The sequence below is a fragment of the Castor canadensis genome, chromosome 14, assembly GCF_047511655.1.
Source record: "Castor canadensis chromosome 14, mCasCan1.hap1v2, whole genome shotgun sequence".
NCBI lineage: Eukaryota > Metazoa > Chordata > Mammalia > Rodentia > Castoridae > Castor > Castor canadensis.
In genome coordinates, this window is record NC_133399.1 from 35,489,267 (window position 1) to 35,561,106 (window position 71,840).

Sequence of the window (71,840 nt, forward strand, 5' to 3'; positions counted from 1 at the left end):
TGGTCTATTTCCCCTTTTATTAGTATGGAATGTTCTTTATCTCGGTTGATCAATGTAAGTTTGAAGTCTACTTTGCTACTCCTACCTGTTTTCTGGGGCAATTGGCTTGGTAAATCTTCTTCCAGCCTTTCATCCTTAGCCTATGCTTATCTCTGTCAGTGAGATGGGTCTCCTGTAAGCAACAAATTGTTGGATCTTCCTTTTTAATCCATTTCGTCCAGTGGTGCCTTTTTTTTTTTCATTTTTCTTTTATTATTCATATGTGCATACAAGGCTTGGTTCATTTCTCCCTCCTGCCCCCACCCCCTCCCTTACCACCCACTCCACCCCCTCCCGCTCCCCCCCCAATACCCAGCAGAAACTATTTTGCCCTTATCTCTAATTTTGTTGTAGAGAGAGTATAAGCAATAATAGGAAGGAACAAGGGGTTTTGCTGGTTGAGATAAGGATAGCTATACAGGGCATTGACTCACATTGATTTCCTGTGCGTGGGTGTTACCTTCTAGGTTAATTCTTTTTGATCTAACCTTTTCTCTAGTTCCTGGTCCTCTTTTCCTATTGGCCTCAGTTGCTTTAAGGTATCTGCTTTAGTTTCTCTGCATTAAGGGCAACAAATGCTAGCTAGTTTTTTAGGTGTCTTACCTATCCTCACCCCTCCCTTGTGTGCTCTCGCTTTTATCATGTGCTCATAGTCCAATCCCCTTGTTGTGTTTGCCCTTGATCTAATGTCCACATATGAGGGAGAACATACGATTTTTGGTCTTTTGGGCCAGGCTAACCTCACTCAGAATGATGTTCTCCAATTCCATCCATTTACCAGCGAATGATAACATTTCGTTCTTCTTCATGGCTGCATAAAATTCCATTGTGTATAGATACCACATTTTCTTAATCCATTCGTCAGTGCTGGGGCATCTTGGCTGTTTCCATAACTTGGCTATTGTGAATAGTGCCGCAATAAACATGGATGTGCAGGTGCCTCTGGAGTAACAGTCTTTTGGGTATATCCCCAAGAGTGGTATTGCTGGATCAAATGGTAGATCGATGTCCAGCTTTTTAAGTAGCCTCCAAATTTTTTTCCAGAGTGGTTGTACTAGTCTACACTCCCACCAACAGTGTAAGAGGGTTCCTTTTTCCCTGCATCCTCACCAGCACCTGTTGTTGGTGGTGTTGCTGATGATGGCTATTCTAACAGGGGTGAGGTGGAATCTTAGTGTGGTTTTAATTTGCATTTCCTTTATTGCTAGAGATGGTGAGCATTTTTTCATGTGTTTTCTGGCCATTTGAATTTCTTCTTTTGAGAAAGTTCTGTTTAGTTCACATGCCCAGTTCTTTATTGGTTCATTAGTTTTGGGAGAATTTAGTTTTTTAAGTTCCCTATATATTCTGGTTATCAGTCCTTTGTCTGATGTATAATTGGCAAATATTTTCTCCCACTCTGTGGGTGTTCTCTTCAGTTTAGAGACCATTTCTTTTGATGTACAGAAGCTTTTTACTTTTATGAGGTCCCATTTATCTATGCTATCTCTTAGTTGCTGTGCTGCTGGGGTTTCATTGAGAAAGTTCTTACCTATACCTACTAACTCCAGAGTATTTCCTACTCTTTCTTGTATCAACTTAAGAGTTTGGGGTCTGATATTAAGATCCTTGATCCATTTTGAGTTAATCTTGGTATAGGGTGATATACATGGATCTAGTTTCAGTTTTTTGCAGACTGCTAACCAGTTTTCCCAGCAGTTTTTGTTGAAGAGGCTGCTATTTCTCCATCGTATATTTTTAGCTCCTTTGTCAAAGATAAGTTGCTTATAGTTGTGTGGCTTCATATCTGGATCCTCTATTCTGTTCCACTGGTCTTCATGTCTGTTTTTGTGCCAGTACCATGCTGTTTTTATTGTTATTGCTTTGTAATATAGTTTGAAGTCAGGTATTGTGATACCTCCTGCATTGTTCTTTTGACTGAGTATTGCCTTGGCTATTCGTGGCCTCTTGTGTTTCCATATAAATTTCACAGTAGATTTTTCAATCTCTTTAATGAATGTCATTGGAATTTTGATGGGAATTGCATTAAACATGTAGATTACTTTTGGGAGTATCGACATTTTTACTATGTTGATTCTACCAATCCATGAGCATGGGAGATCTCTCCACTTTCTATAGTCTTCCTCAATCTCTTTCTTCAGAAGTGTATAGTTTTCCTTGTAGAGGTCTTTCACATCTTTTGTTAGGTTTACACCTAGGTATTTGATTTTGTTTGAGGCTATTGTAAATGGAATTGTTTTCATACATTCTTTTTCCGTTTGCTCATTGTTAGTGTATAGAAATGCTAATGATTTTTCTACGTTGATTTTATATCCTGCTACCTTGCTATAGCTATTGATGATGTCTAGAAGCTTCTGAGTAGAGTTTTTTGGGTCTTTAAGGTATAGGATCATGTCGTCTGCAAATAGGGATATTTTGACAGTTTCTTTACCTATTTGTATTCCTTTTATTCTTTCTTCTTGCCTAATTGCTCTGGCTAGGAATTCCAGTACTATGTTGAATAGGAGTGGAGATAGTGGGCATCCTTGTCTGGTTCCTGATTTTAGAGGGAATGGTTTTAATTTTTCTCCGTTAAGTATAATGCTGGCTGTAGGTTTGTCATATATAGCTTTTATAATGTTGAGGAACTTTCCTTGTATTCCTAGTTTTCTTAGAGCTTTTATCATGAAATGGTGTTGGATCTTATCAAAGGCTTTTTCTGCATCTATTGAGATGATCAAGTGGTTTTTGTCTTTGCTTCTGTTAATGTGGTTTATTACGTTTATTGATTTTCGTATGTTGAACCACCCCTGCATCCCTGGGATGAAGCCTACCTGGTCGTGGTGAATAATCTTTTTGATGTGTTGCTGAATTCGATTTGCCATTATTTTGTTGAGGATTTTTGCATCAATGTTCATTAAGGAGATTGGCCTATAGTTCTCCTTTTTGGAGGTGTCTTTGCCTGGTTTTGGGATAAGTGTAATACTGGCTTCATAAAATGTGTTTGGCAGTTTTCCTTCCCTTTCTATTTCATGGAACAGTTTAAGGAGGGTTGGTATCAGTTCTTCTTTAAAGGTCTGATAGAATTCAGCAGAGAATCCATCAGGTCCTGGAGTTTTCTTTTTGGGGAGACTCTTGATTGCTGCTTCAATTTCATTTTGTGTTATAGGTCTATTCAGGTGATTAATTTCCTCTTGGTTCAGTTTTGGATGATCATATGTATCTAGAAATCTGTCCATTTCTTTTAGATTTTCAAATTTATTTGAATATAGGTTCTCAAAGTAGTCTCTGATGATTTCCTGGACTTCCATGGTGTTTGTTGTTATCTCCCCTTTTGCATTCCTGATTCTACTAATTTGGGTTTTTTCTCTCCTCATTTTAGTCAGGTTTGCCAGGGGTCTGTCGATCTTGTTTATTTTTTCAAAGAACCAACTTTTTGTTTCATTAATTCTTTGTATGGTTTTTTTGGTTTCTATTTTGTTGATTTCAGCTCTTATTTTTATTATTTCTCTCCTTCTATTTGTTTTGGGATTTGCTTGTTCTTGTTTTTCTAGGAGTTTGAGATGTATCATTAGGTCATTGATTTGGGATCTTTCAATCTTTTTAATATATGCACTCATGGCTATAAACTTTCCTCTCAAGACTGCCTTAGCTGTGTCCCATAGGTGCCGGTAGGTTGTGTTTTCATTTTCATTGACTTCCAGGAACTTTTTAATTTTCTCTTTTATTGCATCGATGATCCATTCTTCATTAAGTAATGGGTTATTTAGTTTCCAGCTGTTTGCATGTTTTTTGTCTTTACTTTTGTTGTTGAGTTCTACTTTTACTGCATTGTGGTCAGATAGTATGCATGGTATTATTTCTATTTTCTTATATTTGCTGAGGCTTGCTTTGTGCCCTAGGATATGATGTATTTTGGAGAAGGTTCCATGGGCTGCTGAGAAGAATGTATATTGTGTAGAGGTTGGATGAAATGTTCTGTAGACATCTACTTGGTCCACTTGATCTATTGCATATTTTAGATCTTGGATTTCTTTATTGAGTTTTTGTTTGGATGACCTATCTATTGATGATAATGGAGTGTTAAAGTCTCCCACAACCACTGTGTTGGCGTTTATATATGCTTTTAGGTCTTTCAGGGTATGTTTGATGAAATTGGGTGCGTTGACATTGGGTGCATACAGATTAATGATTATTATTTCCTTTTGGTCTATTTCCCCTTTTATTAGTATGGAATGTCCTTCTTTATCTCGTTTGATCAATGTAGGTTTGAAGTCTACTTTGTCAGAGATAAGTATTGCTACTCCTGCTTGTTTTCAGGGGCCATTGGCTTGGTAAATCTTCTTCCAGCCTTTCATCCTAAGCATATGCTTATTTCTGTCGGTGAGATGAGTCTCTGTAAGCAACAAATTGTTGGATCTTCTTTTTAAATCCATTTTGTCAAACGGTGTCTTTTGATGGGTGAATTAAATCCATTAACATTAAGTGTTAGTACTGATAGGTATGTGGTGATTCCTGCCATTTAGTTATCTTAGTTGTTTGAAGGTTTGATTGTGTGTACCTAACTTGATGTTACTCTCTACTGTCTTGCTTTTTCTTATCCTGTGGTTTGGTGCTGCCTGCCTTTTCATGGTTAAGTTGGGTGTCACTTTCTGTGTGCAGGATCCCTTGCAGAATCTTTTGTAATGGTGGCTTTGTGGTCACATATTGTTTTAGTTTCTGCTTATCATGGAAGACTTTTATTGCTCCATCTATTTTGAATGATAGCTTTGCTGGGTAGAGTATCCTGGGGTTGAAGTTATTTTCATTCAGTGCCCGGAAGATCTCTCCCCAATCTCTTCTTGCTTTTAATGTTTCTGTTGAGAAGTCTGCTGTGATTTTGATGGGTTTACCTTTGTATGTTACTTGTTTTTTCTCTCTTACAGCCTTCAATATTCTTTCCCTAGTTTCTGAACTTGTTATTTTAATGATGATATGTCGTGGGGTAGTTCTATTTTGATCTGGTCTGTTTGGTGTCCTGGAGGCCTCTTGCATTTGTATGGGAATATCTTTCTCTAGATTTGGGAAATTTTCCGTTATTATTTTGTTGAATATATTACGCATTCCCTTCGCTTGCACCTCTTCTCCTTCTTCGATGCCCATGATTCTCAAGTTTGGTCTTTTGATGGAGTCAGTGAGTTCTTGCATTTTCTTTTCACAGGTCTTGAGTTGTTTAATTAATAGTTCTTCAGTTTTTCCTTTAATTACCATTTCATCTTCAAGTTCTGAGATTCTGTCTTCTGTTTGTTCTATTCTGCTGGATTGGCCTTCCGTTTTGTTTTGCAGTTCTGTTTCGTTCTTTTTTCTGAGATTTTCCATATCCTGGCTGTTTTCTTCTTTATTGTTGTCTATTTTTGTCCTGAGTTCATTTATCCATTTATTCATTGTGTTCTCTCTTTCACTTTGGTGTTTATACAGTGCTTCTATGGTTTCCTTTATTTCTTCTTTTGCTTTTTCAAATTCTCTATTTTTATTGTCTTGGAATTTCTTGAGTGTCTCCTGTACATTTTGGTTGACCCTATCCAGTATCATCTCTATAAAATTCTCATTGAGTACCTGTAGTATATCTTCTTTTAAATTATTCTTGTGGGTTTCATTGGGTCCTTTGGCATAGTTTATCTTCATTTTGTTGGAGTCTGGATCTGAGTTTCTGTTCTCTTCATTCCCCTCTGGTTCCTGTACTAATTTTTTGCTGTGGGGAAACTGCTTTCCCTGTTTTTTCTGTCTTCCTGTCATTGTCCTTGGTGTTGTTACTGTCCCTGTACTGTGTGTAATTAAGTATTTTCTAGCTTGTAATAATAACAATGGTAATATTGAGAATGGAAGAGTGAGCTGAGATGGAAAGCAAGAAGTTAAAGAAAAGGGGAAAACAAATATACAGACAAGAGGGAGAAAGCAGAACAAGGTATCAGACAAGAGAGTTTCAAAGGTATAAACAGGGAGTGTTAGTGTACTAATCGACAGTAAGCTGAACAGACAATAGAGAGACAGAGAGAGGATTGAAAATCAAAGATAAAAAAATAAAAAATAAGCATATGAAAGTAATATCTATATATAAAAATGAATTAAAATAAAATGGAAAATAGAAAATTAAAAAAAAAACAAAAAACCAAAAAACTTCCAAGTTTATATGCAATGCAGTTTCAGTCTTAATAATTTGGATGTCCGTCTCAATCTCCAGTCCTGGAGTTGGTGCCTCAGATGTTGTTCTGTAGTTGTCTCATCAAAGGGGATGCATAAAGTAGAACAAAACTGCACACACACACACACACACACACACACACAAGAAAAAAAAAAAAGCCCCACCATGTGTCCCCAGTTCAAATGCAATACAGTTTCAGTAAGTTTTTCGGCTTGCAGGTGTAATTCGGTTGTTCTCTCATCAAAGGTAGGGAGAAAAAGAAAAAAAAGCTTCTGGAGGCAATTCTGAGAGTGGTATCTGCAACTGTGGCTTGCCTGCCTGCTGCTCTCAGCCTGTAGCTGGCGGTGTTATTTATGCAGATCTCTGGGGTGAACTTAGCACTCACCTGGTCCCATAGGCTTTGTTTGCTCAGAGTTCTCCTGTGCGGGGGCCTCTGCTACAGGCTTTCCCCTTTCCAAGCACTGGGAAAGGTGACACTGCCCCGTGTTGTCAGGCCTGCGTGTTTATTTACAGTTCACGTGGGAAGTGGGTCTTCCCTCCTCTCACAAGCGTCCCCGCTCCTGGTTGCTGGGCGCGTGCCCCTCTCCCGCCAGAGCCTCTCCGGCCCGCCCCGCTCATTTATTTACAGTCCCGGGAAGGAGTCCCTTCCCCCAATCTTCAGCGCTCAGGGCTCCCCACCCTCTTTCCAGCGTGTCTTAACTGTTCTTATTGCTTAGTACTCAGTTTCTCTTTTTTTCCCGGGTGGAGGTCGGTCTGTCCAGAGGGCTATGCTGCTCTGGCCCAGGCTTGTCTGTGGGGCTACCGTGGTACCGTGAAGCTCACCTGGTCCGCGTCTTCCCAAGCCGTATGGGCGCCGGCCACTGGCGGCCCCGGGGGCCGTCCTCGGTTCTCCGATTAACGTGAAGTGGAGATTCTCTGCGCCGGCTGGAGATGTGGAGGAGTCAAAGTTATGCCTTTTCTCGGTGATTATGCCTGCAAAGTGTGTCTCCAGCGTCTCTCCAAGATTTCACTATAGGAGGGTCGCTTTCTGCTTCCTACCTCTAGCCGCCATCTTGGAATTCCCAGTGGTGCCTTTTGATGGGTGAATTAAGTCTGTTAACATTAAGTGTTAGTACTGATAGATATGTGGTGATTCCTGTCATTTAGTTGTCTTAGTTGTTTGAAGGTTTGATAGTGTGTACCTAAGTTGAAGTTACTCTCTACTTTCTTGCTTTCTCTTTTCCTGTGGTTTGGTGCTGCCTGTCTTTTCAAGGTTAAGTTGGGTTTCACTTTCTGTGTGCAGAATCCCTTGAAGAATCTTTTGTAGTGATGGCTTTGTGGTCACATATTGTTTTAGTTTCTGCTTATCATGGAAGACTTTTATTGCTCCATCTATTTTGAATGATAGTTTTGCTGGGTAGAGTATTTTCATTCAGTGCCTGGAAGATCTCTCCCCAATCTCTTCTTGCTTTTAATGTTTCTGTTGAGAAGTCTGCTGTGATTTTGATGGGTTTACCTTTGTATGTTACTTGTTTTTTCTCTCTTACAGCCTTCAATATTCTTTCCCTAGTTTATGAACTTGTTGTTTTAATGATGATATGTCGTGGGGTAGTTCTATTTTGTTCTGGTCTGTTTGGTGTCCTGGAGGCCTCTTGCATCTGTATGGGAATATCTTTCTCTAGATTTGGGAAATTTTCTGTTATTATTTTGTTGAATATATTATGCTTTCCCTTTGCTTGCACCTCTTCTCTTTCTTCGATGCCCATGATTCTCAACTTTGGTCTTTTGATGGAGTCGGTGAGTTCTTGCATTTTCTTTTCACAGGTCTTGAGTTGTTTAATTAATAGTTCTTCAGTTTTTCCTTTAATTACCATTTCATCTTCAAGTTCTGAGATTCTGTCTTCTGTTTGTTCTTTTCTGCTGGATTGGCCTTCCCTTTTGTTTTGCAATTCTGTTTCATTCTTTTTTCTGAGGTTTTCCATATCCTGGGTGTTTTACTCTTTAATGTTGTCTATTTTTGTCCTGAGTTCATTTATCTGTTTATTAATCATGTTCTCTGTTTCACTTTGGTGTTTATACAGTGCTTCTATGGTTTCTTTTATTTCTTCTTTTGCTATTTCAAATTCTCTATTTGTGTTGTCTTGGAATTTCTTGAGTGTCTCCTGTACATTTTGGTTGACCATATCCAGTATCATCTCCATAAAATTCTCACTGAGTACCTGTAATATATCTTCTTTTAAATTATTCTTGTGGGCTTCATTGGGTTCTTTGGCATAGTTTATCTTCATTTTCTTGGAGTCTGGATCTGAGTATCTGTTTTCTTCATTCCCTTCTGGTTCCTGTACTAATTTTTTGCTGTGGGTAAACTGCTTTCCCTGTTTTTTCTGTCTTCCCATCATTGTCCTTGGTGTTGTTACTGCCCCTGTAGTGTGTGCAATTACATATTTTCTAGCTTGTCATAATAACAATGGTAATATTTAGAATGGAAGGGTGAGAGAAGATGGAAAGCAAGAAGTTAAAGAAAAGGGAAAAACAAATAAACGGACTAGTAGGAAAAAACAAAATAAGGAATTAAACAAAAAGTTTCAAAGGTATAAACAGGGAGTGTTAGTGTAGTAATCAACAGTAAGCTGAACAGGCATTAGAGAGACAGAGAGGATTGAAAATAAAAAATAAAAAGAATAAAGATAAGAATAAAAATAAAAAATGAGCAAATGAAAGAAATATATGTATATATAAAATAAAATAAAATGAAAAATAGAAAATAAAAAAAACCTCCAAGTTCAAATGCAGTGATGTTTCAGTCTTAATAATTTTGGTGTCCGTCTCAGTCTCCAATCCTGGAGATGGTGCCTCAGATGTTGTTCTGTAGTTGTCTCATCAAAGGGGACACATAAAGTAGAACAAAACTGCACACAAAAAAAACAACCCCACAAAGTGTCCCAAGTTCAAATGCAATAAAGTTTCAGTAAGTTTTTTAGCATGCATGTGTACTACGTTTGTTTTCTCATCAAAGGTAGGGAGAGAGAGAGAAAAAAAAGCGTCTGGAGACAGTTCTGTGAATGGTATCTGTGGCTGTGGCTTGCCTGCCTGCTGCTGTCAGCCTGCTGTTGCTGGTGGTGTTATTTATGCAGATCTCTGGGGTGAGCTTAGCCCTCACTTAGCCCTGCAGGCTTTGTTTACTCAGAGTTCTCCTGTGTGTGAGCCACTGCTACAAGCTTTCTCCTTTCCAAGCACACTGGGGGAGGTGACACTGCACCCGCTTTCTCAGGCCTGCATGTTTGTTTACAGCTCACTTGGGAAGTGGGTCTTCCCCCCTCTCCTGTGGAGTTTTCATCCCACCACCACTTTTACAAGTTTTTCTGCTCCTGATTACTGGGTGGTGCTGCTGCTCCTGCCAGCTGCCATGTTTCTTTACAGCTCATGTGGGAGGTGGGTCTTCTCCCCTCTCCTGTGGAGTTTTCCTCCCTCTGCCACTCTCACAAGCTTTCCCACTCCTGGTTGCTGGGTGCACGACCCCGCTCCCACTGGCCCGGCTTGTTTATTTACAGTTCTGGGAAGGATTCCCTTTCCCAAATCTTCAGTACTCAGCATGCCCCAACCTCTTTCCCATGTGTCTTTATTGTTCTTATTGCTTATTACTCAGTTTCTCTTTTTTCCCTAGGTGGAGTTCGGTCTGTCCAGGGGGCTATGCTGCTCTGGCCCAGCATTGTCTGTGGGAGTATCGCGGTACCACTAAGCTCACCTTGTCCGCGTCTTCCCAAGCTGTCTGGGCATGGGCAACTGGCGGCCCAGGGGCCCTCCTGGTTTCTCCATTTAACATGAAGTGGAGATTTTCTGCACTGGCTGGAGGTGTGGAGGGGTCAAAGTTTTGCCTCTCCTCTGTGGTTTTGCCTGCAGGGTGTGTCTCCAGCATCTCTCCAAGATTTCACTATAGAAGGCATACTTTCTGCTTCCTCCCTCTAGCCGCCTTCATCGTGACAATTCCAAATAGGCTCATATTGTACATTAGTTAGATTGCTCCACCATCTCTCCCCATGACCCCCCTCCTTGTCCCACTTAAAACTGTTGCAACAGGAGACCCGCGTGTGGCAAAGGCAAGTACCCTGAAAATAAACAGCTGCTTCCTTGCCAGTTGTCTTTCCTGGGCCACAGTGGAGGGTTCAGACACTTAAGCTCTGGCTGCAACCATGAGCAGCAACCAGTGCTTCAAGTGTGGATGATCTGACCACACACAGGGCCAGGGAATGCCCTACTGGTGGAGGCTGGGATCGTGGAATGAGAAGCTGCGGTAGAGGTTTCCAATTTGCTTCCTCATCTCTTTCAGACATCTGTTATTGCTGTGGTGAGTCTGGTCTTCTTGCCAAGGGTTGTGATCTTCAGGAGGATGCCTGCTATAACTGCAGTAGAGGTGGTCACATTGCCAAGGACTGCAAGGAGCCCAAGAGAGCAAGAACAATGTGGCAAACCAGGCCATCTGGATGGTGACTGTGACCACATGGATGAGCAGAAAGTGGATGATCAGAGAATGTGGACATGTTCAAAAAGACTGCACCAAAGTGGAGTGCTACAGGTGTGGTGAAATCGGTGCTATAGCCACCAATTGCAGCAAGGCAAGTGAAGTCAACTGTCACTTCGGTGGCAAGTAAGGGCATCTTGTATGGGAATGCATGATTATTTTCCTTTGTTGCCCCTCCTTTTTCTGATTGATGGTTGTATTATTATTTTTCTCTGAATCCTCTTCACTGGCCAAGAGTTGGCAGACAGAGGCTACTCCCAGGCCAGTGAGCTTCACTTGTCATGTAAATGGGTGGAAAAAAAACCCTGGCTTTCTGCGTTTAACTACAAAAAAATTATGTTTAGTTTGGTAGAGGTGTTATTTATAATGTTTTGTTAAAGAACCCCCTTTCCCCACTGATGGATAGGGACGGATGAATGGAAAGAGTTGAGTCAGACCAGTAAGCCCGTTTTGGGTTTCTTGAATATGATCCCATGTAGGAGGTAAAACCAATTCTAGAAGTGTCTATGAACTTCCACAAATAACTTTAATTTTAGCATAATGATGGCCTTGGATCAGTAGCTATTAAATAACATCAAATGACATCTGGATCAGGTCCTCATAGAACATGGAGTTACGTGGGAAGTAAACAAAATGAGAAGACATACATGCATGTTAATGGCTGTGCGAGAGAAATAGGGATGAAAGCCTGAACAAGAGCAGCTTCACTGCATACAGATGATGATGGTGAAGGTTTAGAACACATATTTTCAAATACTAAACCTAAAACCCAAGTAAATATCAGTGCTCAGAGCATAATTTGCTATTCAGGAATTGCAGAGAAATGCATTACAGAAATCAACATGTTATTTTTGTATACTATATCACATAGACAACTGTGTTTCATTTGCTCTAATCAGTTTTTTTCTCTTTTTATTTTATCGTTTTTACATTTACTTACATGTGTACACATTGTTTGTGACACTTTCCCCACCCCCACCCCTCCAACCCCCCCAGTTCCAGGCAGACCCTGTTGCACCCTGTTCTTCTTCTATTTTGTTAGAGAAAACATGAGATAATAAGAAAGACATATCATTTTTGTGAGTTAGAGATAAAGAGAGCTCTACAGAGAAATTCCTAGCATTGCTTCCATGCACTTTGTGTATTGCAACCCACATTGGTTCATCTCTGCCAGACCTCTTCATTACTTCCCATAGTGGCCTCTACCAATTTTAGATTACTTTATTCGGTCCTCAACAGGGAGCACATTCAAGTTTTATGTTTCCTTTCCTTTCCCTAATTCTCCTAAGAATTAGGTGTTTCCCCCTTAGCATGTGACCCATGTTCAATAATATTACTGCATTTGTTTTGGGTCTATAATCTGCATATGAGAGAGAACATACTATTTTTGGCCTTCTGAGCATGGCTAACTTCTCTTAAGATGATGTTCTCCAGTTCAATCCATTTACTTGCAAATGATAAAACTTTATTCTTCTTTGAGGCTGAGTAAAACTCCATTGTGTATAAATAGCACATTTTCTTAATCCATTTGTTGGTTGTGGGACATCTTAGTTGTTTCCATAACTTGGCTATTGTGGAAGTGCTGCAATAAACATGGGTGTGCAGGTGCTTTTCTAATAGCCTGTGTTGCATTCCTCGGGTACATCCCTAGGAGTGAGGCTGCTGGATCATATGGCACACCTATGTTTAGTTTTTTAAGGAGCCTCCATATTGTTTTCCAAAGTATTTGTACTAGCTTACATTCCCACCAGCAGTGTATGAGGGTTCCTTTTTCCCTGCATGCTCGCCAGCATTTGTTGGTGGTGATCTTTTTAAAAATTCATTTATTCATATGTGCATATATTTTTTGGATCATTTCTCACCCCTGCCCTCCGCTTCCTCTCTCTACCCACCCCCCCCAGCCCCTCACTTCCAGGCAGAATCTGTTCTGTCCTTTTCTCTAATTTTGTTGAAGAGAAGACATTAAGCAATAGTAAGAAGGACATAGTGTTTTGGCTAGTTTAGATAAGGATAGCTATTCAGAGAGATTCCTAGCATTGCTTCCATGCACAAGTGTATTACAAACCAAATTGATTCATCTCCACCTGACCTCTTCACTACTTCCCAGTCACCTTCCCATATTAGCCTCTGTCATTTTAAGGTTACTGTATTAGTTCCTCTGCAGTGGGGACATAAAACACTTTCAAGTTTTGTGTTTCCTACCTATTCCCATTCCTCCCGTATGTGCTCTTCCCTTATCATGTGACCCAAGTCCTACAACATTGCTGCATTTGCTTTAGATCTAAAATCCACGTATGAGGGAGAACATATGATTTTTGATCTTCTGAGCCTGGCTAATCTCACTCAGGATGATGTTCTCCAGTTCCATCCATTTACTTGTGAATGATAAGATTTCATTCTTCTTCATGGCTGTGTAAAACTCCATTGTGTATAAATACCACATTTTCTTGATCCATTTGTCGGTAGTGGGGCATCTTGGCTGTTTCCATAACTTGGCTATTGTGAATAGTACTGCAATAAACATGGGTGTGCAGGTACCTCTGGAGTAACCTGTGTTGCATTCCTTTGGGTATATTCCCGGGAGTGGGATTGCTGGATCATATGGCAGATATTCATTTAGGTTTTTAAGACGGCTCTATATTGTTTTCCAGAGTGGTTGCACTAGATTGCATTCCCATCAGCAGTATACGAGGGTTCCTTTTTCCCCACATCCTTGCCAACACCTGTTGTTGTTGGTGTTTTTGATGATAGCTATTCTAACAGGGGTGAGGTGCAATCTTAGTGTGGTTTTGATTTGCATTTCCTTTATGGCTAGAGATGGTGAGCATATTTTCATGTGATTTTTAGCCATTTGAGTTTCTTCTTTTGAGAAAGTTCTGTTTAGCTCAGATGCCCATTTCTTTATTGGTTCATTGATTTTGGGAGAGTTTAGCTTTTTAAGTTCCCTATATATTCTGGTTATCAGTCCTTTTTCTGAGCTATAGTGAGCAAATATTTTCTCCCACTCTGTGGGTGGTCTCTTCAGTTTAGAGCCCATTTCTTTTGTTGTGCATATGCTTTTTAATTTTATGAAGTCCCATTTGTCCATCCTTTCTCTTAGTTACTGAGCTGCTGGGGTTCTATTGAGGAAGTCCTTGCCTATACCTATTACTTCCAGAGTATTCCCTGCTCCTTCCTCTACTACTTCAGAGTTTGGGTCTGATATTAAGGTCCTTGATCCATTTTGGGTTGATACTAGTACAGAGTGATAAACTTGGATCTAGTGTCAGTTTTTTGCAGGTGGATAACTACTTTTCACATCAACATTTGTTAAAGAGGCTGTCTTTTCTCCATTGTATGTTTTTGGCACCTTTGTAAAAAATGAGGTGAGCATAGCTGTGTGGATTCATATCTGGGTCCTCTATTCTGTTCCACTGGTCTTCATGTCTGTTTTTGTGCCAGTACCACGCTGTTTTTATTGCTATTCCTTTGTAGTATAGTTTGAAGTCTGGTATTGTGATAACTCCAGCATTGCTCTTTTTGCTGAGTATTGCCTTGGCTATTCATGGTCTCTCGTGTTTCCAAATGCACTTTAGGGTAGATTTTTCAATCTCTCTGATGAATGTCATTGGGATTTTGATGAGAATTGCCTTAAACATGTAGATTGATTTTGGTAGTATAACCATTTTACTATGTTGATTACCAATCCATGAGCATGGGAGATCTCTCCACCTTCCGTAGTCTTCCTTGATCTCTTTCTTCAGGGGTTTGTAGTTCTCTTTGTAGAGTTCATTCACATCCTTTGTTAAGTTTACTCCTAGGTATTTGATTTTTTTGAAGCTATTGTAAATGGAATTGTTTCCATATATTCTCTCTCAGTTTGTTCATTGTTGGTGTATTGAAAAGCTAATGATTTTTATAAGTTGATTTTGTATCCTGCCACCTTGCTGTAGCTGTTTATGGTGTCTAGGAGTTTTTGGGTAAAGTTTTTTGAGTCTTTAAGATATAGGATCATATCATCTGCAAATAGGGATATTTTGACAGTTTCTTTACCTATCTGTATTCCATTTATTTCTTCTTCTTGCCTAATTGCTCTGGTTAGGTATTCCAATACTATGTTGAATAGGAGTGTGAATAGTGGGCACCCTTGTCTCATTCCTGATTTTAGGGGAAATGGTTTCAGTTTTTCTCCATTAAGTATGATGTTGGCTGTAGGTTTGTGATGTATAGCCTTTACAATGTTGAGTTACATTCCTTCTATTCCTAGTTGTCTTAGAGCTTTTATCATGAAGTGTTGTTGGAACTTATTGAAGGCTTTTTCTGCATCTATTGAGATGATCAAGTGGTTTTTATCTTTGTTTCTGTTAATGTGGTGTACTACACTTATTGATTCCATATGTTGAACCACCCCTGCATCCCTGGGATGAAGCCTACTTGGTCGTGGTGAATGATCTTTCTGATGTGTTGTTGGATTGGGTTTGCCATTATTTAATTTATTTATTTATATCCTATTTTATTGAGGATTTTTGCATTGATGTTCATTAACGAGACTGGCCTGTAGTTCTCCTTTTTGGAGGTGTCTTTATCTGGTTTTGGGATAAGTGTAATACTGGCTTCATAAAATGAGTTAGGCAGTTTTCCTTCCCTTTCTATTTTATGGAACAGTTTAAGGAGGGTTGGTATTAGTTCTTCTTTAAATGTCTGATAGAATTCAGCAGAGAATCCATTAGGTCCTGAACTTTTCTTTTTTGGGAGACTTTTTATTGCTGCTTCAATTTCATTTTGTGTTGTAGAATCTATTCAGGTGATTAATTTCCTCTTGGTTCAATTTTGGATGGTCATAAGTATCTAAAAATCTGTCCATTTCTTCAAGATTTTCAAATTTATTTGCATTTAGGTTCTCAAAGTAGTCTCTGATTTTCTGATTTTACTGATTTGGGTTTTTTCTCTCCTCATTTTAGTCAGTTTTGCCAAGGATGTGTCAATCTCATTTATTTTTTTGAAGAACCAGCTTTTTGTTTCATTGATTCTTTGTATGGTTTTTTTGTTTTTATTTCATTAATTTCGGTCCTTATTTTTATTATTTCTCTCATTGTGCTTGTTTTGGGATTTGCTTGTTCTTGTTTTTCTAGGAGTTTGAGATGTAGTATTAGGTCATTGATTTGAGATCTTTCTGACCTTTTAATATATGCACTCATGGCTATAAACTTTCCTCTTAGGACTGCCTTTGCTGTGTCCCATAAGTTCTCGTAGGCCATGTTTTCATTTTCATTGACTTCCAGGAACCTTTTAATTTCCTCTTTTATTTAATCAATGACCCATTGTTCATTGAACAATGTGTTGTTCAGTTTCCAACTGTTTGCACTTTTTTTGCTATTATTTTTGTTGTTGAGTTCTAGTTTTAAGGCACTGTGGTCAGATAGAATGCATGATATAATTTCTATTTTCTTATATTTGCTGAGGCTTGCTTTGTGCCTTAGGATATGATCTATTTTGGAGAAGGTTCCATGGGCTGCTGAGAAGAATGTATATTTAAGGAAGTTGGATGAAAGTCTGTAGACATCAGCTAGGTTCATTTGATCTTTAGTGTGACTTAGTTCTAGAATTTCTTTATTGATTTTTTGTTTGGATGAGCTATTTATTGGTATAAGGGGGTATTAAAGTCTCCCACTACCACTCTGTTGAAGTCTATATGTGCTTTTAGGTCCTTCAGAGTATGTTTGATGAAATTGGGTGCACTGACATTGGGTGCATATAGGTTGATAATTGTTATTTCCTTTTGATGTATTTCCCCTTTTATTAGTATGGAGTGTCCTTTTTTATCTTGTTTGATCAATGTAAGTTTGAAGTCTACTTTGTCAGAGATAAGTATTGCTACTCCTGCCTGTTTTCGGGGACCATTGGCTTGGTAAATCTTCTTCCAGACTTTCACCCTAAGCCAGTGCTTGTTTCTGTTGATGCGATGGGTCTCCTCTAAACAACAGATTGTTGGATCTTCCTTTTTAATTCAGTTTGCCAAACTTTGTCTTTTGATGGGGGAGTTAAGTCCATTAACATTTAGTGTTAGTATTGATGAATATGTGGTGATCCCTGTCATTTAGTTGTTTTTGTTGTTTAAGGGTTTGATTGTATGTAGCTGAATCAGTGTTACTCTCTGATTCCTTGTCTTTTCTTCTCCTGTGGTTTGGTACTGCCTGACCTCTCATGGTTTGTTTTTATTGTCTGTGTGCAGAATTCCTTGGAGAGTCTTTTGTAGTGGTGGCTGGGTTGTCATATATTGTTTTAGTTTCTGTTTATCGTGGAAGACTTCTATTTCTCCATCTATTTTGAATGCTAGTTTTGGTGGGTAGAGTATCCTAGGGTTGAAGTTATTTTCATTCAGTGCCCAGAATACCTCCCTCCATGCCCTTCTTGCTTTTAAGGTTTCTATTGAGAAAGCTGCTGTGATTTTGATAGGTTTACCTTTGAATGTTATTTGTTTTTTCTCTTTTACAGCCTTCAATATTCTTTTTGTATTCTCTGTGCTTGTAGTTTTTATGATAATATGTCGTGGGGTAGTTCTATTTTGTTAAGTCTGTTTGGTGTCCTTGTGGTGGTGTTCTTGATGGTAACCATTCTAACAGGATTAAGGTGGAATCTTAGTGTGGTTTTGGTTTGCATTTCCTTTATGGACAGGGATGGAGAACATTTTTTCATGTGTTATTTGGTCATTGGGATTTCTTCTTTAGAAAAAGTTCTGTTTAGTTCAGTTGCCCACTTCTTTATTGGTTCATTGATTGTTGGCGAGTTTAGTTTTTTGAACTCTCTGTATATTCTGGTTATCAGTCCTTTGTCTGATGTACAGCTAGCAAATATTTTATCCCACTCTGTGGGTGGTCTCTTCAATTTAGAGCCCATTTCTTTTGTTGTGCAGAATCTTTTTAATTTCATGTAGTCCCATTTGTCCATCTTTTCTCTTAGTTACTGAGCTGCTGGTGTTCTGTTGAGGAAGTCCTTGCCTATACCTATTGTTTTCAAGGTATTCCCTCCTCTCTCGCGTACTAACTGCAAGGTTTCAGGTCTGATATTAAAGTCCTTAATCCACTTTGAGTTGATACTAGTACATGGTGACAGACATGGATCTAGTTTCAGTTTTCTGCAGGCAGATAGCCACTTTTCCTAGCACCATTTGTTGAAAACGCTGTCTTTTCTCCATTGTATGTTTTTGGTGACTTTGTAAAAAATAAGGTGGGCATAGCTTGTTTATTTTTTTGAGAACCAGCTTTTTATTTCATTGATCCTTTGTATAGTTTTTAAGGGTTTGATTGTGTGCAGCTGAATCAGTGTTACTCTCTGATTCCTTGTGTTTTCTTCTCCTGTGGTTTGGTACTGCCTGTTCTCATGGTTTTGTTTGCTTTCATTAATTTTGGCCCTTATTTTTTTTATTATTTCTCTCCTTCTGCTTGTTTTGGGTTTTGCTTGTTCGTGCTTTTCTAGGAGTTTGAGATGTAGCATTAGGTCATTTATTTGAGATCTTTCTATCATTTTAATATATGTACTCATGGATATAAACTTTCTTCCTAGGACTGCCTTTGCTGTATCCCATAGGTTCTGGTAGGTTGTGTTTTCATTTTTGTTAGCTTCCAGGAAACTTTTTATTTTCTTTCTTATTTATGTTATGACCCACTGATCATTAAGCAATGTATTATTCAGCCTCCAATTCTTTGTGTATTTTCTGCTGTTGTTTTTGTTGTTGAGTTCTAGTTTTAATGCATTGTGATCAGATAGAATGCATGGGATTATTTCCATTATCTTATATTTGCTGAGGCTTGCTTTGTGTCCTAAGATATGATCGATTTTGGAGAAAGTTCCATAGACTGCTGAGAAGAATGTATATTGTGTAGTCATAAGAGGATGAGTTTCTCACTGAGTCCTAGAAATAGGCATGATTGGATGGATTGAATAATTCTGTGGAGATCAGGGAGCTGACACAGGAGTCACTGACCTAACTAACTTCATTCTGTCCCTCTGTTGCTCTACTTTTGCCTCTTTAACCAGAACCTTTACATCTGACATTACCTTGTATTCTGGACGTGGCAGGACTGATTGCTAAACATCTTTATGATAAGGGATGGAAGCTACTCAAAGCAATATCAACAACAACTCCTTCAGAATACCTCACAAAACCAAAACTTTATTTGACTTGAGTGCAAAAGGGACAGTATTGGGGAGAGGTCAATGAGAGGTGAAGGGAAAATGGCAGGGTAAGGACTGGGAAGAGAAACATAGTATGTTACTTACATCTGTATGGAGATAACATAAAGGAACCCACCAAATATTGTTTTTAAAATGGGGGTAGGAAGGAAGTGTGATATGGGAGTATAACAGAGGGGTGAAGTTGCTCAAAATGCACTGTATGCATATACAGTACCTTCAACAAAACCCCATTGTATTATTAAAGAATCCTGAAAAACATAAATAATGATTGATCATACCAACAGCCTGACCAAGATTATCTGCCCCATCAGCTATGCATACCTCAACCCCCATCCTTTCTCTCCTTTTATACAGAACCTCAAAGTTCCTGTGAGCTCCTTGAAGATGGACTTGATGTCACTGAATCCCTTTATATGTTTTTTCTGACATGGCTGCATTGAGTAAATTTCCTTTCTCTGCCCTTCACCACTACTTGCCTCTTTAATTGGCATATTGGGATGGGTGGCCAAACCTATTCTGTTGGGACTTCCAGAGCTGGAACTTTTGCCTTAAAACTCCAGCAACACTGTGTGTAGGAGTAGGGGGAGACTTATGTTTCTGCCATTCCAGGGCCTTCTAATTTGTCCCAGATACACAGACAACCCATAATATTGGGTTCATATCTTGCACCACAACTGATGCTTTGTTGCACTGAAACAGATGGTAGGGACCCATCTCTCCCTGGGACACTGGGACGGAAGTTAAACAGTGTTAGAGTACTGTTATAGTACTGATACTGATAAGCCTCTGTTGCAAGCACACTTTGAGAGGTACTTTGGCTTAGCAGAAGACCAATTGCCATAACTGCCACTTCCACCCAAGCCAGCAAGGCAGCACTTCAGCCCAAAAGAAGACCTGTGGTTGGTGCAAACACAGCCCTTCATTTGCATAATGGACTGTATCATGATTGGTGCAAGCATGAGGGGACAGACACGGTTGGTGCAGACATCCTGTCTCTTTCCCATTCTGCCTATATAAGTAGGCTGCTCAACTCACTTTGTGAGTAGCTGGGAGATACCCATTGCTTCCCCCATGGTGTCACAACAGGTCACATAAAGGCTTTCTTTTGCATGGTCTTGCCCACCTCTGCTGAGCTATTAACATGAAGAAAAAGGAAAGAAACAATGGAAGTAGAACGACAACTATACTTGGAAACAGGGCAGCAGTATGGTGGGCAAATTGAGTGGCCAGGGCAAAACTGACAGGAGTTGTGGGGGGAAGGCAGAAACTGGCAACAGAGAACATTGACCTTAGGTCACCTGGGTACAAAGAGCTCTAACACTTAGGGCTTCAGGTTACCTGGGATATGGAATCAGTTAGCACAGAGACACTACCTGATAAGTGTTTCACAGAAGCTGAAACACTTAGGCCCCTGAATTCTGGGTCAAAACCCCAAGGCCCAAATTCCATGCCACTGCCTTTTCTGTCAGGGGTCTGACAACAAAGGCCCAGGGTTGACTGTTACTGCCCACTGTCACCCACTGTGCTGCCACAAACACAAACATCCACCAGGGCCCAGAATAACTGGAGGAGTGTCTCCTCACCCAACAATGATTTCTAACAGGGTAGAATACAAGGACCCCATCCAGGTAGTTTGTATCAATGTGACAGCAATTAGAACCTTGGTGATCAGCCTATGATGTTTAAGGAGTAGCAGAAATCCATCCTACAAATTGATTAGGCACATGTATGTAGTCACCAAGTGGAAACTAAGCCATTTTTCTGACTTTCTGAGGAATCAGAATGAGAGCGATAACAGCCCAATTTCCAAACAGGCTAGTAGGCATGAAAATGAAGTTCCCACTTCCTCAATCTTACACACAAAAGATAACCTAAACAAATCTCATGCAACCAATCAGTCATTCCTCTACTGGTCTGTCTTCCTGCCCCAGTCTTAGAAGGAAAGTGACTTGGAAATGACCAGTCTCCATTCTGTCATTTGTTCCTGCCTGCCTCTTCCCTTCCCTGGCTATATAACCAAACTCCTTTGCTCTGAAGACTGGAAAATTTAATCCTCTTTTAGGGAATAAATGAGCATATAGCAAATTTATATTAGCTAAGTTGTAATTTGTTCTTTGAGTCTAGATTTCACAATCCAAAGCTAGGATAAGGAAGGGAATGACAAAGATCAGAACAGAAAGCAATGAAACTTAAATAAGAAAACAACAGAGAAATCAAAGAAATACTGTTGAAACACTGTTTGCTCACAGTGAGATGGAGTTTAACAAGGAAGATGTTTAAGAGGGGCTCAACCCCCAAGACTAATCATACTACTTTGTATTTTAGCAGTAAAGGGGATACCTAGGTTAACCATACTTCTGCTGGGCCAACTACCAAATTGGGGGTCCCTACAATGACCTTTCAAGTTTGGTAATTTCCAGGTGGTTCACAGAAGCTCAGGAAAACATTTGCTGGCTTACTATAAGGGCTACAACTCAGAAACAGTGATGTGGAAGAGATGTAGAGACCATGGAAAGAGTAAGGAGGAATTTCCATGCTCTCCCCAGATGGGTTACCCTCTAGCATCACCAAGTGTTCACCAGACTGGGCACCCAACAGATCTGTGGGTTCAGAGGGGCTTTTCCTTGGTGGTACTAGGGTTTGAACTCAGAGTCTGTGCTCACTATGCAGGCACTCTACAACTTGAGCTACACCTTCAACTCTTTTTCCTTTAGTCATTTATCAAATATGGCCTCCCTTTTTGCCTGGGACCAGCCTTGGATAGCAATATCTTACCTACTCCTCCTATGTAGATGAGGTTACAGAATGCTCCACGATGCCCAGACTATTTGTTAAGATGAAGTCTCATTAACTTTTTGCCCAGGATGGCCTTGAACCACAATCCTCCTAATTTCTGCCTCCTGAGTAGTTAGGATTACAGGTGCCAGGCTGGATACAGAGATTTTAATAAATTCAATCTTCTTTGAAATTAGTGGGTGGTACTGAAATTTCCAGTTCTTTAACCAAGTATTTGGTCTTTATGGTTGACAGTTCCATCCTGAGTTTTTCTAGGGACCCCCCCCCCACCTTAAGCAATCTCACTAGCATAAATTCAGGTGTGGTCATTGGGCTGATTATAAGAAAAGACACTCTTACCATTCAGGAAAGTAAACAAAGATATTTTTATTAAGTCAGAGGAAGGGAACAGGAATAAGAAGAAGGACAAGTCCAGCAGAGAAAGTCTGAGAGTAGTCACAGCTGACCCCATGCAGAGCCCCGGAACCTAAATGGTCCTTCAGAGTTGCTCCATGTTGGCCAAACATGACCAGATCTCCATCATCCTGCCTCCAGGAAGAAGCTCAGCTTTGGAGAAGGTAGCTTCTGTGACAGAGTCCAGGTGGGAAAGGAATGACAGGTGACAGCTGCCTCCAGCAGAACTTCCAGAAGTTGTGACAACATATCTGTCCTTGAAGAGAGATCTGGTAGACTCAATGGGTCCACCAGGACATCAGCAAGGGATGATGGAACCAGGGTATCTATATGACAAATTCCATTAATCATTGGGTGATGGAGGAGATTAATTCCCTGGTGTTTCCAGCCCTCTAGACTGAACTACAACATCCAGGGAAAATCCCCAAGCAAAGGTGTGCAGGGAAGATTAATGGAAGTTGAGCAGATGGCAGGAAGGTATGCAGGGATGTGATTAACCCCCCAGGAGACATAGCAGCTAGCCCATGGCAATACAAACCCTGTGACCTCAGCAAGGAAGACAGAGTAGATTAATGTAACACACCCAGACGTGAATGTATCCCACACCTGGTTACTGTAATATACTGCAAAGGTGGGCAAGAAACCACCAGCACTAAGTCAAGGGGAACCTGGAGTCATCAGAGGAATCTGACAGAGAAAAGTCCTAGAGCCTTTGTGAAGCTCTCAATGATGAAAGGCCAGGAAGAACTAGGCATTCAGTTGTTGGAGCAGGACAGTGAAGAATTCTTGCAGATCCAGAATTTCTCTGTATCACAACTGGCATCATTCCATCCACCACCACTAAATTCCGCACAGTCTTCCTCCCCTGCATTGTTGGGCTCTCCTTTATTCCAGTACTTCTTGAAGCTGCAAAGTTCATCCACAACATTAGTCTCTGCCCAGCCTCACTCTGTGAACCTTGTTCTTGCACCTGGAAACTTCTTGATGCTTTCATATCTGCCCTGCCAGCATTTAGTGGATATGCTTTGTTCTGGACCCAATGATTTGCCCAAGACACTTGACTTTGGCCTCCATTCTTTCATACTGGGGAAGAGTCGACCTGCTGAGGGGGTGGTTTTCACATACAAACCAATGAATCTAGAATGCACATATCCAACCATTGTCATCTTGCACCTTAGGCTACTATACATGTGCCCAGGGCCTGGTACCAGAGAACTAGGGAAAGCTCCATTCTGGAACTCACTGAATTGTTTCAAACTAGCCAGTGCTAAGCCTGTCTCAACTATTCTTTCCCATGGGCACCAAGATAAAGGCTTTTCCCTCCAAAATTTGGCATTCACATCCTGACTTATCCTGATCCTTCCACATGTGAACCTCTATGGTATGATGTATACTCCATCCCTTGGGCTTAATATGCTATCTTTTCTTTTTTAAAGTTTTTGTTAGTTTTTTTAAATTATTGTGCTGGGGGTACATTGTGACATTTTCAAAAGTTCTTACAATATATCATAGTTACATTCACCCTCTCCGTCATTCTCCTTTATTCCCTCTCCTCCCATTTGGAATAGCTTCAATATGTCTCATTTTTCCATTTATATACATATGTACACAATATTTCCACCACATTCACCCTCCTAACCCTTTCCTTATATTCTCCCCCCTCCCACTGGTACCAATCCCAGGTAGGACCTGTTTTGCCTTCCTGTTCTCCATTTTTGAAAAAAAAAAAGATATTTTTGTTTGTTTAAGATGGCTATATAGGGTGTTTCATTGTGACATTTACATGTATGTATGTATTATAAACTGAATTGGTTCACCCCCTATATTTTTCTCTTTCTACCTTAGTCCTCTTCTTATGTGATTCCAACAGGCTTAAAAATTCTATGTTCATTCTTGTATAGGAAGTACATCAACCTTATTCACTTTCTTATGTCTTTTTTTTTTGTGGTACTGGGGCTTGAACTCAGGACCTTCACCTTGATCTACTCTGCCAGCCCTATTTTTGTGAAGGGTTTTTCGAGATAGGGTTTCATGAACTATTTGCCCAGGCTGGCTTTGAACTGTGATCCTTCTGATCTCTGCCTCCTGAGTAGCTAGGATTATAGGAGTGAGTCACTGGCGCCTGGCTTTAACTTCCTTCTTTTACTCTCCCTCTCTCATATGTGACCTCCCCTTAGAATGACCTGCTTTTCATAGTATTTAACAGGCTATCTTTTCAATGGCTATAATGTCCTGATATTATGGCTTTATTAAACTACAGATCACCTAATAATACACTATATTTAAATTCCCTACCCTGGCTCCAGGCTCCTCTTGCAGCTCAGCTGGTGGAATTTCAGGTACCTGCCACACTATCTGCACATGGGTATGAAGACCTTCTTCTCCTGCTCAATAAATGTCACAGACTCTGAATAGAGAGCCAGGGTGTAAAGAGGATCCCAAGGATAGGTAAATTCAGAGTTTCAGAGTTCCTACCCCTACTCTGTAAAAGTGATGGATTCTGTCTGGATTTACCTGGATGATAGAGGTGAACCATCCACCCAGTGCCATGTGCTTTCCTCATTCAGGTCTGACATCCCCATCCAGGTTTGGCCTTTATTCTTAGAAGTCTGCTGTAGGAAGCTCTAGAAGGGTACAGAAGGAGTCAGAAGGGGGCTCTGTACCCCATTTTCTGGTTTGTTTCTCCCCAATCCCTTGGATGGAGGTTCTACTTGCAATCTTATTATCACTCTTCTACTACACCAGGCCACAGACTCTCACCTGTGCTCAGGAGGTCTGAGTTACTTTTACATCTGTAACCTGTGGACTGGTGTGTTCTGACTTGCTATAGAAGTGCACATCTGGCCTTTCATCACACACACTTAATAATATTGTCTGTGTATCTTTCTTAAGAGTTTTGAGCATGTCCACAGGAATATACTCCTGACTGGGTTTCACCCCTTTTCAGCTTTGCGTTGAGTGGTGTCCCATTAGAAGCTTAAATGGAAATATTTACATCAGGGAAATGGGCAAATATTATACCTCAGATCTTTTATCCCTCAGAGAGCCAGTTGTTAAACACTGACTAGCACACCAGCGAGGTCACTTGTATTTTAGGTGTTCCCTAAGCATTTAAAAATGTTCAGGTGCTGTATGTGATGTGTGCAAAATGCATGAGAAACCCTCATTCATACCTTTCCTCTCATTTTCCAAGTGGCATAAGAAGACCATAATGTCTGACAAACAGTCTCATCCCTGGGTGACCAACAGCCAGATGCATACACCAGAAAGGGATGGGGGCCCCCACCACATGTACCTGCTCTTCATCACTTTCAATGATCACTATTTGGGCCCCCACTTCCTGGCAGGCAGTGATAGAACTTTTCCAGTTCCGTTGGGACTTAGAGAAGAAGTAGCAATTTCCTTGGAAAAATGTCCAGTCCCAGGGGCAGCGGCGGCACAGGCGATCTATTGGGGAAAGAGAGTCAGGTTGGACCTGATAAGAACTGCCCCTGGCCACCATTCTGCAGCCTGAACCACAGCTGGTCTCATCCCTTGCAGAACAAAGCCCACTGTTCCTTATCTCCCACCACCTTCCTTTGCCCGCCCCTAGACCTTGCTTCAGCAGCTGGTCTCATCCCTTGCAGAACAAAGTTCCACTGTCCCTTATCTCCTGACACCTCTCTTTGTCTGTCCCTCGCCCTTGCTTTCTCCCAAAAGCTACTTAAGGCCAGACCCACCGAGAGAAGCTGCTGCGCCATTTTTTCTTCTCAGCCAGCCAGCCTGCTTATTAAACTTTGGACATGAGATACCTCTCGAGAGCCTCCTTTGTGTGCGGTGTGTGGCATTTTCCTAACAGGACCCATTCTTGGATGACCATGTTCCTGTTTTTCTAGCCTTGAACCCCTCCATAGTCAGTACCTTCCCTTGACACAGCACCCTGGGGGAGCCACTCACCTTTCCACTGCCTGAGCTCCTTTCACACCCCAGGAGGATCTGTGAATCTTGGCCCCCTCTTCTCCAGATTGGGAGAAGTAGGGGATTTAGAACTCCAGAGGCCAGAAGTCTGGCTTAACTGAGTGCCTACTGTATGTACAGTCATCCTGTGACCACCAAGTGCAGTATTGATGTTACCCTCTGTTTCCAGTTCATAGATGAGGAAATTGAGGCTCAACTAGGGCTGGGGACTCAACCAAAGTGACACAACTTGGAGACCCCTGGTTTTCACTCGCTCACCTACTCCAGCCTTCAGCTGGCTCAGCTCCTGGTTGATCTCATGCTTTGACTGCCCTTGGGAACAGGAGACTTTAGAGCCTGTGCCAAGAAAAAAACAACTGAAATTACGAAACAGTTACTTGTTTTATGGATTGCACTGGGCCCACAGGGACATTCTTCTTTTCCTTTTTTGTTTTTGAGGTGGGTCTCAGTATTGTTGCCTAGGCTGCTGTCAAACTCTTGGGCACAAGTGATCATCTCACCATCAGCCTCCAGAGTAGCTGTGACTACAGGCATGTACCACCACCTCAGCATAAAGGGCATTGTCTCTGACCAATGTCTTATTTAAATCTCTTTAAAGACAAGAAAATCTAGCACCCAGAGAAGACTGAACCACGAGGCCAAGTGAAGCCAGGGTCCTTCCCTGCTCCTGTTCCTTTCCCATCTCTTCCCCACAGGTGGAAGGGGCCCTGAGAAGACCCAAGAAGTTGCTGAAGTACCTGATTTCAGCTTTTGGTCCAAATTCTCTCCCAAACATGCTGTCCAAGTTTAAGGGTCAAAATCTAAGTCTTGCCTTACCTTGGATGAGGACAGCCACCAGAAGCCCTGCCAAGATTGTGAAGGAAAGCAACTTCAGGACTAGGAGAGCAAGGCCATGATGGTGACAGCCTGGAGAAAGAAGAATTGGGATTCCAGTACACCTTTGTTCCTATGTTAGATTGGCCCAGGGGCCATGAGTCTCTGCCCCAGACTCTACCTCCCTAGGAACCAGGAGTCCAGCTTCCAGTTTCCACCTCCCCAGCACCCAGGAGTCCCAGCCACCACTTCCCAGGACACAGGTATTTGAGAAGGGGTGTTCACTCCTCCTCAGCCTCTATCCCTGTTCTACCTGCAAATAAATTGAACCTAGAAGTTGGTTGGGATCCAGAGCCTTTAATGGAATATCTGATGCCGCCAGTCATCAGTTCTTCATTCTCTGGATAGGCAGAGCATCAGTCAGAGCCTGGGAAAGCAGAGACCCCAGCTTTCCTCCTGAGCCCTGAAACCCCAGAGTCTCAGCCCCGCCTCACCCAGCTGCTGTGTCCTAGCTTCCCTGAAGTCACTCATGGTCACTGCTGTCCTTCAGTGCCAGGAACTGCTGGAGATCACAGCTTTTATTTCCCATCCCATGTTCCTCACTCTCCAAATCTATTCTCACTCAGGAAGAGAAACAGGGAACTGAGTGTTGACAGCGGAAGAGCTAGAGGGAAGGAAACAACCCTTGACACAGCAAGTCTTGTGCTGGATATTCCAAGATTTTTAGAGGTTGGAAAGGTTGTGGGGGTCAATAAGAAAAAAAAACCCTGCTCTACGCATGGTGTGGCCAAGTTCTGGGATGTCCTTAATGAAATCAATAAGGTGTAAAATAAGGCTTCTTTGTTATATCTCCTTAACTTACAATGGGATGGGAATGCAATATCTTCTGCCTTCCAGGAAACACCATCTCCTGTTTGACCCCAGGCTTCGCTGACTTGCTTGGCTGATGTCCTCCCTCCTGGTGATTTCTGCTGACTTGGGAGTTGAGGGATGAATCATCATTGCTTATATTTATTTAATGGTTACTTTATGTGCTTATTTATCTAACATTCCCAGCCTGTGGTAGAAAAACTTCTGTCCATTTTACAATTGTTAGAAACTGAAGCACAGAAAGCCTGGGTAACTCCCACAGTCACACTGTTGGTTAATTGTGAAGCTGGGATTTGAACCCAGATCATCTGCTTCCACACCAGGAAAAGGAAGTTGAATAGTCTTGGGAAGGAAACAAGGTCCCCTAGAAGCTTTATTCAGAACTGATGAAATTGGGAAAACGCAAATGGCCACCAGGTGGTAATGAAAAAAATAGTATATTCGAAGAGTGGAATACTATCTAGCAATGAAAAACAAACCTACAGAGACCTGCAATAATATGCATATAACTCCCCACAGGGTGAAGGAATCAAAACATAAAGATTAGATACTGTAAGACTCTATTTCATATGAATTTTAACAATAGGTATGTTGGGCATTGTTGATTCACACCTGTAATCTTATCTACTTAATACTAAGCATGCACACTTTTTTTGGTGGCACTGGGGTTTGAACTCAGGACCTCACACTTGCTAGGCAGATGCTTTTATCACTTGAGCTACTCCACCAGCAATATTATCTATCTGGGAGGCTGAGATTGGAATAATCACAGTTCCAGGCCCAGCCCCAGCAAAAAAGTTTGCAAGACACTATCTCAATGGAAAAAAGGTGGTTGTGGTAGTGTGTGACTGTCATACCAGCTATGTGGGAGGCTGAGACTGGGAGGATCATGGTTCTAAGACAGCCTGGGCAAAAAAAAAGTTTGAGGGACCCCATCTTAATGGAAAAGTACTGGGCATGGTGGCGGGTGCCTGTCATTGCAATGACTGAGAAGTGTAAAATAGGATCTCAATCCAGCTGACCTGGGCAAAAATCAAGACCCTATCTTCAAAATAACCAGAGTGAAAAAGTACTGGAGGTGGGGGTCAAGTGGTAGAGAGCCTGCCTAGCAAGTGTGAAGTCCCAAGTTCAAACCCTAGTACTGCCACAAAAAAATAGATAGAAGTAATCTTTGATAAGAATTTGAAATGGGGGCTGCTTAGATGGGGCAAGTGGGGATTGACCAGGAGGAGGGAGTATAACAAAATCTTATGTCTGCTGGCAATGTATGATATTTTATTAGCGTGGTGGCTGCCTTTGTGCATTCACACACAAAATGTCTTCAGCTGTATATTAAACCATTGCATATTGTGTTGCATGTGTAGTTATCTTAAGTTAAAGATGGGAATATGTGCACAAATCATGATTAGATAGTGGCAAATATATTTGCCTTAGATTTACTTTTTTAGACCTATGAAATTCTAGGCATATTAACTTTTAGACTTGGTTTAGATTTTTGGTAATTTTGCAAAGATAGAATATAAGACTAGGTGTTGATGGCTCATAGGCTACTCAGGAGGCAGAGATCAGGAGGACTGAGGTTTGAAGCCAGCCTAGGCAAATGGTATGTGAGACCCTATCTCAAAAATACCTAACACAAAAAGGGCTGGTGGAGTGATTTAAGGTGTAGGCTCTGAGTTCAAGCCCCAGTACCACAAAAAAAGAATACAGGTTCCCCATGTTCCTCTCGCCTGGTTTTCCCTAGGTTGTTGAAACCATGTAGAAGGTTGTTGACCTTATACATTTAAGATGTGATCATAAGGGAGAATACACCAGTGTGGATTTCTTACTTATAACAAATGCCACAGTGAGCTGCATACACTATTTGGGTTTCGCTATTTTTTTCATGATGTCCTTATTCTGTTCCTGAGTCCCACCCAGGATACCACAGTGTGTGGCGACATCACCTTGGTTTATGCTCTCCTGGGCTGTGACAATTTATCTGACTTTCCTTGGTTTTATGGCCATGATCATTTTGAGGACAGCTTAGGTATTTTTTGCAGTATCTGTCAATTTGGAAGTGTCTTGTATTTTTCTGACAGTTAGCCTGAGGTTAGGTATGATTTGAAAGAAGTTCCCCCAGGTGAAGTGCCATTCTTGTCACATCCTCTTATTCAAGGAGCATCAATGTGCCTTATTAATGGGGAGGTGGAGCTCAATGATTTGGCCAATGTGGGATTTTACTTGTTTCTGTATATACATCCGTCATAATTTTTATTAGTGCATATAAATTATATAAAGGGGTTTCATTGTGATATTTCCATACATGCATATAATGTACTTAGATCAAATTAACCCTATTGCTCTTTCATATCTCCCCTTTTTCCTTATTTTATAATTTTAATAGGTGTCATTGTTCTATTTACATACCTACGTATCAAGTACTTTTTTTGTACTCACACTGCCTTCGCCCTGTATTTTTTCTCTCCCCCTTCCACTGGTTCCTACCTCCAAGCATTCTTTTACAATCATCATTTCTTCTCCTTCTTCTCGTTCCCCCTCACCTTCCCCTCCTCCTCCCCTCCTTGTTCTTCCAGATATCACCTATGAGACAAAATATGCAATATTTGTCCTTTTGAGTCTGGCTCACTGCACTTAGCATTATGATCCTTTCTCCCTGAAGTTGTTTCTCTCAAGCCTTCTATTGCAGCAAAGAGAAAAGTAACTAATATCAAAAATTGGTGTAGAGAAGTGGGGGGTCATTGTTGTGCCTACACCTGACCTTGTGGTTCTCAGGCCTTTGGAACTGGTTTGTAGGAGGAATTTGGAAAAGTTTGGAGATGTGGGGTAGACAAGCCTTATAATTCATTTTTTTGGAATGGGGGAACTGGGGTTTGAACTCAGAGCCTTGTGCTTGTTAGATAAGTGCTCTACCACTCCACTTGAGCCACAACCTCAAGCCCTGAAAAGCCCTAGAATTCTATAATTCTAGGTGGAAGCTCAGAAAAGCAGAAGGCTGACAGAAATGCAAACAGTACAGACTGAGCTTGTGAGGTTACAGATGAGAACAAGAGCTCTATTGGCCATTTGTGTTATAGTCTAGCAAAGTATTTGTCTACATTTTGTCCATGTCATGAACCTGTGGAAGTCTGAGTTTAAAGGCAATGGGATAATTTATTTTGTGGAGGAAATTTCAAGAAAGTATAGTATCCAGGCTGTGGCATGGTTATTGCTGACTGCTTTTAGCCAGATTGACAGCAAAAGGATTGAAAAATATGTAGTCTGGCCAGAAAAGGAGAAAGTTGACAGTTGTGGACAAGGAAGGCATGGTTGTTAAAGTGATTAGTGCCATTAAAGAGAAGTCAGGGTTGGGACATGGCTCAAGTGCAAGTGGTAGAGCACCTGGCTGGCCCTGAGTTCAGCCTTAGTGGGGGGAGAGAGAGAGAGAGGCACCCTGCTTAAACAGGGCTACCTAAGAAAATGTTTTCCCAGGTTCAGCCACTGAGGCATTCAGAAGCCACTGTAATGATGGTCCAAGATAGTTCTTAAACTGACCACAGACCTTGGCATCTGCCCATGATGGTCATTTTGTGGCCATATAGAATATAAGAGTTATGAGGTATCGAGGCTTCCACCCATATTTCAAAAGAAGGCCTGGGAGGCCAGACATATGTGGTAGAGTTAGGTCCCCAGGTCCCTGTGGGCAGCCCCTGCAAGGGTAATGTGTAAAGGCGTGAAGGTGAAGCCAAAGATGCACTGGAGACATCGGGATACTGGAGATGCCAGGAATATGAAACATCTGCTGAGGAGCCAGCCCAAGAAGAGGCCATGTGAGCTGCAAATGGCAAGTCCACAGGGGCAGGGCTATGGCCACGCTCTTTGGAGTTCACATCATGAAAACCAGAGTGAAAAAGTACTGGAGGTGGGGGTCAGATGATAGAGAGCCTGCCTAGCAGGTGTGAAGTCCCAAGTTCAAACCTTAGTACTGTGCCCTGGATGTCAGAATGGCTACCGGATTTAATGTTTTTGCTGTTGGAGTTCATTCTTTCTTTGGTTCCATTCCTCTTTTCTATACCTTCATTCCTTCCTTTTAGAATTAGAATGTTTGCTCTGTACTATTTTATTTTGGAACTTCACAACTTTCTTTTGGATTTTTTAAGGGTTCACAGCTAAGATTTTGCCTGAAGTCTCAGAAGAGACTTTGGCAGTATTGGGGTTTGAACTCAAGGCTTCATGCTTGCTTGACTTGCTAGACAGGCAGTTGAGCCACTCCAACAGCTCAGAAAGGACTTTAAATTTGGACTTTTCAGCAATATTGGAAGTGTTAAGATCAGGGAGGCTCTTGGAGATGGACTTAATACATTTTGTTTTATGATGGGGTCTCATTACCATGATGGGGCCAAGCAACCATGGACTGAATCCTCCAAAATCATAAGCAAATAAGTGATTCCTTTCTTAAGTTGTTTCTGTCAGGTATTTTGTCACAGTGACATAAAAGTCTAAGAGTTTTGAGTTTCCAGTTCATAAATCAGAAAGAACCACTGCTTTTAGTTTCTGGTTTGTTGGCCAGATGGCAATAGCAGGGAGCATGCAGTGGAGCAAAACTGATCACGTGGTCCAAAAAGTAAAGAAGAGAGGAAGAGGAAGGGACTTAAGTCCTATTACTTACCTCTAGAGTGTGCCCCCAATGACCCGAGGCCCTCCCACTAGAACCCCACCTTGTAAAGACTCCCCCACCTTCCAATAGTGCTATAGGATGGGTACAAAGCCTTTAACAGATGGGTCTTTGAGAGACATTCCAGATCCAAACTACAGCAAGAAGCCAACAAGAAATCAGTAAGGGAAATTATCTATCAGTTGGAAATTAAACAGCAGATTTCTAAAGAAGTCACCATAATATAAATAAGTTTAAAGGGCATAAAATATTTTGAACCTAATTAAAACAAAAAAGAAATATACTAAAATATGTATGATGCAGCTAAAGCAATATGAAGAGGGAAATTCATAGTACTAAAATGCTCTCTTACTTGGCCTACTTCAACCAGGCTAAACATCAAAATGGAGCTACTCATGTTCAAGTTGTTCATCATAAAGCTGAAACTCTGCTGTTCATTTGACCTTCTAAGAAATCACTTTAGGCAGATAATAGCCAAATTTTCCAAACAAACTAGTTTCAATAGAGGGGATATTGATGTCGCTCAAAATGGTTATCTGAATGAAACTTAGGTAAATTACTCAGTCATTTGTCTGCTGTCCTGTCTCTTTGTCCCTGCAATACAAGGAAAGTAAGTTGGAAGTGACCAGCTCTCTCCTTTTTGGTTTCTACTTTCCTCAAATAATTTTTTGGTATATAAAACCCACTTGTTTTGCTTAAACCATTGGAACACTTATCCTACTTCATGTGATAAAGAGTTGCAGGGTTCTAGTATCAAATGTAAGCCAAATAAATCTTTTTTCAGCTGCACTGGCATTTGAAATCAGAGCCTCACACTTCCTAGGAAGCTGCTCTATCACTTGCTTCATGATCTTAATCCTTTTTTGCTTTAGTTATTTTTCAGATAGGATTTCTCGGTTTTTGCCCAGGGCTGGCCTCATACTATGATCCTCCTACCTACAACCTCCCACACACCTGTGATCACACCTGTATGCCTCCATGCCTGGTTTATTGATTGAGATGGAGTGCCCAGGATGGCCTCGAACCATGATCCTACTGATCTCCCCCTCATGAGCAGCTTGGGTTACAGGCACAAGCCATTGCTCCAACTCCGAACTAAATATTTACATTTTAAGGTTTGACAAAAGATGGCAAATCCACAATCTAAATTCCTTCTTCAAGAAGCTAGAAAACAAGGGCTGGAAGAATGACTCAAGTAGTAGAGCACCTGCCTAACAAGTGCGAGGCCTTGAGTTCAAACCCCAGTACCAGAAAAAAAAAAAGAAGCTGGAAAACAGAAGAAAATCTAACCAATGCAAACCTGAGGAAGGAAATATTGAAAGTAAGAAGACAAATAAAATGGAAAAGTGGAAAATGAGAGAAAAGCAATGACATAAAAACATGAGGAAGATCAACTATTCATGAGATGGAATTTAACATGGAAGTTGCTTATGAAGGAGCATCATGAGGTTAACATAAACAGAAGGGACAGGAAGCCTGTGTGATTTTTTTTGTACTAAGAAATCCTCTAATTCTGAAACTAACTACCTAGAGTTAGCAACATATTTCACAAGTGGGAAGACTTAGTCTTGCCAGGCAGAACGTATTTCACATGCCAACCTCTAGGAGAGTGCTGAGGTGCCTATACTTCTGCCTGGCTGAAGATGAAGTTGGGATTTGGACAATCCCTCATAACCGAGGGAAAACCTAAATAAACAGTTTAGCTTCACTTGATTTTAGGTGACTTTAAAAAATCACTAATTTTGGAAGTCACACAGATGAGTAATATATTATTAATTTCCCACTAGCTTTGCTATGGAGGACACCTCTGACCAAAGCCTCTTGATGGATTCAAGTTATTGTCTTATTTAGCTCCCTATTGCTATTTGTATTTTATTTATTTCCCTATTGCTATTTGTATTTTAATGAGTAACTGCAAGGTTAGCTGTTCCTAGGAAAAAGAACTGAAAGAGACAAGTGGTAAAATTTACCAATCAGCAATTTTCTCTATGTTCATGAAACCCAGGGCATTTGCTGGTCATCATATAATATCAAAGTGTGGGCTAAGGATTAGCTAATCTTGTTCTTAGTTAAAAATAAACAGTGTTTAACTTGCAGGGAAATCATGCGTTCATCTAAAAGAATTACAGGGACCGACTTAAGGAATGAAAAAGAAAGTTGATTGCTATATCAAGGATATTTGGGAATAAAAGAAACAGGCCCTGGATGATGAAGATAGTCTTCCTTCTCCTTACCTCCCTGTCTCTTTTCCTTCACCTAAAAGCCCTTTGTGCCCCCAAGTTCCCTGAGATGGTCTTTGTCAGAAATAGTTATCCATTCCTTTGGCTTGATAACTTTCTGAATAAATATTTTTCATTGACCTGATAACTTGTCCTCAAAATTATTGACCTTCTTGAGTGGTGAGAAGAACCAAACCTTGACCAGTTACTCTCTCAGGTTCTATAATTTGAGTCACTGAACTCAGAAAACTCTTTATTGACATTCACTAGTCTATCAGAAACTGAATTATCAGTTCACCATAAGCTGGATTACTGGTCTATTAGAAATTGGATTATGGTCTATACTAGATACAACTCAGAAGTAACCAACTGGAAAAGTTGCACAGGATAAGGGAAGGAGTGAGGAAGCTGCATGGAGCTTCCAAATCCTCTCAAGATGTTATGGTCTGACTATGAAATTTCCACCCAGGTGTTGAAGGATTGGTCACCTATGTAACCACATTCAGAGGTGGGGCTTTTGGATTATACCATAAGGACTCTGAGCAGTCAATGTACTAATCCACTTATGTATTCATAATTTGATGGTATTATTTGTAGGTGATGGAAACTTTAGGAGGTAGGGACTAACTGGAGAAAGAAAATCCCTGGGAGTATTCCCTAAAAGGGTATATCTTGTCCCTACAATGTCCTCTGTGCTTCCTGACTGTCATGAAGTGAGCAGTCTCTTTGCTATGCACTCCCACTGCCATGGTATTCTAACTTGTCCCAGTCCCAAATCAGTGGAGCCAGTCATTCATGGACTGAAACATCTGAAAGTATGAGTCAAAATAAGTCTCTCCTCTTTTTAAATTGTTTCCTTCAGGTATTTTGTCACAGAGATGGAAAGCTGTCTAATACACCAGTTATGCTATCCTCCAGCAATCCCACATGTTCTCCAACCTGAGAACTCACAAAATTTCAGTGTTTAGGATTTTTTTTAAAGCAGAATAAAAAAATCATCATACAAAATCAGTAGCTTTAAGCTGGGAGTAGTAGCTCATTCTTGTAGAATCCTAGCTACTTAGGAGGTGGAGACCAGGAAGATTGTGGTTTTGAGGCTGGCCTCAGCAAAAAGTAAGTGAGACCCTATCTCACCAACAAAAAAGCTGGGCATGGTAGAGTGTGTCTGTCACCCCAGCTACAAGGGAAGCATAGGTAGGAGGATAGCAGTTCAGGCCAGCCCAAGGCAAAAATGTAAGACTCTACCTGAAAAATAAATTAAAGCAAAAAGTGTAGGGTTGTGGTTCAAGTGGTAGAGCATCTGCCTAGCAAGTGTCAGGCCCCAAGTTCAAACCCTGGTACCACAAAGAATCAGTAGCTTTTCTGTATATCACCAATAATGAATTTGCTGAGAATAAAATCAAGAAAACACTCCCATTCACAATAATCACCAAAGATAAAATAAAATATGTAGGAATAAACCTAAGGATGTAAAAAAACTTCTATAAGGAAAATTGTAAAACATTAAAGAAAGCAACTGATGAAGACATTAAGAGGTGAAAAGTCCTTTCATGTTCGTGGATTGAAAGAATTAATATTGTTAAAATGTCCATATGACCTAAAGCAATCTATGAATTCAATGTAATCCCCCTCGAAACTCCAATGACATTCTTCTCAGAACTAGAGCACATCCTTCAAATTCATATGGAAGCCCAAAGATGTTGAATAGCAGAGACAAAGCCATAATATCTGATGTCAACATATACTGTACAGCCATAGTAACAACACAGCATGGTTTGGGGCTAAAAACAGGCACATAGATCAATGAAATAGAATAGAGAATACAGAACCAAAAAATAAATCCATGCCTCATCTTCAGCCAAATGATTCTTTTTCCCATTTTTATTAGCATAATATTCATTGTTTTTGACAAAGGTGCCAAAAACATATATTGGAGAAAGAACAATCTCTTTAACAGTGGTGCTGCAATACTGGGTATCCATGACATTTGATCCCTATCTCTTACCTTGTACATAAATCAAATCAAATGGATCAAAGACCATAATGTAAGACATGAAACTCTGAAAGTATGAGAAGAAAACGTAGAGGGAAACTATAACAAGATATTGATACAGGCAATGATTTTCTGGATAGGACTCCTGGGTATATAACTGAAGGAAATGAAGTCAGCATTCAAAAGAGATATCTGCATACCTATGTGTATTATTAATGGCACTATTCACAATAACTGTGATGCCTGTCAACAGATGAATGAATAAAGAAAATATGATATCTATATGCAACAAAATGTTGCTCATCCATAAAGAATGAAAACCTGTCACTTGCAGAAAAATGAATGGACCTGGAGGCCATCATATTAAATGAAATAAGCCAGATATAGAAAGATAAGTATGCAATATTTCTTTCATATGTGAAAACTAAAAAAAAAGATGACCTGAACATAGAAAAGAGATTGTTATCAATTTGGTCATTGTTTTCTTCTTGGAATTGTGGAATCAATAACAAGACTGAGCACCAACTTAGCAGTGAAGGAGAATTTTGTTTTGAGGCCAGAATAAGAGAAGGGCACATAGACTTGCACATGACCCTCTCAATTGGTTAGGGATTGGGAGGTTATAGATACAGGGTAAAAGAAATGAGGGAAAGGACTGGGTAGGTTAGTACATGCCTGCAATCCCAGTCTTGGGAGGCTGAGGCAGGAGAATCTCAACTTCGGGCCAGCCTGGTGTACATGGTAAGATCCTATCACTAACACACACACACACACACACACACACACACACACACACACAAATATACATTCACACACCAACCCCCTCCACCCCTGCCAAAGAAATGAGGAGAAGAGAGACCAACAAAGGGGAGGACTATTATATATTTTCTGGGGATGGGCAGAGATTTTAAGGGAATTTGGACATCACATTTATTTGCTTCTTTTATGGTTCTTCTCAGCCATAGTTATGGCAATTGTCAACTGTTTAACCTGCAGACAGGATTATGATGAGGCTGTCTGTAAGTCAATCTGGCAGCCGCTTTAGAGCCAAATGTTTTGTTAGAGTACCCAAAGAAGGATTTCTTTCTGTTTTTAAACTTTTTTCCTTTATTGTTGTGATGGGTGTGTGTGGGGATACATTGTGGCATTTACACAGGTTCTTATAATGTATCAAATATATCCTACATGAACTCACCTCTTCAACCATTTTCCTTCATTCCCCCCTCCCTCAATTCATGGAGTAGTTTCAACAAGTATCATTTTTGCATCTACATACATGTGTACACATTTTTTGCACTGTATTCACCCTCCTACCCCCTTTCTATCACTTCCACCTCCCAGTGGTGTAGTCCTCCTCCCTGGGCAGGACTTACTCCTCCCTCCTGTTCTCCGATTTTTGTAGGAGAAAAGAGAGAAAAGATAAAATGAAAAACATGACATTTTAGGTTGCTTGAGATAAAAGTAGCTAGCTACACAGGGAATTTCCTTGTGATATTTCCATGCATATATGTATTATAATCTCAATTGGTTTATCTTCTCTAATTGTCTTCATTCTACTTTAGTCCCTTTCTTATGTTAGTTTCAGTTTAAGATTTCTGGCCCTCATAAAGATCAGCAATATTAGGGAAGGTTAGAAAATCAGATAGCTCACTGAGGAAGTACAAGATTAGAGTGGGGTAACAGAGCTATTGTTACCCCACAGACAGGGAGAAAAAACTGGATGGCGTAGGCCAAGTTCTGCCACCCAGCAAGGACATTGTGCCCACAGGTGCTATGGCAATGGAAGAGACTTAACTTGTTGGAGCAGACTGCTGCGGAATTCTTGCAGATCCAGAATTTCTCACATGTACATGGGGCATCATTCCAGCCATCGCCTCTAAATTCTGCACAGTCTTCCTCCTGATTATTGTTGGGCTCCCCTTCATTCCAATATTTCATGAAGCTGTAAAAGTCATCCAGAGTGTGAGCCTCAGCCCCAGGCCCTTGTATCAACCACATTTCTACTCCTGGAAGCTTGATGCTTTAACATCAGCCCTGCATGCATATAGCAGCTATGCCTTATTCTGGACCAAATGACATACCTGAGTCACTTGACCTTGCCCCCTTTCTCTTATTGGATCCCATGGTTGAGAGCAGTCTTGCTGCTGAGGGTGTTGTTTCCAGATACAAACCAACAAATCTAGACTCCACATTCCCAACCACTTTCTTTACAGTGCTATTGCATTCTGGGATGCTATACACCTCTCCAGGGCCAGGTATTAGACTACCTGGGGGCAATTTTTATATTCCAGAACCCACTGGGATATAAACCCGAACAAACCAATACCAGGCCTTCTTACCTTACCTCATCTGTTCCTTCCCACGGACAACACCATAAAAAAACTCTTGTTCACAGTTTCTCCACCCTCTTCATCCTGACAGGACCTCGTACTTCCTCTTTTAACCCCCCATGGCATGGTATGTGCTCCTCACTTGGGGTCTAGGAGTATAACAAGTTATCTTTTCAATGTAATAGTCCCCTGATCTGTTGACCTTGCTATCTGTCACATTTTATATTAGTATTCTACATTTTAAGTCACCTGCCCAGGCTCCAACTTCCTTCTGCTGCTCTATGGTGGAAATTTAGGCATTGGTCATCCTATCTGAACATGGATACAAGAGACCACCTTCCTCAACTCAGTACATAGACTATTAAGCCTAGTGAGTCAAGAAGTGGGGGAGAACCCTAATGATAGGTCAAGTCAGAGTTTGAGAATGCCACCCAACTCTGTGAGTGTTCCTTTTACCTGGCTCTACCTGGAGCTGGGGGTGTGATTCGGGTGGTAGGGTACCTGCTTAGCAAGTGTGAGATGCTAGGTTTAAGCCCCAGTCTCACCAAACAAATTGAGGCTGAATCTATCTGAACAGCAGAGGTGATCCATCTACCCAGTGCCAGTTGCCCTCATGTTTCAGGTCTGAGAGCCCCATCCAGGCATAGCCTTCATTCTTAGAAGTCAGCTGCAGGAAGCTCTGGAAAGAGGGAGGAGGAGTCAGAAGGGAGTTCTTTATTCCCATTTTCCAGCTGTGTTTCCCCAAACTCTTAGTATGAAGTTTTGCTTAGCCTGTGATGTTCAACCTTCCAGTGTACCAGGCTGTGAGCCCCAACCTGTTTTCAGGAGGTGTGATACCTCCAACATCTGTCTGTATTCTGTGGGAAAATGTGTTCTGAGTTGCACACAGAATGTGCTCAGCTGGCCTCTCATGACACACACTTGTTTGTGTAGTGAGATCTGAACATGTCAACAAGAGTTTATTCACGACTGGGTTTAATGTACTGGGGACAGATTGTGCCAGTTCATGATTTCTGATCACGCATGTCACCTTTACACCATAAAGAAGTATATTGAGTGATGTCCTGTTGGTAGCTTGAAGTCAGTCATGGTGACAATATTTATACCAGGACTTTCATCTCAAAAGACTAAGATGTTGAACACTGGCCCATAAACCAACAGGAAACACATTTGATGTATAAGAATGAACCCGTGTTCAGACCTGGTGTGCATCTCTGTGCAAGGTGCTTGAGACTCCCTTATTCCTACCCTTCTTCTCCTTTTCTGAGTAGAGTTAGCACTCCATAAAATCCTGCTCACTCAACCATCTCCTCCCCAGTTGGCCAGTGATCAGATGCATGCCCCAGACCAGGATGCCATCCTCAGGCCTACCTGCTCCTCATCACTTTTGATGACTACAAGTTGGGTTCTCACTTCCTGGCAGGCAGTGACAGAGTCATGCCAACTCTGTTGAGATTTGGAGAACAAGTAACAGTTTCCTCTGAAGAACATCCAGTCCCAGGGGCAGGGGCGACACAGGTTGTCTGTTGGGAAGGTAGTTCAATCTAACCCAAGTTTGAAGATCTATGTTCCTGTGTCTTCCCAGTCTTCTAGCCCTGAACCCCTTCCCCACCCAGGAGAACCAGGAGTCCTGGTTCCATCTTCTCCAGACTGAGATATGTAGGGATTTTAGGCTCAGAACAGAGGCTTAGAGAACTGGTTTAATTGGAGTCCTACTGTTTGCATGGTGCTCTGCCATGCAAGTGCCATTGTGCATTTTATACAATATTCTCAATTCACAGATGAAGAAATTTAGATTCAGAGTGAGTCAGAGATTCAAGAAAAGCCATATAGCTCAGAGATAGTCAGAGCCTCAGGGACTCTTGGTTTCTGGTCACTCACAAATTTCAGCTTTCAGCTGGGTCATTTCCTTGTAGATCTTCTCCCGTTTTGCCTGCTCCTGTACCTGGGAGCTAGGGACTTTGGAGACTATAACAGAATAAAAGAAGCTGCAATTATTATCCACCTACTGTGCACTACAACCTGTACTGGGCCTCCAGGGGCACTGTTTCTGAAAGTTAACATCTTGTCTAATCCCATTTGAAGGTGAGGAAACCTGACACCAGAGGAGGCTTAACCACTGGTGGAGCCAGAATCCTCCTTTGCACCAGAGGTGGAAGGAGCCCTGGAAAGTCCCTGAAGCACCTGATCCCAGTTTAAGCTCCCCTCCCTTAAGGACCTTTATGCCAAACTGAAAGGTCAGACCAGGGAGCCCCAACCCTCAGGCTTGCCTGACCATTGACAAGGACAGCCGCCAGGAGAATAGTGAACAGAGTGAGGGATAGCAGCTTCAGCACCAGTGAAACATGGCTGTGGCACGGACACCCTGCTGGAGAGAAGGTGGAGGTTCGAATACACCACTGTCTGGTTCAGGGAACCTGGCTACCAATAAAGAATTCAAGACTCACAGCCTCTACTTCCTTAAAGTCCATGATTCTGTGCTCCAGCCTCCACCTCTAATAACCAGTAGTCCAGATTTCTCACTCAACTCAGTAGTCCAGTTCCCAGACTTTCTCCCCAGGACTCAGAAAGTCCAGAACTTCAGTCTCCACTTCTCTAGAAGTTCAGTTCTTACATCTCTCTTCCCCAATATCTAGCCTCCCAATCCCAGCCTCTTCTTTCACAGGACACAGGTCAGCACCCCTCATATTTAACCACCCTAGGACCCAGGAGTCCATACCTTCAATTTCTACCTCCACAGGACCCAAGAGTCCAGATTTCCAGGCTCGATCATCCCAGGACCCAGGTGTCCAGATCCTCAGCCTCTACTTCTCCACAACCCAAGAGTCCAAACCCCCAATTTTCTTCTCTTTTGGATATCACAGTCCACACTCTCAGCTTCTATTCCCATAGTACCCATGGAGTCCAGACCCCTAGCCTCCACCTCCACAGGATCCAGCAGTTCAAACCCTAGCCTCCATCTCCAGAGGATATAGCAGTCCAGATGCCCCCACTGTCAACTTCCAAAGAACACAGAGGTCCAGGTTTCCAGCCTGGACAATCCCAGTATCCAGATGTCTAAAATCTCAACTTCCACCCCCACAAGTCCCAGGGCACCAAATCCTTAGTCTCTCCCTTCCTAGGACAAGGGGTCAAGACTTCCATTTCCCACCTCCCCAGCACATGCATAGCTGAGAGAATTTGTTCACTCCTTCCTCACTCTTTAACCTGTACCACTAACTGCAATACTCTTGAAGCCATAAGTTTGAATCTAAAGTCTTTTGTAAAGTTTCTGGTACCTCTGGTTATCAGCTCCTCATCTGATGAGCAGAGCATCAGTCAGAGCCTGGGTGTGTTTGGACCTGAACTGGCTCCCTCAATCCCATTCATGAACTCTCACAGTCCCCAAGCCTCACTCAGGGAGTCCAGTTGCTGAGTCCTTTCTTCTTTGGAGTCAATCAAGGTTGCCACTGTCCCTCACTGGCTAGGACTACTGGAGATCACAGCTTTTATTTGCCACATCCTGTTCCTTACTCTGTTGAGTCTGTTTTCACTCAGGAAGAGAAACAGGGAACTGGGTACCAGTGCAGGAAAATGTTAGAGTGATGGGACTGAGCTTCTGACACACCATGACATGTGACATTCATTTCAAGAATTTCAGAAAGATGGGCTGGTGGAGTGGTTCAAGTGGTAAAGCGCCTGCCTAGCAAGCATGAGGCCCTGAGTTCAAACCCCAGTACCACAAAAAAATAGATAAAAGATCAAGAATTTTAGAAAGAGGCTGGAGTTATTCTGGGCTTTGTAGCAGAAAGAATGGTCTACTCATTCTGTGACCAACTTGTGAGATGCCTTTAATTAAACCAATAAATTTTAAGATAAAGTTACTTTTTAATTCCTTCTGTACCTATGGTAAGGGTGAGCATACAATGCACTCTACTCTTCCCAGATACACTGTCCTCTCTGTCTCCATGTTTTGCTGCTTTGGTTAGCTGATGTCCTCACTTATGGTGATTCCTTCTGACTTGGTAGTTGAGGCTAAATAATAATTACTCATATTTATTTAATGTTTACTGTAGTCAGACATTTTGATACGTTCACTCCTCTCATGTGGTAGATGAACTAACATCCAATTTGCAGTTGGGTCAATTTGAAGCAGGAAGAAGTTTGAAAAATCAAAGTAACATTGCACACACCAGCATGTGGAAACAAAGAATACATACTCTGGTCTGGTGCAGTGGTTCATGCCTGTGATCCTAGATACTTGGGAGGTAGAGATTGGGAGGACCACAGTTCAGGGTCAGCCTGGGAGAAAAGTTTGGGAGACCTCATCTCAACCAATGGCTAGGTGCACTGGTGTGTCTCTGTCATCTCTGCCACACAGTGAAGCACAAATAGGAGGATCACTGTCCAGGTTGGTTAGGCATAAAGTTAGACACTATCTCAAAAATAACCAAAGTAAAGAGGGCTAGACTCATGGCTCAAGTGGTAGAGTGCCTGTCTAGCAAGCACAAGGCACTGAGTTCACCTTTCCGAAAAAGAAGGCATGCTCTGGAGAGGGAAGAAGGCAGATTAGATACCCAACACTTTCCTGAATCTCCACAAGTCTAAAAAAACACCAGGCATGTAGCTGGAGAGATAGAGATGAATGGCATGAAAATGCAAAGGAGAACAGCAGTAAACAGTAGACAGTTGGAGACCTGGTGAAATCCAGAAACATTGTTCTTTAAATTTATAAAGGAAGCAAAGGACTCCAACATTGCACACTAGGTAACATGGTGCGGAAGGAGGAGAACCCCTCTCAGTGGGGCTTTAAGCAAAAAAGAAAGGGTCCAAAGGTGTTCAATATGGCACACCGCAAAAAATAGTTTAAGACTGGAGATCTGTGGTGTATGCAGCAAACAGATGCTGGAGAAAGGAAATCCTTTCTTTTCTAGCTTGTTCACTGGGCTGTGGTGGGGAGCCATGTTAAGACCAGTCTCACTGTGAAACCATTTGGCCAAGGGGAGCAGGAATCCCTCTACTTTTGAATCTCCAAGTCCCGAACTCTCCCTTCTTCACTAGCTAAGCACATGACCACCCTAATAATCAAGGTGGGCCCCTGTTATGTCAGCACAGAAGTGGGGACACAGGTCTACATGGTGGTAAGTGTGGGTTGTACTGAAGAGGGAAATTGAAACCACATTCATTTGGAAACTGCCCCAACCTCTGGGAAGAAGAGAGAGACAAGTTTTATGACTATAAGCAGGACACACGTAATCACTCAGTGTGTGCACCTCACCTCCACCCAGCTCAAAATGCTTTGATTTGCTAGCTTTCTACACTTGCAGATCCCAAAGGCATGCAGCCACTGCTGCGGTATTTCCCATGCCCGTGCCACACTGGCAAAGTGCCTCTGGTTGAGGAGGCATGCACCTGACTGGTCCAAGGGCTCAGCAGCTTCCCTTAAGCTGCTCCTACACCCAGACCCGCTCATGCAGAACACCGGTAGGAATTCAACCCAGCAGTCATCATAGCAGCGTGTTCTCTGCAGTGACAAAAAACGCAGGGTGGATCTCAGTCTCCAAACAGCCCTTGCCAGTCTGACCTGCTTGGATTTCAGAGAGAAAATGACTCACTGCCCCCCTGCTGCCTATGTAAGTACTGCAAAGTGACAGCCTGGGAAAAAGCAAATTCTCTCCATCCAACATCTCAGCAAGGAAGAAATAGTGAATGGTCTTTTTATTTATTTATTTTATTTTTAATTTTTAATTTTTTTATGCTGGATGGGGGTATATTGTGGCATTTACAAAAATTCTTACAATATATCAAACATATCATACTTGAATTCACCCCCTCCACTATTCTTCTTTATCTCCCTTTCCCCCATTCCTGGAATAGTTTCAGCAGGTATCATTTTTCCTTTGAATGGTCTTTAAAATTGTTTTGTCTTGCTCTATATTTGTTCTATTTTGTTTTCCCTCACTATTATACCTCATACTTTCATCCCTTATACATATCCTCTTCTTCCTATCTTGGTTAATTCTCTCATTTTTCTTTTCCCCAACCGTCCTTTATATTATTCAATTACCAATACTTTTACATTTACTAATTTTTAAATCCCTGGTTTATGCCATAACTACCTTAGCACCTTTCCTTTCTGTTCCTATTAGAAGTATAGTTATTGTTTCCAATAGTTTTTTATTCATGCTTTTTGGAGCAAAAAAAAAGAATTTTAAGTTTTAAGTGTAGACAAGAAACATTTTCCCTGTTAAATATAGGTAGATTGTCAGATACCATATTCAGTTAAAACTAATTTTAATCTTGCTTTAAGTAGGTAATGTAAAAAATTCCTACAAAGACAAATGGATATTCCCAACATAACTTTAGTAAAAAAGTTTTGGCTTATATACTTAAAAATTTTTGTTTAAGCATATTCTTGTGAATTGTATTATTACCACTTTTAGGACCTGAAATGGGTTTCTAAGAAACCGGGAGACACTAACATTTTGCTTCACTTGTGGCATTTTAAAAATTACTTTTATTAACATATCATTATACTGGAGGTACATTACTACATTTACAAAAGTGCTTACATCTAAGGTGGTCCGGAGGAGGGGGAGGTGGCACGACTAATGTATACACATATAAGTAGATGTAAAAATTATAAAAAAGAAAAAATATATCTTAGTTAAATTCACCCCCTCAATCATTTTTCTTTATCCCTCTCCCCCTTCATAGAACAGTTTCAACAGGTCTCATTTTCCCATGTTCATACATGAATACGTAATATTGCCACCATATTCACCCTCCTGCAACCTTTCCTTTCTAATAGTTTTTAAAAATAATATTTAGTCGGCTTGTTTGTGAGTTATTATTGTTACTGCTGACTGCTATCTGCTTTCTCTCTTCTGAGTGGTAGTGGGGGTTGAGACCTAAAGAGGAAGATTATCACTAAGAAGACTCCTATATAAAATCAGAAGAAATATCCCTCTTAACAGATGCACAAATAACAATGTAGAAACACAAAAATACAAAAAAAGCAATATAATATGACTCTTCCAAAAGTTCATAATTCTTTTCTTTGTTTCCTTTTATTTTATTCCCTCAGTTGAAAATCTGTTTTCCTGTGCCTTAGGTGTTAAGGGAGAGAGGGCTTGCTTTTTATTCCTGCTTTCCTTGTACAGAGGAAGCAGGCATAGGAGTGAGGAAAGGAGCAGAATTAGAACTGGACGTAGATCGAACTGCTTTGCAGTCAAAAGAATTCAGAAAAGCCTAGAGACTCTCGCCTTTGGTGTGGAAGAGCAGAAGGAGGAGTAGTGGGTGCTTCAGCCTTCTCTGGGTGTCAGATATTCTCTTCTTAAAATGACATTAAACAAGACATTGGTTCTCAGAATGAAAAATATTGAAACAACCTATCTATATAATATAATGTACTGTACTGTAAGCTAGTGAATACTAGGGGAGCATGGTGATAGAGCAAAGAGAAAGCAATGAGGAAGTTAATTTTATTAAAGCATGATATATACAGGCCTAAAGCGAAGCCCCCTTCGACTATCAATGTACATTTAAATATGAAGGGAAGGAGGGTAAAATAGTTCTTTTTTAGGGATGGATATTAGTGGGAGGGGGTAGGCATAAGGAAATGTTGAATGAGAGTGAATATGGTGGATGTATTTTGTATTCATATATGAAAATAGAATAATGAAACATGTTGAAATTGTCCTTAGAAGGTAGGGAGGGTAGAAGATGGAGAATGATGGAGGGGGTAAATCTAAGTAAGATACATTGTAAGCACATATGTAAATACCACAATATATCCCCCTGTACAACTATTATATGCTAATGAAATTTCTTAGTATTTGAAAGAAAAGACATTGACTCTCAGAAACTGTTCCTTGGGGCCCAGTGCAGGCCATGGCATACCCTAGGTGTTTAATAACTGTAGTTTAGTTTTTTTCTTGGCACAATTCCATTGTGCCCAGATCCCAGGGCAGGAGAATATCTGCCAGTAACTGACTTATTTGGTGAGTGTCAGGAAACCAGTACTCCAAGTGCCCGAGAGGAATCCCAGACAATGTCACTTTGACTAAGTCATTGTTCTTCTCTGAGCCTCAGGTTTCTCATTTGTGGAACAGCAACACTGGTTAATAGCAGAATGGTTCCTTGTGTTTACAGGGACCACGGATACCCAATGAGGGAGTCTAATGGCCTCTGTTCTGAGATTTGAATTTCCTAATTCTCTCAGTCTACGGGAGATGAGTCCAGGCCTCCTGGGTTTTCCTAGGGTGTATAAGAATCTCCGGAGGTGGAGAACAATGACTCACTGAAGGTGCTGTGTCAAAAGAGGGCTCTGACTGTGGAGGGTTTGAGGGATGAGCAGACACAGGAACATGAGGATCCAAACATGAGTCAAGCTGGTCTCCCCCAACAGATCTCCCATGCTATCCTTGCTCCTAGGACTGGATGTTCTTCCAAGACAACTGCTACTTCTTCTTCATGACCCAACCCAACTGGCTTGACTCCATCAGCATCTGCCAGGAATTGGGAGCCCAACTAGTCATCATCAATGGGAACTCTACTAAGGAACAGCTACACCTGGTGGGGCTCCTATCCTTCTTTGGTCACTGAACAAGTGGGAAAGAGGTGGCTGGCCACACAGGGTTTTCTGGACTGGGGTCTACTTTCTACACTTGGGAAGGAGTAGAAGTTATGAATGAGGGTGTCCCAGGTATCTTGCAAAAAGACACCCACATGATCTTTATGTATCTATCATCTCCCCTGTTCTTCTCTTGATCTGCTCTCCCTGGCCCCCTTCCTGAAACTGGAGTTTTGGACCCAAGGCCCAAACTCCTCCTGGGATTCCATATGCCAGATCTGGCCACCCACCCCTAACACCAAATAAGGAGGCATGGTGAAGGCAAAGAAAGGAGGTTTATTACACGACTCTGGACATTCTGTGGGAAGAGGCAGAGTCAGCACTCAGCTCATCTTTAGCCATATTTGGGGTACAGACATCAGCTATAGGTTTAAACAGACAAGAAAAACTGGGGGCAAGGAACAAAGGTATATATAGTTAAACAGTCCCAGTTCAGGTGTGGTCTGGTTGGTCTCATGACTGGTGGGGCCAGCAATCTTGGTCACGCAGGTGGTCTGGTCCAGTTTGGGGATGCTATCACCTGGAGGGAGTAATCTGGTTCCTGTTCGAGAGGCCTACTCTCTCTTGTATGTGAATTGTTCTCACTGGAAGGGGAGCAGTTCCACATGGCTCTGGTTCCTTGTCATAAAGATGTTATCAGTTTTGTCCTGTTTGGAATCCAAGGTGATTGCAAAGTGACGGAAGAGAATGGCTAAGAGAAAGACAGATACAAAACGGAGACAGGGATGCAAAGCTTCTCCTGTTTTTGGCTAATCTGTGGGCCCAAGTAAAGAGTCAGTGCTTTTCAGCAAAAGCAACTTGAGCTCCTCTTACATTCGTAGTCCCTAGTAATCTGTCCTTTACTTTTACCTGGTTTTTAAAATTTTTCCATATGAAGGAAAACAGATTATAATGATAATTGTCTTTCCATGTCTGACTTATTTTGTCAACATGATGTCTTCCAGTTTCATACATTTTCCTGCAAATGACAAATTTTCATTCTTCTTTATGGATGAGTAGTACTCCATCATGTATAGTCACTACATTTTCTTTGTGCATGCATTTTTTGAGATAAGGTTTTTATTATGTAGACAAGACTTGACCTTCAACTCATGATCCTCCTCTTTTAGCCTCCCAGGTGCTTGGATTACAGGTGTGTACCGTCACACCCATTTCCATCCATCTGTTGACCAGAACACAGGCTGGTTCCATAGCTTAGCTACTGTGAATAGTGACACAATAAACATGGGATAACAGGTATCTGTTTTGTATGGTGACTTAGGAGTGGGATAGCTTGGTCATATGGCACACTTACTTTTAGTTTTTGAGGTGCCTCCAAGTTGCTTTCTGTAATGGCTCTATGAATTTGCATTCCCATCAACAGTGTGTAGTGGTTCCTTTTCCTCACATACTCCCAGCATTTGGGTTTTTGTTGTTTTCTTTGCTATTTTTGGAGATAGGGTTTCACTATTCAGTCCAGGCTGGCTTTGAATTTGCCATCCAAAGTGTTGGGATTGCAATCATGTGCCATCATACCTGGTCTTGTTTTGATAATAGACATTCCAACTGGGGTGAAATTAGGTCTCTTTGATTTCATTTGCATTTCTCTGATTGTCAGTGACATTGATCATTTTTCATGCATTTTTTGGTCACCTGTATTTCTTTCTTTAGAAGTGTCTGCTCAAATAATTTGCCCATTTTAAATTGGTAACCCCTTTTAAAAAAATTTAGTGTTTTTATTTCTTTATATATTCTGAATATAAATCCTCTGTCAAGTGAATAGCTGTCAGATTTCTGCCCATTCTGTAGGTTGTCTCTTGACTCAGTACATTCTTTCTCTTACTGTGCAGAAACTTTTTAATTTTGTGCAATAATATTTGTCAATCCTTGATTTTGTTTCCTATGATTTTGGAATCCTATCCAGAAAAATCATTGCCTATAGTAATATCTTAAAGCATTTCCCCTATATTTTTCCCCAATAGTTCCAACATTTCACATCTTACATTAAAATCTGATTTTTGTATAGGGTAAGAAATGAGTCAAGACTCAGTCATCTACATGTGGATATCTAGTTTTCACAGCAGCATTTGTTGAAGAGGCAGGCCCTTCCTCAATGTGTGTTTCTTGGTACCTTTGTCGGAATCAGTTGACTGAAGATTGAGCTTTCTTTGAGTTCTCTTTTTTTCTTTGCTCAAGATTGCTTTGGTTATTCAGATCTTTTGCGCTTTCACATGAATTTTAGTACTGTTTTTCCTAGTTCCGTGAAAAATATCATTAGAATTTTTTGGGGATTGAATCTGTGGATTCCTTTTGCTAGTGTGTTCATTTAAAAAATATTATTTCTTCCAACCCATGAACATAGGAAATCTTTCCACTTTTCATTGTCTTATTTCTTTCTTAGGTGATTTATAATATTCATTGTAGAAGTCTTTTACACCCTTAGTTAGGTCCAATCCTTTGTGGCTGTTGTGAGTGGGATCACTTTTCTCATTTCTTTCTCAGTAAATTCATTATTATACAGAAAAGTCACTAACTTTTGGATGTTCAGTTTTTATCCTGCCATAAAAACTCTAGAAGAATGAGACTTGGTGATTTCCCATGTCAGAGAACATGTGGAGTTTCTAGAGGTTGTCACCAGGAGAGGACATGGAAACTCCACACAACTTCTGCACTCTTTCCCTTGCTCTATGCATCTTTTCGATTTGTTCATTTTTTAGTTTATCTTTTATAATAGACAAGTAAATGTAAGCACAATGTTGTCTGAGTTCTATGAGTCAAATATTTAATTACTGAACCTGAGAGTGTAACCATTTAAGGTTTGGTTTGGCTCACCACTTAAAAACGCCAGTGAATTAAGGACACGTTGTTGGTCAAGAAAAAGTATTTACTTGGAATGCTAGCAAACCAAAGATCAGGAGGTGGCACAGGATGGTGAATTAGAAGTGTCTATTGTTTTGGCTCCATGAATGAGAAGAGTCAGATAACACAAGAGAGATAACTGAAGAGAGAAAGAGGAAGAAATCACAAAAGAGGTGTCAGGACAGCAGAAAAATATGGAGAAACTGAAGCAACAGAGAAAGGCAGAAAACAGTTTCAGATTAATTTGAGATTTCTTTGCTAGTTTTTCTCTCATGTATTCTACTGTCTTTGGGTAAGAAATCTCATTCTACTACTTGACAGCTCTTCTTTTCTTTTAGTTCTTTTGCATTTTGACATTTTCCATGTTTGACTTAAGCTGATATCATGGTTATGTATTATTTACTCTCCTCACTTGTTGCCTTGTGTTATTTTAGAAAGAAATATTTGGGAGACTGGCAGACAAGTGTCCAAGTAAGCATCAAGAGCCTCATCAACATTGTCATATGCTGAGATTTTTCATGGCTGTTAGGGTATACCAAAAACCAGGAGCTGCATTTATAATATTTTGTTTTAAAGCCCTGTCTCCAAATACCGACTTAATGGCAATCAAATTTCAACATTAATTTCATAAGGACAAACTGACCCCAAGAGTCCCAAAAGTCTAAACTTGTTCTATCCCCAACTCAAAAGTCCAAAGTCAAACTGTGAACCTGTGAAATGAAAACAAATTACCTATTTTCAAATTACAGTGATGGTGTTACCAGAGCCAAGTGCTTCTGCTTGCTACTAAAAACCAGTGCTTGGGATCCAAGGGTTCGTAGGGAAGAAATTGGGTCTGTTCAACAGGCTGTCACTCTGAGAAGGTGGGGGTTTATTGTCTCCTGTGTGAGTCATCTTCTTTCACTTTGACAAAATACCTGAGAAAATCAAGTTAAAGGAAGAACAAGGTATTTTGGCTTATGAGTTTGGAGATTTCAGTCTATGGTCATTTGACTCCATTGTTTGAAGGCCATGGTGAGGCAGAGCATCACAGCAGGGAACATACAGTGGAACACTGCTCACTTTAAGATATCCAGGAAGCAGAAATAAGATCAAGGGACAAGATGTGACTTTCAAGGGCACACCCCCAGTGACCTATTTCCTCCAGTTAGGCCCCACCACCTAGTGGTCCTTTCAGATATGAATTCATCAGTGGTGAAGTCAGAGCCATTATTATCCAATCACTTATCAAGGTCCCACCTCTGAACACTTCTGCATTGAGCACGAAGTCTTCAATAGAGGGCATTTCACATCCAAACTCCAACATCCCCTGAAATAATGACCATCTTAGGGAACTCAGGTATAGACAGAGGCTTTTGTGAAGAGGAGATGAGGTACAGGGAACAATGGGAAGGAAGGCTCAATGCTGGTCAGGGTTTTCATCATTCAAGGCTTGTGTTTCTTTTCCCTTTTTGCTAGAACCTCCTTAATATAACAACTGACTACTTTCTCCTATGACAGTCACTGTAATCCTTCAGAAAAACACATTATTCTCCCCAAGTGCTAAAAATTATTCTACTTTTAACTAAAGGACAAAATTAGCAAGTCCTTGGTCACACTTTGATGGTATCTGAAGATCATCAGATGTTCTGGGCTCTGAAAAACTAGAGAGCGATTAAAGATCAGGAGGCCTCAAGACCAGTGTTTATCTAGTTCCTTTTCCTGCAACACTCAACTTCTGCAGTTAGTAGCTTAGTCATTAAGCAGTGCTTTTTTTTTTCAGAATGCCAGGCAAAAGAGAAAATGAGAATAACTTTATAAGGGACAATTTACAAAGTAGGACTGACCAAAAATAGAGTGGCATAAGACATAGTGCCATTTCCATTATCACTGTTACAGTGATACAGTGTGGGACAGACAGAGGACAGACACTTCCATGCCAAAAGGGACAAGAAAGAAGTGACAGGTCCCAAGAAAGTACAAAAGGCAACAGGGCGGCCATCAAGTGTTTAGACCTCAGAATAGGCTTTCACTCCATGTGCTGCCTTCTGGAGGTCCCACAGTCTTCATCAGCCTCCACTCCATCATTTGGCTGAGTTCAGTGCATACAGTGGTTTTCATATGTGGCAGGGGTTTCCCATTACTGTTGGCTTTATAATTCTTAGGACCTAGTGGTGGTCCTACCCCCACAGTTACACCAGTCATGGTCCTAGTGGGGATTCTGATTCAACTTTACCCCTGGAAAAGATTTCCATCTTGTCCCCCAATTTGTCTGAAATGTCCTTTGAAGTTGAAGTGGAAGAAGTCGTGTCTCCACAGCCTTTTTTTGAGTGGTACTGGGATTTGAACTCAGGGCTTCACAACACATGCAAACTACTTGCATGGGCTGGCTTCACACTATAATCCTCCTGATCTCTGCCTCCTGAGTAGCTAGAATTACAGGCATGTGCCACTGGAGCCAGGTAATTTTGTTTTTCTTTATGGCTGACTAAAACTCCATTGTATGTATGTATGCACCACATTTTCTTTATCTATTCATCCACTGATGGGCAATTGGGTCAAGTCCATGTTTTGTCTTTTACAAGTGGCACAGTGATAAATGTGGACTTTCATATATCTTTATGGTAAGCTGACTTTGATTTTTTTGAGCCTATACTCAGAAGTATATAGCTAAATCATATGGTGGTTCTCTTTGTAATTTGTTTTCTTTCTTTTTTTCTTTCTCCCAGCAGTGCTGGACATTGAACCCAGAGCATTGTACATGCTTAGGCAAGCACTTTACCACAGAGATACATCCCCAGACCTCTGTCTTTCATTTTTATTGGCATATATTCATTGTACAGGGGGAATTCATTGGGACAATTCTAGCTTTACATTGTACCTTGGTTAGATTGTCCCCACCAACCCTGTCCCGCAAACCCCTCCCTACACCTCTTAAAGCAATTGCAAGAGGTTGCATGGTTTTATTTCATGTATGTATATGAAGCCCATCAACCATATGCTCTCACTTTCATCTCCTCCATTCACCCTCACCCTCCCACAAGTACCCCCTGCTGTATCTATTTTGCAGTCCTGTCTTTTGTTGTTATTCCAAAGTTGATGTTCAAAGGGGTTTCTTGATGTATCTTGCTGTGAGTATACTTTATTTTCCCATACCTTGACTTTTAATTTTTGAGTTGCTATAATGATTTCCACAGTAAGTGGATTTATTTATATCTCTACCAACAGGCTATAAGAGTTTCTCTTTTCCCCCATATGCACAAACTCTGATGGTTAATACTGGTTTTCAACTTGATGGATTAAGTAGGGCTTAGAAAGTTAGTGAAGCACACCTCCTGGTGTGTTTGTGTGGTTGTTTCCAGTAAGGATTAACATCACTTGAATGTGGGTGGCCCCATCCCATAGGCTGGGAGCCTGATGGAATAAAAGAGGAAAAAGGAGAAAGCCAATGAGTCTAGGCATTTTCTCTGTTTTATGGCTACAATAATGTGAGCTTCTCTTCCCCACAATGCCCTCCCAGACATGACAGAGTGAACCCTCTGAAACCATGAGCCAAAATAAATCTTCCTCCTTTTAAGTTTTTCTCCCTCAGGTACTTGTCACAATGATGAGAAGATAACAGAATGTTAAAATCAGGAGTGTAAGCATTGCTTGTATTACTTGACAATAGGGTTCAGAAACCTTTGGAACTGTTTTATGGAAGTATTTGGATGAATTGAGAGAAGAAAGCCTAGAATGCTATAAGAGAAACTAAATGGGTGATGCTGGTGAGAACTAAAAAAATCAGAATGCCAGTAGGAATACAGACAGTGAAAGCCAGGTTTATGATGTTTCAGAGGGGAATGGGCATTTTACTAGTAATTGGACTAGAGGTCATCTATCTTACATTAAGGCAAGGAACTTGTCTACACTTTGCCAATGTCCTGAGATTTTGTGGGAGGCTAATTTTAAAGGTGACAGATGAATTAATCTGGCGGAGGAAAATTCAAGGCATTTCATCATTCAGGTTGTGATATGGTTATTGCTGGCTAACTTTAGTTAGGTTAAGAGCTGTAGCTAGACACTGATGGCTCACAAATGTAATCCTAGCCACTTGAGAAGTTGAACTTGGGAGGAACAGGGTTCCAGACCAGCCCTAGTAAAGAAGTTTGTGAGACACCATCTCAATGGCGGCTGGGCATGATGGTGTGCACCTGTCATCCCAGTGTTGGCAAGAAGCATAAAATAGGGAAATCCACAGTTCAGGCTGGCCTGGGCAAAAAGAAAGACCCTATCTCCAAAATCACCTGAGCAAAAAGGTCTGAACCTGTGGCTCAAGCAGTAGAGTACCTGTCTTGTGAGTGCAAAGCCCCAAGTTCAAATCCCAGTGCTACAAAAAAGGAGTGAGAGTTGGGAACAAATAGCAGAGCAGAAAGATTTGGAAAACTTGAAGTTTGATCCAAAAAACCTGTATAATCTTGGGGCTCAGGAAGATATGGTTTCTGAGATCAGTGCCATTAAAAAGAAGCCAAGTACTTGCGGACAGACCTCTCAGCAGGGAAGAGAAGACCCTGCATTTTTGTATCTCCAACTTACATTGACCAGGCACGCAACCACCCCAAGAATCAGTGTGGATACAAGAAATTGGACTCAGACTCATGGTCAGAGAACTACTTAGGCAGGAAATGCAGTCCACCAGCCAGGAGCTGCCATGCCTCAGAACTACTTGGGCAGGAAGTTCAGGCTACAAGTGGGAAGCCACCATGCCTCAGAACTACTTGGGTGGGAAGTGGAAGACCATGAACCAGAGACCACCATGCCCCAGAAGAGAACCACGAGCCAGGAGTTGCCATGAGTCACCATGGATGAAAACATTTGAAGAGCAGAGAACTCTGCCAGAGATTGGAAGAAAACACCTGCTGTTCTGATGGGACTCAGCTTGCAAGGAGCCATTTCTGGTCTAAACTGATTGGACTTCAGAGAGGAAAGACAACTTGCCCCCTGGCAAAAGGTAAGCCTGGGAAGGGGTAATCAACCCACCTCCTCGTTGAACAGTGGTTATTTTTTCATTTGACTTTTGTTGTTGTGTCTTTTTCTGTTCTTTTGTATTCTATTATAGATCACCATTATTTCTTAGATGTTCATCCCAAATACCTGCTCCACTTTACTTTTTTCTCTGTTTTTTATTACATATTAATATCTACAGCTTTATTTAAAAACTCCTGGTTTACCCTGTAACTATCCTAGTTTCTTTATTTTCTAACCCATTTGGGGGGGTATAGTTTCTGTTTCCAATTGCTTTTATTTTTACTACATTTAAATCTCCAGTTTGGGTTTGAATTGTTGATTTTGTTTCTACTGTCTTCTTTTTTGGTTGTGGTCCCCACTACCACTCACAGGAGAGAAAGCAGACAGTAGTATCAAAGTATCACAACCAAAAGAGAAGGCTGTCTACTATGGAGACCCACATAAAATAAAAAACAGAAACAAGAAACAAAAAATAAAGCTACCCATCCCAACAAATATACAAATTGCAACACAAATCACAATAAATATGAAAAGAACAAGGCACTATGACTTCTCTAAACCCTAATAACTCCTCAATAACCAAATACAAAGAAAGATATGGCTGAAATGCCAGAAAAATAATCCAAAACTCTAGGTTTTGAGAATCATCAGTGAGCTCAAAGAGAATTGAAGCAAACTTATGAATGACATGGATGAGAAATTCAGCAAAGAAACTGAGATTCCAAAACAAAACAAAACCGTAACAGAACTGTTGGAAATGAAAGCCTGACAAAAAAGTCAAAGAAACAGCAGTAGAAATTGTCACCAATAGATTGAATCAAGCAGAAGAAAGAATATCAGGTATTAAAAACAAGGTTGAGGAAATATTACATTCAGACAGCAATAAAGAAAAATAACCAAACAAGCATGAACACAGTTTTCAAGTTTTAAGGAATAGGTTTATAGCAATGAACACCTACCTTGAGGACTTAGAAAAACAAGAACAGACCACACCCAAAATTAGTAGACAGAAGGAAATAGTAAAGATCAGGGTGGGCATTAATGAAATGTGAACTAAAAGAACTATACAATGAAACAAAATTTGGTTCTTTGAAAAGATAAACGAGATTGTCAAACCCTTAGCTAAACTAACCAAAAGAAATAGAGAAGACTCAAATTAATAAAAGTAGAGCTGAAAAGGTGTTATTACACCAAATACCAATGAAATCCAAAAGATCATTAAGAAATATTTTGAAAACTTCTATTTCCATAATATTTTCTTATAATGGAAAATAAGAATAAATGGATGAATTTCTGGACACATATAACTTACTAAAATTGAACCAAGAGGCTGTAAGCAACTTAAACAGATCTTCCAGCTGAGAACACATCAGCCTGCTGTTTGCTGATCCATATTTCTTTTTATTATTTGTGGTGCTGGGTTTTGAACCCAGAGGCTCATGTCATGCACAGGAGGCAAGGGTTTTACCAGTGAGCTACTCCCCCAGTCCTACTGTCCATATTTCTATCAGCTGTGGTCAAGACCATTTAAATAATCCTTAAAAGTTCCCAACTTTCTTTAATCAGTTGTTTTCATTTGAACTCTTACCACAATCATTCTTTTCTTTTTTGTGATACTGGGATTTGAACTCAGGGCCTTGCACTTGATAGTCAGGTGCTCTACCACTTGAGCCGCACCTCCAGCCATCAGAGTCTTTCTTGATGCTCACTTTATGGCATTCTGGGCTTTTTTGGTTCAGAATTCAGTTGAAAACAGTGGCAATTATACCCATTGCCCAGTTCCAAAGACACTTCTACATTCTCAGGTATTTCATTTATTTATTTATTTATTTATTTATTTATTATTTAATCTGTCTATTTTTATTGTTGTGCTGAGTGGGACTACATTATGGCATTTACAGAAGTTCTTACAATATATCAAATAGATCATAGTTCACTTCACCCCCTCCGCAATTCTCCTTTGTCCTCCTTTTCACCATCCCTGGACTAGATTCAACAGGTCTCATTTTTCCATTTACATACATGTGTACACAGTATTTGTACCATATTCATCCTCCTACACCATTTCCCCCCTCCTCCCCCCATCCCACTGATACCAACCACCCAGGCAGGACCTCTTCCACTCTCTTGTTCTCTGATTTTGTAAAAGAAAAAAATGACATTTTTGTTTGTTTGAGGTAGCTATGCAGAGTTTCCTTGTGACATTTCCATGTATCTCAAGTATTTTCATAGAAACATTCTACCTCTTGGTACCAATTTTATGTCTGAGTCTGCTTTTGTTGCTATAAAAGGACACCTAGAGTGAGTGATTTATAAAGGAAAGTTTATTTAGCTTACAATTCAGGAGCTGGAAATCCAGACTGAGCAGCTTTGTATGATCCACTGCCCTACTGCTTTCCCCATGGTATAACACAGCACAAAGCCCAAACCCTCACCAGGAGCCAGCTGGTGCCAGCACTGCCCTCTTGAATTTCCTGGATTCCAGACCATGAACAAGGTAAACCTGTTTCCTTTACAAAGTACCCAGTCTCAGGTATTTCATTATACCAATACAAAACTGATTAATGCAAAGACATTTTCTTCTATTTCTAGTTAACTAAGACTTTACTTGTTTATTTAATTATTTGTAAATAAATGTGTTAAATAAATTTGTTTATTATTTGAAGTACTGGGGGTTGGGCATAGCGTCTCCTGCCTGCAAGGCAAGGTTGCTACCACCAAGTTACATCCCCAGCCCTTTTATTTTGAGGCAGGGTCTTGCTAAGTTGTAGAGGCTATCTCAAACTTGCCTCAACTACTCAAGTACCTGGGATTAAAGGGATGCACCCACTGCTCTGCTTAACCAAGACTTAAAAAATGTAACTCAAAAAGGAAAAGAAAGAAAAAATGTAACTCAGAATCAGTTGCTTTATTGTCTATTCCTATGTAGTCAGTTGAAATACTGACTACAGTATTGTAGAATACTGTAAGGTATTCTACAGAAATTGTATAGTAGGATTTCTGCCTTAAATTATTTATGTGAAATATTTGTTGACACCCCAATGCTATTCATGAATTTGTCAAAAAATTATTTGAGCCATGCATGGTGATGCATGCCTGTAATCACAGCCCTTGTGAGGTCAAGGCAATAGAATCAAGGTCAAGACTAGACTGGGTCACAAAGCAAGTTCCATGCTAACCTGGGCTATGTAATAAGAACCACTACCAATAAAATAGCAATCCCTCCAAACGAAAACAAGCAAAACTTGTATCTGATCACAATATGTGTGCCTGGAGGCATGTAGGTAATCCCACTTTAGCCAAATCATCCAGCTCTACCTCATCCCTGTTTCTTCCTATCATCAATAAGTCACATTGATGCCTGTGTCCTAAATTGGAGGAGTTGATTGGGACAGAACATCACCTTGGAGGTCTTCCTCCAAAAGATCCATAATCAACATCTAACCACGGGAAAAACCTGGATGATATTAAAGAGTAGAAAAAAGATGTTAGGGGAAAAATAGTAGAATCCAAACCACATGTGCAATTTTCTGTGTGCGTTTTTCACAAGTAAGAATTCAACACTGGTATATTTCCTAGTACTATGACATCTTACTATGTAGAAGGTCAATATGAGGAGAACCTGGGTGAAAGGAGTATGGAAATGTCTGCACTGTTACCATGACATTACTACGAGTCTAAAATTACTGTAACACAAACATTTATAGAGATAATGAAAAAGTAAAGCTAAGGCAAAACACAGTTTGATCATAATATGTATATGTATTTTCCATCTTTAAGTTGAGATATTATACAATACAACAAAATGCAGTTTATACTTCTAGTTCCAGATACTTTCATGTATGAATACACCCTTAAAACTATGCATCTTACAGACAAAAATATAGAACATTTAGAGCTCAAGGAAAAGTGCTACCATATATATAATAGTACTAAATAAATAAATAAATAAATAAATAAATAATCAATCCAAGCCCAACTTCCATGCAGCATCACCCAAACCAAGGCAGAAAATCCTGGGGTCAGAAGTGACAGTGTTTCTGGGAACACTGAAGCCATTGCCAGCCTATACCCATTGTAGGTGGAAGAGATATAAAGGAGTAGCTTTATTTGACAAGTTTCTGATTTCAGAGCTTGGCCATGTCATGAATGAAGCAGTTCTTTCTATAGACCCCAAACCTTCCCAATCTTCCTTAAAAATTCCTGGGACATCATGTGATGAGGAGGCTCAGCTTCCTACTATCTAATCTCTTCCTGTGCAAGTACCCACTTCCTGTTTCTCTTCCTGAGTGAGAGTAGGTTCAGGGAGTAAGGAGCAAGATGTGGCAAGTAAAAGCTGTTGTCCCCAGAAGTCCCAGGCACTGAGAGATGGCGGTGACCATGAGTGACTCCAAGGAAGCGAGGGTGCTGCAACTGAGCTCTCTGGGTGAGGCTGGGGTGGGACCATAAGAACTTGGGAACAGGGATTCAGGAAGGCCAACTCGGACCTCAGCCTGTTTTGGGCTCTGTGCATTCAGAGGAGAAGCAGATAGCCAATGGAACCAGATATTTCGTTGAAGGACCAAGGTCCCAAGCAACTTCTGGACTCAATAACTTTGTAGCTAGAGCAGATGCAGGAACTGAGGGGGAGTGAACAGCTCCTCCAAGACACCTGGGTCTGGGGAAGTGGAGGTTGGGATCTCTGGGTACCTGGGCCCTGGGGAGGTGGAGGCTGGGACTCTGATTCCTGGCTCCTAGGTGGTAAAGGCTTAGACCTAGACACTGGGATCTGGATTCCTGGGCACTGAGGAGGTGCTATTCTCTTTCTGGACCAGGCTTAGAGATGGACAGTGTTATGCTGGAACCATCACCATCTCTCTCACAGGGTGTCTGAGTCACAATCATGTTCTCCCACTCCTGCAGCTGCTCTCCATTGCACTCCTGTCTGGGCTTCTAGTGGCCATCCTTATCCAAGGTCAGGGCAAGCCTGTGGGTTGTGGCTTCCTGGATGGGCCCTTCAACTAAGGCAGTCAAGTTCAGTAGTGAGGGGGGGCTGAAGCTGGGATCAGATTCTTCAGTGCCTTCTAGGAGATTCTCAGGACCCCTCCTACTTGTGAGCAAGGGAAGGGAGGGAGCAGGAATGGGGACAGCCATGGCTTCACTTGGCTTTGTGGTCTAGACTTCTCTGGGTGTCAGGTTTATTCTTCCATCAAATAGGGTTAAACAAAACCCCAGTTCTCAGAAAAAATGTTCCTGGTGACCCAGTGTGTGACATGACATACAACAGTTCTTGAATAATTGCAATTTTTTTCTTGGCAACAGACTCCAAGGTCCTGAGCTCTCAGAGACAAACAGAGATCAACCAGAAACTGACACAGCTGAAGGCTGGAGTCCGTGAGTGACTATAAACTGGGTTTTCCAGGGACTGATAGAGTCTGCAAGTAGTGTCATTTTTCTTGAGTCCCCATCCCTCTCTGAGCCTCAGTTTCCCCATCTGTGAAATGGGAACTCAAGATAATAATGAGGATGGTGCCTGGTGGACACATGAGATCTGTGCACACAACAGGCACTCCATTAAGCTAATCTTCTTGCCTCTGTTCTGAGCTCTTAAAGCCCCTACTTATCCTAGTCTAGAGGAGGTGGGGCCAGGACCCCTGGGTGCTCTTATGGTAGGGAAGGGGTTCAGGAGATGGAGAAGGAAGTGGTCCCCCAGATGAAATTTCAAGGGAGAGTCCTGATTGTGGAGAACTTGAAGGCTGGGCAGACACAGGAACATGGATATCCAAGTATGGGTTTAGCTTGATCCACTTCCCCCAACAGACCATCTGTGCTGCCCCTGCCCCTGGGACTGGATGTTCTTTCAAGGAAATTGCTATTTCTTCTCTAAGACCCAGTGGAACTGGAGAGATTCTGTCACAGCCTGCCAGGAAGTGGGGGCCCAGTTAGTCATCATCAAAGGTGCTGAGGAGCAGGTAAACCTGGTGGAGTGCCTTCCTGATCTGGTGCATGCATCTCGTCAGTGATCACCTGGGAGGAGAGAGTTATCTGGAGTCATGGCTTCTGGATAAGGGGCTCATTACTCCTCTTGGAAAGGGTGGGAAAAGGGTTGGAATAAAGGATTTCTAAGCATCTTGCCAAAGAGACACACATGAGCTCTGAACCTGGGTGAATGCCTTGGAGAGGGTAAGTGATAATGTCCATTGGCATGTTGGCCAGTTTTAACAACCTGCTCTATTGGGACCAAGAGTCCTGATGCATATCTTTTGCCAGTTTCTGTTAATATAAATATTTTCACCATGACTGAAGCCATGATACCAATGGGAGATCACTCAATGCAGAGCTAAAAAGAGGTCATGAGCATGATCAGCCATCATGAACTGCCTTGATCTAGCTCCAGTCCATTAAATCCAGTCATGCATGATTTCATGTGGATTTGCTCAGACCTTATAAGACAGATAAACACAGAAGGTTACCAAGTATGTGTGATGAGAAACCAACAGGTCACAACACAGCTGACCATAGCATCTAGAAATGGGGGGACTCAGATCTCTGGAGAACATATGGGGGGCTCAGTGCTGGGTCTGGGATAGTGAAGGTAAGATTGTAACAGAACTTCATTCTGAGGACTGGGGAAACATTAAGTGAAAATTGGGGGACAGAGCTCCCTCCTTATTCCTCCTTTTTCTCTCCAGAGACTCCTGCAGAAGATTGCTAAGAATAATGGCCTCACTTGGATGGGGCTTTCAGACCTGGAACATGAAGGCACATGACAGTGGGTAGATGGTTCACCTCTGTCACTCAGGTAGATCCCAGAAAAAAGGACAGCTTATGGAGTGTGGGAGTGTTCTGAAACTCTGGATTGAGCTATGCTTAGGGCTCCTCTCCCTTCCTTGGTATAAAAGTGTGACATTTGCTGAGTGGAGGAATTTTCACTATGGCTGAAGCCATGTTACCAATGGGAGATCACTCAGTGCAGAGCTGAAAAGAGGCGATGCATACCTATATGCAGATAGCATGACAGGAGGATAAAAATTCTGCCAGCTTAGCTGTACATGCAGCTTGCAGCCTGAATGGGGAAAGTGATTTACAATACATCATATTAATAGAAAATCTGAGGAATAGTAAGACAAAAAGATCAGTAGGCAATTTCCTTTGAAGAGATAGTTTGTTATACACACAGATTCCATGGGGAAGAACCAGGGTGGTCTGGAGGTAGAGGATAGAGTAAGAACCTTTATATTTTCTATGGGCAAGATTGCTGAGGCAGGGCAATAAGGCTTAGGTATGGATAGTTTCTGTCTCTAGTTATGGCCCAACATAAGAGGTGTGTAGAGTCTGAATTGAATGGTTTGTCTCTGGAAACACACACTCAGCAGGAGAACTCCTCTCAATCATGGGGGACCACAAGGGTCGAGGGCTAGAGCAAGGGCAGATCATTGGGTCCATAACAAGACATGTCTGCCACATGCATCAGGGCATATCTGAAGGTATTGAGTTTCCAGAAACTATAAACATGGTTCACAGAGTGGGGCTGGGACAGAGGTTCACATTCCCATGGTCTTTGCAGCTTCACAAAGTATTGGAATGAAGGAGAACCCAACAATGCCTGGAACAAAGACTGTGCAGAATTTAAAGGCAATGGCTGGAATGATGCCCCTTGTAAACATGAGAAATTCTGGATCTGCAAGAAGCCTGCAGTGACTTGCTCTAGCCAGTGAATTCTGGATCTGGATCTCTCTCTCTCTCTCTCTCTCTCTCTCTCTCTCTCTCTCTCTCTCTCTGTCTCTCTCTCTCTCTTTCTCTCTCTCCCTGGAACCAAAATATTCCTGACATGTGGCAGAAAATTTCCCACATTTATGCCAGTCCCTTCTTGCTCTCTGTGGGTTTGGAGATCTTAACAATAGCTCTGGTTCTGTTTTCTGTCAGATTCCTCATCACTTATGGGGGTGGGCCACCAGAGTCCTCCTTCTTATACCCCCAGGTTCTGCCTGTTTTTGAGACTGTGGTTCTGGATGCTCTTTGCGGTTTTCTATAGTGACCAAATATCTAACACTTTCAGGGGCTGACTGCATGCATTCCATTAACCTAAACTCTCCTCTTTGCTGAGAGTACAGGGTTTGCATCGCCATTTGTAGCCATCTTGTCCCTTGGACTTTATTCTGTCCCTGCATACTTTCCTTCCATATGCTCAACTTCCATCCATCTCTCCTTTACATCCTTTGCTTTGAACATTCCCTGTTGCCATACCTCAGCCTACAGTCAAGAAGAAACTGGGAATTGATTCCTTCATTCAATCTGGGATTTGGTGTATAAATACCCTAGTTTCTCCTCCCTTGGTGATGGAGTCACTCACTGTTGTGAGTCTTCTAGATATCTTCCAAAGGAAGGACATATTGCTTCAGAGACTGAGAGTTCTGTTGGAGGCAGCCGTCACCTATCATCCCTTTCCAACGTAGACTCTGCCACAGTGAGTTTCCTTCTCCAAAGCTGGCTTCTTTCCTGATGCAGCTCGTACAGGTACAGGGCAATGATTACCTGATAATGGATAATGGAACAAAAATTCAGGTTCCAGAACTCACTACAGGATTGGCTGTTGCTGTTGTTTGTCATCTGCTACTGTGCTTGTCTTCACATTTTTATTCTCTTCTTGTGATATAATATATATGTTTGGTATTTGTCTGCATCCCTGCATGATTATGGTGTGGTTATGAAGAACCATTTTGATTATACTTAAATTTATGGCCGTGAGGTGACAGGTGGGCACTGGGAACCTCAGGATTGGAATGGTCACCAGAAAGACCATATAAGTAGTTAGAGACTTAGAACTACCAGTCTCTTCTACCAACCTCCAGGGAGGGGATTGATTGGAGATTGAGCTCCATAAAAAAATCTTGAGTAATAATAAGATCTGATGAATTCCCAGGCTGGTAAACACATGGAGATGCTGGAGGGTAGCCTACTTGAAGAGGGCATGGAAGCTCCACACAACCTTTTCACTCTTTCCATTTTTTATTTCTTATCTGTTTTGCCATTACTGAGTTGTATTCTTTATAATAAACCAGTAAGTGAATAAAAAGTGCTTTCTAGATTCTGTGAGTCATCTGGCAAATCACCAACTCGAGAAATTATGCAAACCTCCAATAGGTAATTGGTCTAGGAGAGGTGTGTGGACATATGTACCCCCCTCTTGAGGCTGTCATCTTAGGTCAGTCAGTCTTGTGGGAATGAAGCCTCCAATTTGTGGGGTGTGATGGTAACTTCAGGTAGCCAGTGTCAAAATTTGAGGATTATTTACTGTAAAAAAAATCCTAAAGACACTGGTTGCAGTGACTCAAGCCTGTAATCCTAGCTATTCTGGAGGTGGAGGTTGGGAGAATTGCAACTGGTTTTGAGGCCTGTCCAGGAAAAAGCTAGTAAGACCACCTTCTCAACCAATGGCTAGGCATAGTGTCACATGCCTGTCATCCCAGTTATGTAGGGAAGAACAAATAGGAGGATCACAATCCTCCTATGCCAAGCTGGCCATGGCATAAAGGGAGACCCTATCTCAAAAATAACTAATGCAATAAGGACTGGGGTGTGGCTCAGGTGGTAGAGCACCAGCCTATCAAGCATGAGGCCCTGAGTGCAAACCCTAGTACTGCTCCCACCCCAGAAATCCCAAAGGCTTCCTGTCTCTTCTACCCATGTTAAACCCAAGAATGTTCTTTCATAAATAACCTGCATGCTAGATTCTATCTCACACCCAGTCTTCAAGAGGTTTTATTTCATCAATTTTGTCTCTCATTTTCCTGTTTTTAAATTCATCAACTCCTGCTTCTTACTGTCTTTCCTTTCCAGGCTTGGTTTGGTTTGATTTTGCTCTTTGTTTTCTAGTTTCTTGGAGAAGAAATTTAGATCATTGATTTGCAAGAGTTCCTCTTTAAAGTAATAAAATGACAATTTGGTTTAAACATTTAGTTGTCTTTGTCTGATTCTATAATCCTTTATTGAATTAAATAAAATACATATACCAATGACACAAGCAAAGGAGGTTTGTTTTAAAGACAGAGAAAGGAGAAAGAAAGTGAAACAGTAAGCTGATTATTTCCAACTTACCTTCCTTCTAAGATGGAGACAGGGAGAAGGAATACTAGCCAAATAACTGAGTAATTTGCATGAGATTCCTTCAGGTTCCTTTGTGTGTGTGTGTGTGTGTGTGTGTGTGTGTGTGTGTGTCTGTGTGTGTGTGTCTGTGTGTAAGGATTAAGGCAAAGGGAACTTCAATATCATAAGTACTGAAATTAACCTATTTGGAAAATTTGGTGACTCTCTCCCTAATCTTGATATCTTAGAAGGACAGATAAATAGCTTAGTTTCAACTTAGTGAGGAGAAACTTCAGCATGAATGTGGCTCTGTTTAAGTTTTTTAGCCTGGTTGGTTTGGGCCTAGTACAAGAGCATTTTAGTACTATGAATTTTTCTTTGAGTAATGGATTATTTATGTGTGTTGTTTATGCTATTATAATATATGCTGTCATATTGCAGCCAATGGCGCTGTGGAGAGGTAGGGGTGGTTAGTCTTGATTTTCAACTTGATTGGATTACGGGAAGTCTAGGAGATGAGTAAAGCACACCTATATGTGTGTCTGTCAGAGTGCTTCAAGAGATGATTAATCAAGGGGGGTGGTAACCTGATCTAAATGTAGATATACATCCAAAAAAGCTGCAGGCTCACATGAAATAAAAAGGAAAGAAGGAGGAAGCCTGATAGCACAGGCCTTCTCTGCCTGTCTGTTTCTCTCTCTCATTCTTCTTGAACATCTTTGCTCCTCCATGCCCTCCTGCCTTAAAGTTTTGCCTCACCACAAACCAGAAACAATGAAGCCAGTTAATTGTGGACTGAATCCTCTGAATCACAAGCCAAAATAAACCCTTCTTCCCTTCTTTACAATAGCTATTTTGTTAAAAGATGAAAAGCTAACACACAGGTAGTGGAGTATTTATGAAATAGGGCCTAGTAGGACATCTTCAGATCACTGGGAGGATCCTAGGAGGGAACCATGGGACCCCAACTTCTACCTTTTCCTCTGTGGTTCTCTTCCTGGCCATGAGGTGCACAGTTTTCTCTGTCACATGTTCTTACCTTTTCCGTGCAGTAACAACACCAGAGGACTGAAAGCAATGGTTCTGCCCAATCATGAACTGGAACCAGTCCAAAACTGTGAACCGAAATAAAGCTTTTCTCTTTATAAATTGATTGTCTTATGTTTATTACAGTGACCTAAAACTGGCTATCATAGTTCCATTATGATGAGAAGATATATTCAGTTATTTCAGTTCATTTAAACGTATTGATGCTTACTTGGGGTGTGGTGCAGTGGTACAGTGTTTGCCTAGCATCATGTGGGTTTTATTCCCCAGCACCACAAAAAAACAAATAAATTATTTAAATGTATTGAGATTTCTTTTGTGTCCTTGGATGTAAGCTACCTTAGTGAATGTTCGATAGCACTTGAGAAAAACTTGTATTCTATAGTTGAGTGATATGTGTGTCTGTGTGAGAGTGCATGCAATCAGATCTTGATTGTATATAATAACTTCACATATGCAATTCATTTGCATGGAGGTGTCCTCCTACTCCCTGAAATTCTTGGTCATCTCCAAGGTTTAAACTTCTGTCATTCACCCAAAGGTCAATTGTGGTGTCAGACCTGCAACTGAGACCCAATATGATGTGCTTCCTTGACATCTAGGACAAACCAGGAAGCCCTGGAGTGGCCTAATGATAATTTCTCCTCCGCACACACCTCGTGGACATAAGGTCTCCTGGTCAAACAACTCTTCTTATTGAGGGGCAAGGCTAGGATTCTTTTCATCCCCAAGTAGTGGTTTCAGTTTCCTGTCAGTCATGGGATTTTTCAATCCACCCAAGTATGACTTCCTATTGCCCTCCCCGCCATGGGCCCATCACCTTCGTGTTAGTACAAATTATGCCTCCTCACCACCTGCTGTTCACTGTGTTTTCAAGTGCATCCTTCATGTGGCCCTGCATGGCTAACAGAGTTATCCTGCCCTGAGCCATTAGTGTGTGTGAACACTGAATGAGGGTGACCTCATCAGTGCAATGTGCCCTGATGTATGTTCAGGCAATCCCTTGCCAATGGAAGGAATAGGAGGAATTAATATACAAATGATGAGGAGATTTCACATGCTTATTTGCTATCCCCATACCTCCTTTGGTGGAGTGTCTATGAAGATTTTTTTTACTCTACAAATGTTATTTTAATTGTAGTGTAATACACAAAACATAAACATAATATGTACCATTTAAACCATTGTAAGTGTATGGTTCAGTGACAGTAAGTACTTTCATAAAGTTGTGCAATGTCACTTATCATTCATCTACAGGGCTCTTCATTTCACAAAATGGAAACTCTGCACACATTAAACAATAGCTCTCCTGTTGCCCATCCTCCAGCCTCTACAAACCACCATTCTCTTTCCTGTCTCTGTTAATCTCATTACTATAGGGACCTCGTATTGTGACCACAGAACCAATGTTCACTGCTTGCAACTCAAAAAGACCAATGACTCAAAGACAAGTTTTTGGGGGTGAGGAAAAATTTAGATCAAAAAGAATTAACCTAGAAGGTAACACACATGCACAGGAAATCAATGTGAGTCAATGCCTGGTATAGCTATCCTTATCTCAACCAGCAAAAACCCTTGTTCCTTCCTATTATTGCTTATACTCTCTCTACAATAAAATTAGAAATAAGGGCAAAATAGTTTCTGCTGAGTATTGAGGGGGTGGGGGAGAGGGAGGGGGTGGAGTGGGTGGTAAGGGAGGGGGTGGGGGCAGGGGGGATAAATGACCCAAGCCTTGTATGCACATATGAATAATAAAATAATAAAAAGGAAAAAAAAGAATATTGAAGGTTGTAAGAGAGAAAAAAATAGATAACATTCAAAGGTAAACCCATCAAAATCACAGCAGCTTTCTCAATAGAAACCTTAAAAGCAAGAAGGGCACGGAGGGAGGTATTCTGGGCACTGAGTGAAAATAATTTCAACCCTAGGATACTCTACCCAGCAAAATTATCATTTAAAATAGATAGAGCAATAAAAGTCTTTCATCATAAGCAGAAACTAAAACAATGTATGACCACCAAGTCACAACTACAAAAGATTCTTCAAGGAATTCTACAGAGAAAATGAAAGCAAACAAATCATGAAAGCACAGGCAGTACCAAACCACAGGAGAAGAAAAGGCAAGAAAGTACAGAGTAACATTGATTCAGCTGCACACAATCAAACCCTTAAAAAACAAAGACAATTAAATGACAGGAATCACCACATACCTATCAATACTAACACTCGATGTTAATGGACTTAATTCCCCCATCAAAAGACACCGTTTGGAAAAGTGGATTAAAAAGGAAGATCCAATAATCTGTTGCTTACAGGAGACCCATCTCATCAACAGAAACAAACACTGGCTTAGGGTGAAAGGCTGGAAGAGGATTTAACAAGCCAGTGGCCCCCCAAAACAGGCAGGAGTAGCAATACTTATCTCGGATAAAGTAGACTTCAAACCTAAATTATAAAAGGAGATAAAGAAGGACATTCCATACTAATAAAAGGGGAAATACACCAAAAGGAAGTAATAATTATCAACCTATATGCACCCAACATCAATGCACCCAATTTCATCAAACATACTCTGAAGGACCCAAAAACATACATAGACTCCAACACAGTGGTAATGGGAGACTTTAATACCCCCCCCATCACCAATAGTTAGGTCATCCAAAAAAAAATCAATAAAGAAATCCTAGATCTAAATCACACCATAGATCAAATGGACCTAGCTGAAGTCTGCAGAATATTTCATCCAACTTCCACACAATATACATTCTTCTCAGCAGCCCATGGACCTTCTCCAAAATTTATCATATCTTAGAGCACAAAGCAAGCCTCAGCAAATATAAGAAAATAGAAATAATCTCATGCATTGATCTGATCACAATGTATTAAAACTAAAACTAAACAATAAAAACAACAGTAAAAAACATGCTAACAGTTGGAAGCTGAACAACACATTGTTCAATGATCAATGGATCACTGATTAAATAAAAGAGGAAATTAAAAGTTTCCTGAAAGTTAATGAAAATGAAAACATGACCTACCAGAACCTATAGGACAAAGCATAGGCAGCCCTAAGAGGAAAGTTTATAACCATGAGTGCATATATTAAAAGGATAGAAAGAACTCAAATCAATGACTTAATGCTACATCTCAAACTCCTAGAAAAACAAGAATAAGCAAATCCTAAAACAAGCAGAAGGACATAAATAATAAAAATAAGGGCCAAAATCAATGAAATAGAAACAAAAAAACCATACAAAAAATCAATGAACAAAAAGCTGGTTCTTTGAAAAAATAAATGAGATTGACAGACCCATGGCAAACCTGACTAAAATGAGGAGAGAAAAAACCCATATCAGTAAAATCAGAAATGCATAAGGGGAGAAAACAACAAATACCATGGAACTCCAGGATACAATCACAGACTACTTTGAGAACCTATATGCTAATAAATTTGAAAATCATGAAAAAATGGACATATTTCTAGATACTCATGACCATCCAAAATTGAACCAAGAGGCTATTAATCACCTAAATAGCTCTATAACACAAAGTGAAATTGAAGCAGCAATAAAGAGTCTCCCAAAAAATAAAAGTCCAGAACCTGATGGATTCTCTGCTGAATTCTATCAGATGTTTAAAGAAGAACTAATACAACCCTCCTTAAACTGTTCCATGAAATAGAAAGGGAAGGAACACTGCCTAACTCATTTTATGAAGCCAGTATTACACTCATCCCAAAAACAGACAAAGACACCATCAAAAAGGAGAACTAGAGGCCAATCTCCTTAATGAATATCAATGCAAAAATCCTCAATAAAATAATGGAAAACTGAATCCAACAACATATCATAAAGATCATTCACCTTGACCAAGTAGGCTTCATTCCAGGGATGCAGGGGTGGTTCAATATACATAGTTCTATAAATGTAATACAGCACATTAACAGAAGCAAAGACAAAAACCACTTGATCATCTCAACAGATGCAGAAAAAGCCTTCAACAAGATCCAAAACCACTTCATGATAAAAGCTCTAAGGAAACTAGGAGTAGAAGGAAAGTATCTCAATATTGTAAAGGGTACGGATGACAAACTTATAGCCAACATCATACTTAATTGAGAAAAACTGAAACCCTTTCCCCTAAAATCAGGAAGAGACAAGGGTGCCCACTATCCCCAATCCTATTCAACATAGTACTGGAATTCCTAGCCAGAGCAATTAGACAAGAAGAAGAAATAAAATGAATACAAATAGGTAAAGAAAATATCAAAATATCCCTATTTGTAGATAATATGATCCTATACCTTAAAGACCCAAAAAACTCTACCCCAAAACTCCTAGACACCATAAACAGACACAGCAATGTGAAAGGATACAAAATCAACTTACAGAAATCATTGGCTTTTCTATACACCAACAATGTACAAGCTGAAAAAGAATATATGGAAAAAATTTCACTTACAATAGCCTCAAACAAATCAAATACCTAGGAGTAAACTTAACAAATGATGTGAATGACCTCTACAAGGAGAACTACAAACCCCTGAAGAAAGAGATCTATGAAGACTACAGAAGATGGAAAGATCTCCCGTGCTCATGGATCGGTACAATCAACATAGTAAAAATGGCTATACTACCAAAGGAATCTACATGTTTCACACAATTCCCATCAAAATCCTAATGAGATTCATCACAGAGATTAAAGTAGCTACCCTAAAATTCATTTGGAAACACAAGAGACCACAAATAGCCAAGGCAATACTCAGCAAAAAGAGCAATGCTGGAGGTATCACAATACCTGACTTCAAACTATATTACAAAGCAATAACAATAAAAACATCATGGTACTGGCACAAAAACAGACATAAAGACCAGTGGAACATAATACAGGACCTGGATATGAATCCACACAACTATGCCCACCTTATTTTTGACAAAGGCGCTAAAAATATACGATGGAGAAAAGACAGCTTCTTCAACAAATGTTGGGAAAATTGGTTATCTCTCTGCAAAAAACTGAAACTAGATCCATGTTTATCATCCTGTATCAACTAAAATGGATCAATGACCTTAATATCAGACCAGAAACTCTGAAGTTGGTACAGGAAAGAGCAGGAAACACTCTGGAATTAATAGGTATAGGCAAGAACTTCCTCAATAGAACCCCAGTGCTCAGCAACTAAGAGAAAGGATGGACAAATGAGACTTCACAAAGTTAAAAAGCTTCTGCAAAACAAAAGCAATGGTCTCTAAACTGAAGAGACCACCCACAGAGTGGGAGAAAATATTTGCCAGCTATACATCAAAAGACTGATAACCAGAATATACAGGAACTTAAAAAACTAAAATCTCCCAAAATCAATGAATCAATAAAGAAATGGGCAACTGAACTAA

At 40.9% G+C, this 71,840-nt stretch overlaps 2 protein-coding genes and 1 pseudogene across 3 annotated transcripts; 1 reads left to right on the plus strand and 2 right to left on the minus strand.

The window, feature by feature from the left end:
* Nucleotides 1-22,014: 22,014 nt before the first annotated feature.
* Nucleotides 22,015-27,465, minus strand: LOC109680042 (CD209 antigen-like protein 2). Of its 2 annotated transcripts, XM_020155046.2 has the most exons (7): nt 27,326-27,465; nt 27,145-27,231; nt 26,835-26,924; nt 26,277-26,354; nt 25,357-25,508; nt 24,576-24,685; nt 22,015-22,967 (listed from the first exon to the last, which is right to left on the minus strand). In XM_020155046.2, the coding sequence occupies exons 1-7, from the start codon at nt 27,360-27,362 to the stop codon at nt 22,817-22,819; spliced, it is 705 nt and encodes a 234-aa protein (XP_020010635.2). In that variant the 5' UTR covers nt 27,363-27,465; the 3' UTR covers nt 22,015-22,816. The 2 variants fall into 2 exon arrangements, with proteins under 2 accessions (XP_020010635.2, XP_073910335.1); XM_074054234.1 differs by lacking the exon at nt 27,145-27,231.
* Nucleotides 27,466-31,361: 3,896 nt separating this feature from the next.
* Nucleotides 31,362-51,655, minus strand: LOC109680043 (CD209 antigen-like protein C). The gene is made up of 7 exons (XM_074053304.1): nt 51,589-51,655; nt 41,173-41,262; nt 40,779-40,865; nt 40,269-40,420; nt 39,470-39,576; nt 38,263-38,512; nt 31,362-31,436 (listed from the first exon to the last, which is right to left on the minus strand). The coding sequence occupies exons 1-7, from the start codon at nt 51,653-51,655 to the stop codon at nt 31,362-31,364; spliced, it is 828 nt and encodes a 275-aa protein (XP_073909405.1).
* Nucleotides 51,656-59,703: 8,048 nt separating this feature from the next.
* LOC109680041 (CD209 antigen-like protein C) lies at nt 59,704-63,032 on the plus strand (annotated as a pseudogene).
* The last annotated feature ends 8,808 nt before the right edge of the window (nt 63,033-71,840 follow it).

What these genes read in the sequence shown, in the direction of transcription:
- LOC109680042 (XM_020155046.2), bottom strand. Translation starts at nt 27,362, where the DNA reads ATGAGTGACTTCAGGGAAGCTAGGACACAGCAGCTGG. An exon ending in CCAGCTGAAGGCTGGAGTAG is followed by an intron (nt 25,509 to 26,276) that starts GTGAGCGAGTGA and finishes TTTCCCCAATAG; the next exon opens with ATCGCCTGTGCCGCCGCTGC. An exon ending in GGTTCACCTCTATCATCCAG is followed by an intron (nt 22,968 to 24,575) that starts GTAAATCCAGAC and finishes TGAACTTTGCAG; the next exon opens with CTTCAAGAAGTACTGGAATA.
- LOC109680043 (XM_074053304.1), bottom strand. Translation starts at nt 51,655, where the DNA reads ATGTTGGAGTTTGGATGTGAAATGCCCTCTATTGAAGACTTCGTGCTC. An exon ending in CAATGCAGAAGTGTTCAGAG is followed by an intron (nt 41,263 to 51,588) that starts GTGGGACCTTGA and finishes TCTCTCCAGCAG; the next exon opens with GGTGTCCGTGCCACAGCCAT. An exon ending in TCAAAAGTGATGAGGAGCAG is followed by an intron (nt 39,577 to 40,268) that starts GTAGGCCTGAGG and finishes CCCTCTTTCCAG; the next exon opens with AGCTTCCTGCAGCTGACTTC.